The sequence below is a fragment of the Nanorana parkeri genome, unplaced genomic scaffold (genome assembly GCF_000935625.1).
Source record: "Nanorana parkeri isolate BGI_ZX_2015 unplaced genomic scaffold, ASM93562v1 scaffold1147, whole genome shotgun sequence".
In the NCBI taxonomy this organism is placed as follows: Eukaryota; Metazoa; Chordata; class Amphibia; order Anura; family Dicroglossidae; genus Nanorana; species Nanorana parkeri.
In genome coordinates this window covers 198,173-257,157 of record NW_017307415.1, presented here as the reverse complement: position 1 = coordinate 257,157, position 58,985 = coordinate 198,173, and the positions used below count along the sequence as shown (strand labels likewise).

General features: G+C 43.7%; 1 protein-coding gene across 1 annotated transcript; it reads left to right on the top strand.

Moving 5' to 3' along the window:
* Positions 1 to 13,061: 13,061 nt before the first annotated feature.
* On the top strand, positions 13,062 to 45,370 carry LOC108796669 (calcium-binding protein 39). Its single transcript, XM_018568165.1, has 9 exons — positions 13,062 to 13,437; positions 22,442 to 22,593; positions 34,508 to 34,672; positions 37,261 to 37,379; positions 38,990 to 39,158; positions 39,827 to 39,886; positions 40,535 to 40,600; positions 43,181 to 43,324; positions 44,682 to 45,370. Exons 2-9 carry the CDS (start codon positions 22,480 to 22,482, stop codon positions 44,868 to 44,870), a joined length of 1,026 nt encoding a protein of 341 aa, XP_018423667.1. The 5' UTR covers positions 13,062 to 13,437; positions 22,442 to 22,479; the 3' UTR covers positions 44,871 to 45,370.
* Positions 45,371 to 58,985: the final 13,615 nt, after the last annotated feature.

Below are 58,985 nucleotides of genomic sequence, written 5' to 3'. Positions count from 1 at the left end.
GGGGGGTGTGTGGTGTGTGGGGTGGGGGGGGGGGGCTGCATGCAAAAAATAAACAAATATTTACATCAGAGCCCCCCCTTTCACATCAGAAGCCCCCTTTCACATTAGCATCTCCCCTTTCCATCAGAGTTACTTTCACATAAGAGGGCCCCCCTTCACATCAGGAGCATTCCTTTCAGATCAGGAGCCCTCCTTTCACATCAGAGTCCTATCTTTTAATCTTCCCCACAATGGGGCTCAGGCAGCATGGCAAGGGGCAGGTCTGGACAGAGGTGGACTCCTGCCCTTTTCTGGTCTTGGATGTAACCCCCTGGATTAGCATCATGCATTTCTATGATGCTGGCTCACATCCACCATGGAAATTCATGACACTGTGCGGAACTTTGAAGGCATTACTAACAAAGGCAGAAGGCACACTGGTGTGCCACAGCACCCTGGTTATTGGAGCAGACATAATCTGGAGCAGTTGCCTATGGCAACCAATCTGCTCCTCTCTTTAGTTTGTTCAGTTGACCTCTGAAAATGAAAGGTGGATGCTGATTGGTTGCCATGCACAGCTGCTCCAGATTTTGCCTGCTCCAGTTTTGATACATTCCCCCAACTGTGTCTTATCAAACTAACCTTACAATGTGTGTCCCTAGGAGTGCAGTGAGTACTATATGGGTCTGAGCCTGATGCAAATGCTTCTTGGGTTGTGCCATTTGGTGGTGCTAAATAACTATGGGAAATGGATGAAGAGGTCTGAATCACAGCTTGAATGATTCTCCTTTCCAGTGATAATGTGCTGAATAGAATGTACATACATTTTGTGCATAGGAAATTTCTTACTTCACGTCTACTATACATTGAAACACATTCATTCATAAAGTATTTAATCTAGAGGTGCACTGAAATGAAAATTTCAAAACCGAAATGAAAAAAATGTCAGTACGAAACCGAAAACGTTTTTTAATTTTGTAACCTTTTCAAATGTTCTTAAATATTTTGTTATTTCTTTTTTATAAACGTTTAAAATTTTTACATTTCATTCTTATTAAATATTTGTGTTTTTTTTACTTTACTGTCGGGTGCTCAGGGCAAATATTGGGGGTCTAAACAGACCCATGATATTTTCCTTTTAAAATAGAAAAAGGGATAAAGAACACAAAGTCCTCAATCTCTTTTTTCTGTGTCCCCTGTTATCAATGAATATAAATCCTCTATACTGAGTGCTCCTGTTCATTCATAACATGAGGACATAGTATGATTACTATAACCACAATCATGAATGAACAGGAGGTGATGTAGATCACTTCCCATTCATTCATTCATAATTGAGGATATAGTAAACATACACTGTCCTCAATTATTTATAAACAGCGATCACTGACTGCTTGTAAACGCTCTCCATCATGAATCGACTGTCACAGGAGGCTGAGCGGGCGGTGCGGGAGGAGAGCTCGATCTTCACTGACAGCTGACTTCTCCCCCACAGCACCGGCCCGGTCTCCTGTGACAGCTGGCAGCTGTCTCCGCCCCCACACCACTCTCCTGATGTGCGGAAGGAGAAACACCGGCCGCTCACAGCACTGTCCTCCCCCACACCGCTCAGATTCCTATGATAGTTTCTCTCCTCCCCGCAGGGACACAGAGCAGTGCCCAGCGGGGAGGAGAGAAAGCAGGGATGTATTGCTATTTCAGCCGAAAGATGGCACTTTCGACATTTTCAGCATTTTGCCAAAAGTGCCATTTCCAGCTGATATGTTCTGGCTGCCGAAATTTCGGTGCATCCCTAATTTAATCTGCATTTTATCACTTAGAGAGTACTGAAGTAGGAGACAGCCATAAGTAGGGCTTATTCATACCTATGCATTTTTCCTCCAAATGCATTTTCCATCAATGGAAAAGCATCCAAATGCAATTTAACGTGCTTAGTGCATGGTACTGCATGTTGCAATGCATTTTATACTGAATGTCAATGTGTGTGATAATGCACATCGAGATGCGTTGATGCGGATAATGGTGGGGTGACATGTGTCATCATGATGCACGTTGACATGTATCATAATGCATGTATTGGCATGCATTTTGATACGTTTCCATTGATTTCAATTAAAAATGCATAATGTAAAAATGGAAAGGTGTGACTCAAACAAGAGTTGTCACCCCATGTGGTAACTCATGGTGTTAAGGTGGCCATACACTCTACAACCATCGCAAGACTTTAGTCTTGCGATGGTTGTAGAGTGTATGGCCACCTTTACTCACAAAAAATATTCATTAAGAAAACTAGGCTATGGCTATTAGATAATCAAGCCGCAGTGCTGTAGTGGACTGATATCTGCTGCCCTGGGGTGGCCTGTGCAGGGCGGCTAACGGCACTATAACTTAATTATCGCGAGCCGCAGCTCCCAATATTACTTTGTAGAGCCGCGGCCACCAAAGTGATAAATTAGTCCCCTGTCTCCCTGGTCTCTCTGAGCGGATCAGGACCTGGTGGTGCACTGGTGTCACCTCCTGGTGGGTACCACTTTTAGAAATGTTTAGTAATGACAATCTACAAACACATACTTTTAAATAATTGCCGGCTTTTTATTTTTGGCATACCTTATTTCTCTTTTCTTCCCCAGTCTTCTGACAGTGGCCATTTTAACTAAAGGCAGGTTACTAGATCTCTCTTTTACTTCCTGGAACTCTGGCACATGTGACTAGGACATGTGATAATGCACATCATGTCAGGGGAGGAAAATGCCTTTCCCTGAGATCTCATGAGATTACAGATGAGATTTTCCAGCAATGCTCTGCTGATGTAACCTTCCCAGGATGCAATGCTTGGGCACAATTACATAATTTGAGACAAAGTGGACCAGGAAGTGCAAAAAAGAAAGTTTGTTTAGTTAATGAGTGTAAGATGACTTCATATCGGCATGGAGAGATGTATGCTGATGTGATTTTTAGTCAAGGAGGGTAAAGGCCCACTTTAAAGCAACGTGCTATCATGCATTGTTGTGTGCTATGTTACAAAAAATAGCACAGGTCTGTTTTGGGGTCTGTTGTGGTGCGCTGGCAGCCTGCACATATGAAAGAGTTGCTTTAATGCAACACGTGTTAAGGCATGCCATAACGTGCTTTAATGCGCATACGTTAAACGCATCACAGCGAAGTGGCTAGGTGTGATTATGCCCTTAGCATTTTTGTAAAATGTTGCAGTAAATTATCACCTGAGTATTTCAAATAATTCAACCACAATTTTTTTGTTGGCAATCTCTTGCAAGCCACTTGAAATGAATTACAATTAACAGCCATTCTGCCAAGAAATCTACAGCAACACCTGCTGGATAAAAAGGCTAAATGCTTGAATAGACTGCGGTCTAATGAGACGAAGGCTGCACACAGTATGCCTCTGCTGCTCTAATTCCCGCATAGCTGTTAGATTTACAATAGCCAGCAAATTAGAGGGAGCTGTGTGGTGCTTTTAAAAAGCAGTGTGGGAACCAAATAATAAAGGCATAAAAGTAATTACAAGGCCAATAATGGACACAAATGAGAACATTGCAGCAGGTTGGAACAAAGTACAGTTCTGAGTAAAAGACAATAGTATTTCATTGTATTTATTTATGTACCTCACCTCTCGAGCCACAGAAATCGAGCCACAGAAATTCGGGGTGCTTTACAGAATATGTAGAACTATTCACATTAGTAGAGCTTACAATGAAACACCTGTACAATGGTCATGGGCTGACTATGTACAGAAAGATCCCTCACACAGAACGGTAAACAATGAGAAATGTGCAGTGCTTATCTGGACCCCTTCACCAGTCACCACCTTTCTCTCTGACTCTTTGGGGTCAATTCACAAAGCTGCCAAAGGATCTAGCCGTAGCTTCGGCTAGCTTCTCCCCAGGGCCTGCTGTACGAGCAATTCACGATAGCCCGTACAGCTCCCGTGTCTCCCACTATTAGATAGCGGCTCCCGGCCGCCCGGGAGAGTAAACCTTTTCCTGCTCTGTTGTCTTTTTTTTTTCTTCTGACATCGGAGCCGTTGGCTGCTATCAGAAATTTTTTTTAAAAACAGCATAGGAATGCATAGCTACATTCCTATTGGCTATTTCGATTTGCAATAGCCAATAGGAATCTAGCTATGCATTCCTATTGTGTTTTTTTTTATTCTGACGGCAGCAGAACCGTCCGGCCAACAGAAAACAGTTGGGCAGAGCTAGCTGTCACTGCTAGCTCCGCCCAATCATTTTCTATTTTATTTTTTCTACTTTTCTAACTGTTTTTCTATTCTGCTTGGGACCACAGAGGTACTGGAGCACAACAGCTGTTCGGCATCTATGAGAATAGGCCGAACAGCAACGAGTAGCCTGCCGGAGGTTCGGCTCAGCCGATCCAGATGTTGGATCGGCTGAGTCGAACTCCTTCTGCACTTCGGGTCTGCCGAACATGCTAAGCATGTTTGGCCGACCCAAAGCCAGCCGCAGCAAGCCGATGTACGGCTGATTTTAGTTGGTGTACGGCTGAAATCAGCCGTACAAGCCTGAAGTAAATAGCCGAAACAGCATTCGGCTCACTTCACTTCGGGTCGGTTATTCACTCGGCTGCCTACGGCAGCTTTGTGAATATACCCCTTTGTCTCTGTTTTCTTAAAAACAACTACTGTGCAATGTCAGAGATCTGACAACATGCTAGAAAATATCTGAGCTTGGTATTGTTCTGGAGTTAAATTTCTTTTGTAGCTGCAGCTGCACAGTAGCTGCACAGTAAAATGCAGTAAAATGCTGTGATTTACCCTGCAGGTGGTATCCACTGGGTGGCAGCGGTGAGCAATGGTGCCCTCCATTGTTACTACGCAAGGCGCTGTCCTTTTTTTCTTTCTTAAAGTGACATGAAACTCAGGAATTAAATCTTAAACATAAGAAACATTTTTGTTAATAGTTAAGGTACTTGAATTTTTTTTTAAAGATTTAATTCCTGAGTTTAGTGTCACTTTAACATTATTTGGAGTATAAAAGGTTAGAGAAGAACAGCAGCACAATCACTAAATGCCGTGCCCACTCCAGGAATAGTGTAATGTTTTAACTTTGTGCTACTACCTTGCATGTGCCAGGTATCGGTGCCATTTTGACTTATTCCAAAAACACTACCGCCCATGCGTGGTGGCATCGCCATTTAAATGTAGGCAGGTGCCATCCAAAACATCCATACCCAGCAGGAAGCACAACTAGAGGAGTTCCTGCAAGCATGTGAGCTTGTGTTGCAATAGTATATGGCCTTCTAATTCCTGCCAATCAATTAAGAACACTATCCTGCCCCCTGTATTGGTGCAAATAGACACTAATATCTGGCCTGGCAGCTTACACCACCAACCCTTTGGCTGACTTCTGCTATATTTGCCAGAAGGACTGCTGGCAGAATCTGGAGCTACAGCTGGCAGCTGGCCCCTAACACTTGCCACTGCGCTGATGTCTGCCTTTGTGCTTGCCACCACCACTTGAGTGATATGCTCTTCAGTATTTATCCCGTTCAATGAACTGGCACTCTTTTGCTAGTAGGATAATGCAGGGGTAGGCTATCTCTGCGCGCCAGCTGTGTTGAAAATACAAGTTCAAGCATTGCAAGACTCTGACAGCCACAGACATGACTTCCTGAGGCAGAAGCATGATGGTATTTATAATTTCACTACAGCTGGAGTGTTGAGGTTTCCTAGCCCTTTCCCAAAGGAATATAGATTTATGTTAATTCAGATATTTTTCATTGCATTCTATGTGCAAAAGTGATTGTAAAGTGGCTGTCGCACCTTAGTAGATATTCTCTCAGTAAATATTCATGATAACTGCTTTTGCTTGCTTTCTGTAATGTTTAACTTTTAACTCCTGTAATAAAAGTATATTCAGCCAAAGATTTATTTTAACATTTTACTATGTCTACTTTTAAAAGTATAACTTCAACCAATTTTAGCTCCCTATTTAACATCACTGGTTGATACTGCAAAAGTTTCAGCAGTGCTGGGACATGTATTTAGCAAGAGCAGCACACTTTGGTAAGTCAGTAGCGAGGCAATGATTTTATTTGCAAAGCACTCCCTCTATTGGTGAAAAAAAATTATTTTTATTCAGACATAAGTCATTGTGACACTAAACTCAGGAGTTAAATCCTAAAATGCATTCAAGTACCTTAAATGCTAACAAAAATTTATCTTATTTGTGCATCACTCGGCTGTAGATCCTCAAATCATCTCTGAATTGGTGCTGACACTGTCCTTCCTTCTGGAGGGTGACTGCTTTTGTTCCCCATGGTCCCTGTGTGTGTTGTATAGTAGTCACCGCTCCACCGCTCAAAAAGGCGCAATTACAAATTTGCTAATATTTGTTATTTATTATTGTTATTTATTAATTTATATGATATAGGTGTTAAGCTGGCCCTACACCTAACAACCATCGCACGACTTTTGTCTTGTGAGGGTTGTAAGGTAATTAAAAAATCGTACGATCTGCCCATCTTGGACAGGCAGATCATACTTGCGATCATCGCAAGCAGGGGAGGGCTTCCGATGACTGCAGTGCTGAGCGGGCAGTGTGTGCTTGAGCACACCGGCCCATTCAGCATTTGTCTTACGAGCACGCCACAAACCCGACGAAAACCGTACGATTTTCCGTTGGTTTTTCAGCGTGCTCGTAAGACAAAAGACGTGCGACCGTACAGTAGAAACGGTCGCACGCCTTCCATACACCTGCCGATTATAGTACGATTGTGGGATTTCCCGCGATTATCGTAAGATAATCGGCAGGTGTATGGCCACCTTTAGTTGGAGTTCACTACTAGAGGCGTACACTGCTGTAAAAGTTAGGTGAATATGTTAGGACAGCAAGGTTTGCGTTGAAAGCCCCCATGTTTTAAATATAAAAGGAATACATAAAAGGTTGGGAATTAAAGATCCAATATGATGAAACGTTTGTGGTCACCTAAGCATCACACCTATATGAGATTCTTAGATATCCCATTTTAAAACCATGTGCATTATTATAGAGTACCCCTCCCCCTTCATGGCTATAATAGCCTCCACTGTTCTAGGAAGATTTTCCATAAGATTTTGGAGTGTGTCTGTTGAATTTGTGCCCTTTATCTAAAGAACTTTTGTGGGGTTGAGGTACTGATGGTGGATGAGAGGACCAGGCTCACTAACAGTGTTAGTTACAAATATTGAGGTCAGGGCGCTGTGCGAGTTCCCCGGCATCAAACATGTCAAACCATGTCTTTATAAACCTGTGCACATGGGTACAGTCTTGCTGGAGAAGAAAAAGACCTTTTGCCACATGGTTGGAGGCACACAATTGTCGAAAATGTAATTTGTACTGCTGTAGCATTTGCAGTACCCTTCAATGGCAACACCTAAATTCAATAAGTAGTGGTGAAGGGTTAGAACAATTTGATAGGGATGCACCGATACCGATACTAGTATCGGTATCACTGCCGATACCGAGTATTTGGGCGAGTATTGGTACTCGCCCAGATGCTCCCGATAATGGAGCCCAGCATCCTGATTGTCCGGGAAGCTGGCCTCATTCTCCCTCGTTACCAGGGAGCATGGAGCTGGCTTGCCGGCTAAACAGGAAGCCGGGGGGTGGGTAATGAGTCGCCCCCCCTGATTGGCTGGTAAGCTGGCTCCATGCTCCCTCGTCACTTGGTAACTAAAGCAGCTGCCTGAGGTCCTGTGCTTGCTGGGGACCTCTGCAGCCTTACTGTAGACCATGTGGCGCTGCTTACAGCGCCGGCCACACATCTCCATCTCCTTACTTGATGATCATGCCGCCCGCACGGTGAGACCCTGCACAGCCTCCTGAGATCCCGCACAGCTGACCTAAAATCCTGCATATCCCACCTGAGACCCACACAGCCCTTCTGGGGCCCCGCACAGCCCACTTGAGACTCCGCACAGCCTTCTGAGACCTTGCACCGTCCTCCTGAGACCCCCGCACAGCCCTCCTGAGATCCTGCACAGCCCACCTGAAACCCTCCACAGCCCGCCTGAAACCTTCCACAGCCCACCTGAGACCCTACACAGCCCACCTGAGACCCTACACAGCCCTCCTGAGACCCCACACAGCCCTCCTGACACCCTCAACAGCCCACCTGAGACCCCACACCACAGCCCTCTTGAGACCCCGCATAGCCAACAACGTTTTCACGTTGAGCAGCCATTCAAAATATGCTGCCGACTTGAGGTGGGGTGGGTGTATGGCCGCGAGGGAGCTCCATCCATATATGCATTGCTTATAGCTCCCTCGCAGGTCCTGTAGAGGTGCCTGGACCAGACTGACATCACATACTGGCTCTCGGCACCTCTACTGGCACGCATAGGAGCTGTACAAGCAATTTGCATATGGATGGAGCTCCATCACAGCACAGCAGCCCACACTGCCGTGCGTTCCATTGCAGTGCCACTTAGGTTGTGACTTAATGACCAAGGACAAATGTGTGTCCTGAGGTTACGCAGGTTGAGAACCACTGCTGTATGTGATATCAAGAAGATTTTTTGAGGCGTTATTACCCAATAGAATATCTGGCTCTCTTTGCTCTCCTGACTCTTGTGTTTGGTCTGGGGGTGCCTGGTTTTCTGGTCTCCTCTGGTGCCTCTCCGTCCGTGCCCGTGGTCAAGTGGTGGATAGCAGTGATTCTGCCATTTCGAAGATTACTGTGAGTTCATTGAACTAGACGAATGACACTAATCAATAAATGTGTTTACATGGATTGGAACCAAATGAATGCTCTTTAATATATAAACTTCTTATAGAAACATAGTAGCCTGTTCCTGAAGAAGTGGATCTCCGTGAAGCGCGTAAAACTTTGTCGTTTTCCCACTGGACTACAGCACAACAAGGAAGCTGATACCCAGTAAACGGCAAAAAGCACTGTAATGTTAAGACAATTGTAGGAGGATGCGGCTACATCCTTTGGTCTTTTATAGATGATTTCTTTTTTTGTTTTTTAAAAATACAAATGTGTTATATTTTATGGGCCAGGATCCGCTGGCCCATCTGCGGCCCGGGACCGAGTCGGGAGGGCGCCAGGAGGAGAAGGGAGGGCGATCAGCTGCTCATCTAGAGGCCTAGAAGTTCAAAATTCCCTCCACAATATCTTCAATCCGTCTCTCTCACAGGGTCGGGTTTCTTATCTCCACCCCCCTCCTCCCCTCTGTGCTCTGTGGAGGGACAGCAGGATGAGTCATAGCTCTGTGTGTCTATGTGAGTGTTAGGACACAGAGAGAATTCTATAGAACAGAACAAGTGAAAGGAGATTCTGTGTCTCTCTCAGATCTCTCCCCCTTATCCTGGGTCACATTTACTCTCTGCTGCCCCAAGTCCAGGTTCTCCAATGTCCCGCCTCCAAACCTTTTCTTTGGTATAAACTATTGGGATGTGGTACTCCCCCTCTATGTACACCTCACTGTATGGTAATAAATTATAATATGTGACCCCTGGATGTGAGATCAAGATCTTCTAAGCCCTGGTTCACACCTAGGCGGCACCGTTTTTGCACGTTAGCAGCACGCGGTAATTTGCGCGCTTATGCGCGTTGTGCACATTCGTATGTGCACACATGATGACGTGCATTTCAATTAGCAGCTCATAAACCATTGTGGGCAATGGAAGAACGCACGTATAAACGCGCAAAAACGCTCACGTTAATGTGCAACATGCTTCTGCTGCACGTTTTTGGGCATTTCCAATGAAGTCTTTGGGGAGGAAAAGCGCTTTTAACTGCCCTAAGAAGCTCCTGTATCTTTTCAGGCGTTTTTCGGCTCAGGTGTGAACCAGCGCCATTAAAAATCATGGGATTTCTTGGGTTTGGTATGTAAAAGCGCTTTTCGAACTGCTCACAAACGCCTAGGTGTGAACCCGGACTAAATCCACAGAGAATTGTTCCTCTGTATTGAGTCTGTTATCAGAATAGTATCAGAGTAGTGAGGAAGAAAATACTAATGAGGAACATTAATCCTTTCTGGATTTAGAAGTCCTTGACCTTACATCCATCAGCTCCTACGCATCCAAATGTCCATTACTGCCACTGAATACACAAAGAGGGGAATTGATCAAAACTGGAGCAGTTGCCCATGGCAACCAATCAGCTTCTCTCTTCAGTTTGTTCAGTAAAGATTTGAAAATGAAAGAGAGAAGCTGATTGGTTGCCATGCACAGCTGCTCCAGATTATGTCTGCTCCAGTTTTGATAAATTCCCCCCAGTATACATCTGAACCACACTCTAACCCCAGTAAAGATTCTCTAGACTAGTCCTGAGATTTCTTTTTCAGAGCTAGCCAAATGCAGACCAGATCTGCACGAGTTTCTGCACACGCAGGGCAGTGTGTTATACCACGTTTTTTGCCGCGTTTTTAATGAGTTCCGGGCCGTTTTGGGTTAAAAAAACATTGAAGTTTTTTATAAAATTTAAAATGGGCTTTCAGTACGTTCCAGAGCGTTTGCATGCGTTTTTGATGCGTTTGCATGCGTTCCATAGCAGGTAAAATAGAGCTTGCTGCAGTTTTTTTTACATGCTCTGGAACTGAACGCTGCGGTGTGAACTAGAGCCCAAAATACCATTGGAATACATTGGACGCAGTTTTGATCCGTTCTGTAACGGCTCTGCTCCTGGAACGCGCTTGGTGTGAACAAGCCCTCAAGCTGACCGAGATCAATCTTCCCCGGAAACTTACAAGCCCGGAAAGTATTAAAAGCACACTTTTTTTTTTTTTTAAACAGAGAGAAAGCAAATGAAGAAAGACAAGAGGAAGGAAAAACAGAAGTAAAAAGAAGAACAATGCTAACGACATAAAGGTAAAACTTTGATTAACCCTTGCAGTGGGGCTTCCCCTACAATGCCAGAGTTAGAGGAGAACTATGAGGTGAGTGCTTTTCACTCACCTCATAGTTCTAGCCGACCTGTGACAATGACACTGTCACAGGTCGGCTCAGTAGATCGGGAGGTGAGCGAACACATACCGGCGCTCGCTCACTTCTCGATCCTGTGGCGGCAGAGAGCCGTGACTGTCACTCACAGGCCCCTGCAGAGATTCCCCCCCTCCCCTGTCTGATCCTCCAGCGCTGACTGGCGTAACGGACGGGGGAGGGCACAGCTGGCTCTGCCTCTAGATAGGCAGAAACCAGCTGTCACTCAGGCAGCTGGGTGGATCCAGACAGTAATGTCGGGATCCGCTCCCCGGCTGCGGCGTCTCAGTATACCGCGAGCTGTAGCTCGCAGTATACCGAGCTTTGGGTGACAGGTGGACGCTAGTTTGTGTCCTCCCGTTACCCTAAGGAGAACTATGGGGAAAAGCCCTGACCCCATAGTTCTCCTTTAACTGCTCGTTTTTGTCTAGGCCAGGGGTAGGTAACCTTGGCTCTCCAGCTGTGCTGAAACTACATATCCCATAAGGCAATGTAAGCCACAGGCATGACTCCCAGAGGCAGAAGCATGATGGGATTTGTAGTTTCAGCACAGCTGGAGAGCCAAGGTTACCTACCCCTTGTCTAGGCGCTAAAAAAAAAGGTTATACTCACCCGATCCTCCAAGCCGGCTTGTTCTTAGACCGGTTTCTGGAGCCTCTCTCTCCCTCCTCTGCAGGGGTCCCGTAGAAACCATCACATTTTTTTACACTGTGTATAGACTTGAGGACGCTGAGGAACATTCCAATGCTGCAACGTAGGAGGAGACAGGCTTCAGTGACCGGAGAAGCAGGGAGCCGGCTCAGCGGTTAGGATAAGTATCATTTTTTTTAGCACCTAGACAAAACCGAGCAGTGAACCCTTGCAGTGAGGGGTTAGCCCAACTGCAACACTTAGGAACACTTTTGCCCTGAGTTTTTCTTTCATTTATCCAAATGCACTTAGTAGAACGGAAACATCATTATTAGAAGAAGGTTTGTTGCTCTGCTCCTCTGCTAAAGCGGATATGTAAATATCAAATGTTTGTTGACTTACAAGCTTATATACGTAAGCTATCAATACAATGGTACTATGCAAACAGAGCAGGAGAACAATGAACCACTGACTCCTACAATCATGTGTATGGGACCAGACCAATGCCCTTATGGGAAACCTTTTACCCTGTAAAATGAAGAGGGCACCTCCCTGAAATGAGAAGGGTACCTCCCTGAAATGAGAAGGGCACCTCCCTGAAATGAGAAGGGTACCTCCCTGAAATGAGAAGGGCACCTCCCTTAAATGAGAAGGGCACCTCCCTGAAATGAGAAGGGCACCTCCCTGAAATGAGAAGGGTACCTCCCTGAAATGAGAAGGGCACCTCCCTGAAATGAGAAGGGTACCTCCCTGAAATGAGAAGGGTACCTCCCTGAAATGAGAAGGGCACCTCCCTTAAATGAGAAGGGCACCTCCCTGAAATGAGAAGGGTACCTCCCTGAAATGAGAAGGGCACCTTCCTTAAATGAAAAGGGCACCTCCCTTAAATGAGAAGGGTACCTCCCTGAAATTGCTTTCTTCAGGTTGGGATCCCTGTATGTATCATTTGTAGGGACTGGTTCACACCTGAGCGTTTATATGGCCGGATCTAATTGCTGGAAAATGCTCAAAACACACATTTCCATGCAAGTTAATGCTTACTGTTCACACCTTAGCGTTGCGTCGCGCATAGGAAAACAATTGTCTCGCAAAAGGATGCAGGAGCTATTTTCAGGCGGATGTTGCGGGAAACGGAATTGTGTCCTTTCGCCATCAGCCCTATTGGAGAATTATTTTAATGGAATATTTTATTATTATACGGTGTTCTAGTAGTATACTCATGAGGCCTGGTTATCGTGCGAAAACGCGCAAAACACAAAAACCCATGCAAGTCAATGGCCACACTTCACACCTAAGCGTTGTGCATGCGATATTGCCTGTTGCGCAGACAGCGAACACCTTCATTTCGATGAATCTGGAACACAGTCAGCTGATGATCACAACATACACCTCACTCCACATCACTCCACATCACACCACTCCACACCACACTGGGGAGCCCGTGAGCCAACAACTCTGTCCACCCGACCGCTCTACCTCGCTGTACCATAGAATCCAAGCACCAGCGAGTCCTCCGCTGTCGCCGTCAAAGTGACGTCACCTCGCGCGCCGGAAACTATCCCTCTGGGACCGAGAGCACCATAGAGACGGGAGGAGCCGCCCGGAGTGACCCTAAAGAAGAACGAGAGACTCCCCCCGGAGTGACCCCTCTGTCGAGACACCCGGGAGTGGAAGGAAAGGAGGGGTGTGCCAGCCCTGTCACCAGCTTGCAGACACCCCGGAAGTGACTAGGGAGGACAAAAGCCCAGGAAGAGAGCGGAGAAGAAAGGATCCCCCTTCGTTCGCTGCCCTATAGAGGAAAGCCTGAAGACGGGGAGAGGCCGCTAACTGACAGCGCCCTGCTGAGGGGGGAAGCCTCTGTCTGCATATCTACAGGTCACCTGTAAGTATCCGAAGCGGAGCACGGTAACCGGCCCCCTCGTACAACCACCTTGCTATACTGACCACTGCCACCCACCCATCACCACCCTGCCTGCTATACTCACCACTGCCATCCACCCATTACCACCACCATCCTGCCTGCTATACTGACCTCTACCATGGTCTGTACACCCATCACCATCCTGCCTGCTATACTGACCCCTACCATCCACTGTACACCCATTACCACCACCACGCCTGCTATACTGACCTCTACCATCCACTGTACACCCATCACCACCCTGCCTGCTATACTGACCTCTACCATCCACCCACCACCATCACCTTGCCTGCTTTACTGACCTCTACCATCCACTGTACACCCATTACCACCAGCACCCTGCCTGCTATACTGACTCCTACCATCCACTGTACGCCCACCACCACCACCACCACCCTGCCTGCTATACTTACCTCTATCTTCCACTGTACACCCAACACCACCATCACCAACATGTAATAATCCTGCTGGCCAGTTCCACTGAGTGCCATGTTGTAGTAGCCGGGCAGCAGTGCTATCTAACACACAATGTGCATTAAAGGGTAAGTTCACTTTTCCAAGTAATTTGGGAAAATGAAATTACCTGCTCAAATCTGGCTCCTTCTCAGCCCCAATACCCAAATGCTTACATTTTGGCTAACGGTCCTTCCCCTCCACTGATACGGGTGTACTATCTGTACCCTGTACTGCCGTTCAGTGCAGCCCATCGCCATGGATTTTGAAAAGTTAGTCAGCACAGTCACCTGACCGCACTGACCAATGAGAAGCACTTCTTTTGCATGGTTAAATATGGTTTCGGTTAAAGTTATTTTCCCAGACGTCTTCCAGGATAGCCCTTGAGATGTACATGCTCCTCCAACCGGACAGGAAACCTATCACCAAATTCCAAATAATATAGTTCTCTTCAGTTTTTTGTGTTTCCTCCGGTCGGGGGATGCATGTCACCTCAAGGAGCATTCCTCTACCATGTATTATCTGAATTGTCAGATTATTGTGTCCCTGGAATCCCCTGCTCAGTACGGGCAGGAGAAGGTTTGGTTCCCCCTTCCTCTTCGCTACCTGGAGAAGGTCAGTACCGGAGTCAGGTCTCCACCTTGGTGTGTATTGGTGGTTTGTATCAGGACAAGTAGATTGTCATGAGGGACATGAATATTGGGCCCCCGCTTTAGTCCTCGAACAAGTAGTTCTTTTGAAAATTTCTACACCCCTGTCCACTATTTGTAATTATAATCTATACCTTCTGTCCTCTGTGTACCTTTTTGAGTGTGTATGTGTACCAAGCAGCGTACAGCCAGTGCTCAGACCCACTGTACACCAATCATCACCCTGTGTGATACACTGAGCCCATCCAGCCACTGTTTACTGATCATCACCGAGTATCCACAATGAAGAGCGGGGATCAGTGCCAACTCCACCATACACACATGACTACCACAACCACCCTGCCTGCGATACTGATCCTCCCAACAACTGTGCACTGCCTGCTATTATTACTGTTACTGCTCATCCACTGTATGCTTCTCACCAGCAACCTGCGCTCTTCAGTGTTCCCTTTCACCCATTGTGTATTATTACTGACCCCTGCCATACACTCTGTACCCATCAATGTCAACCTTCTGCATGCTACAGAGCACCTTGTCATCCACATATTATTACTAATCCCTTTCTTCCGTCTTCTGTATACCCATTACCATTTTTCTCTTCTGCTTTGTCATACTTGTTATCTGCTCTTTAATATACACCCACCATCTCCAGCCTGTACTTGATGCTTGTAAAGGTGCCCATACACTGCACGATTCTCGTACGAGAATCGCGGGAAATCCCATGATCGTACGAGAATCGTGCAGTGTATGGAAAGCGTACGACCCTTTCTAATGTACAGTCGCACGTCTTTTGTATATCGAGCATGTTGGAAAACCAGCTGAGAATCGTACGATTTTCGACTGGTTTTTAAAATGATCGAGAGATCACTGCCGAACGGGCCGGTGTGCGCACGCGCACACTGCCCATTCAGCATTGTGATGATCGCAGGTACGATCTGCCTGTCCAAGATGGGCAGATCGTAAGTTTTTTTTAAAAGTACTTTACAACCCTCGCAAGAAAAAAGTCTTGCGAGGGTTGTAAAGTGTATGGGCACCTTAAATGAAAAGTGTATGGGCACCTTAAACGTGAATGAAGACGGGCACATCTTTTGTCTAAGGAGCATGCTAGAAAACCAGCCGAAAATCTTACGATTTTCGGCTAGTTTGAATGATGCTCGGGAGACAAATGCCGAACGGGCCGGTGTGCGTACACTGCACACTGCCCTTCAGCATTGTGGTCATCGCAAGTACGATCTGCCTGTCCAAGATGGGCAGATCTTACGTTTTTTAAGACTAAGGTCTTGCGATGGTTGTAAAGTGTATGGCCACCTTTACTGTTATACACTGGTCCTGTTCCCTGCCATCCACTGCAAACTGCATGTTATTGCTGATCTCTTCCATCCAACATCTGCCTTTCACTAACTTTACTTGTTTCACCGTATTAACGCTATTCCTGTCATCCAGTATACACTGCATTTTGTTCTTGATATTTTGCCATCCAGTTTATAGCCATCATTGCTTTACTATTAATGTATGCAGATATCTGATCTACGGTATGATACCCTAAATGCATTTATCACTGCAAGGTATTGCTATGGTTTTATAACTGATCGCTGCTATCCGCTGAACACCCACCATTAGCACTCTGCACTTTACTGCAGGTTGTTTATATGTAGAGATACCAGTCCCTCCTATTCATGTGTTCTGCCATCATCTGCCAGGCTTGCTGTGTATTATTATGATCCCTGGCATCACCCCAGCTATCACCTGACTATATGTTATACTGGGCCTTGCTTACCCAAAACTGTGCTATCACCATCAAACTGCAAGTTATTAATAGTGTACTGAGACTTGTTCAGAGTATGCCACACTGCACAGTGTTGGCATGCTTTGTTTTGTGTAACCATCATACTAGGGCTGAAACAATATAATCGATAATGAGAACGTTGTCAACGATCTGGATCCCCTAGTTCTCTCCTCCGTGCAGCTGCTTTTTCATTTGCAGAGACCCCCTGCAGCTGCTACCTAGCAGTGAGGAGAGTTCCACCAAACTAGGGCTGCAGCTAATGATTATTTTCATAATCGATTAGTCGCCCGATTATTTTTTCAATGAATCGATTGGTTGTATAAAACATCGCTCTTGCCCCCCTCAACCAACTAATTGATGAGGAGAATAGTTGCCAACTATTCTCATCGATTAGTTGTTGCAGCTCTACACCAAACCTCACCCCCGCCTCAGGAAAATATCAGCGGTCCGTTTAGACCTCTAATATTTCCCTGTAACCGTAAAGTAAAAAAAAAAATTGCTCCTCCCCCCACTAATTTATAAAAAGTTGGGAAAAAGTAATCTTTGGTTTTGGCCTGACAAATTGTGGTGCAGGAGGTGCATGGTGGTTCCATTTATTTCAGTTGCACCCCAAACGTGCCTACCGCCCGCAGTGCAATCACCCCCACCGGAACGCTTGGTACCGCAATGCTGTGTGTTCCATTGTGGTGCGATTGCAAAAAATCATGCATGCAGTTTTATTCTGAAGTAAACTCTGTTTAGAACTCTCCATTTGTGTATTTTAAATGAAGAATGGCATTTATTTATTTTCTAAATCTGATTAATGGAAAAAATAATTGGCCACCTAATCAGTTATGAAAATTTTCGTTAGTTGCAGCCTTACACCATAATACACAAGCTACGTTTGTGAAATCTTTACACTCATCACACTGTATTAAAGTGTAATTTGTGCCTCTCTCTAACCTGTATTTGATGACCTTCTGCTTGATGGAACTCCTATTATCCATCTGCAAGTTTGATGTTTCCTTGCAGTGATCAGTCGGAATCCTAACGTGGACAATACATCTTATTAGCACTTATTAGTGACTGACGAGACCGTGTTTGTTATGAATGCTTTTCGGGTTACTTTTTACTGTCCAGAGCAAGCAGAATGCACTTGGAGCCAAAGCACATGGTACATCCCTGTGCCGTATACTCAATACTGGTCCTGGTATGGTTGTATACTCCTCGGATTGCAGTGGGTGTTATTATTAGTGTGTGATGCTGCAATCATGTGTGTACTGCATAGCAAAGAGGAGGGAATTTATTCTACAGTTGGTCATAACAGATTAGGAAGCTAAACACTTTTTCAGGGACAAATACTTTACTGTCTATGAAAATCTGAGAGTGTTGTTAGGCTTGGGACTGTATTTTTGTAGAAAATACTTCTTTTTTTTTTTTAACATTATGGAACAAATATTTGGATAGGCAGCACAAAGACAACAGCTACGGTTTACTGCATTTTCAAACTAGCTAATTAGATTTCAGTTATTAGAAATCAATCAGATGAAGGCAAATCTTATTTTTTGCTAGGAACTTCAGAATATAAAGTGTTTAGCAATTTATACCCCCTGTATAATCAAAAGCCCCTATTTACATACACCCTTATTATATTTGTGTGTGCAAATTATAATACAGTATTTAGTTTCGGCTGGGCAGATCCCAGAAGGCTGATTTTTGCACCCCCCCCAGATTTCCCACTATTTTAGGAGAATTTCAGTGTCAGTTTTGCTGTTTGCTTTTATGCTATACTACAGAGCTGGGTGAGTGGTATTCCTCTTGTTGCCGCAGTACTCTATGGGGTATATCAAGGATAGGCAGCCTAAGGCACGTATTCCCAGTTTGGCATTCTTCCCTGTTCCCTAAACTTACAGACCCTCTACGCCCATGGCCCACCCACCCCCATGACATTTCAGAGAGGCCTGTCTAACATCACTGTGGACGTCCTCATTTCAAGAAGCCTGGTCACCTTGCCCTTTTCTCCTTCTAGTGGAATATTCAGCTGCAGCAGGTATGAATGTAAGTTTCCTGCATTTCTGAAGGTGCCAGAACTTGAGCTGAGGCCTGAAGGTGCCAGAACTTGAGCTGAGGCCTGAAGGTGCCAGAACTTGAGCTGAGGCCTGAAGGTGCCAGAACTTGAGCTGAGGCCTGAAGGTGCCAGAACTTGAGCTGAGGCCTGAAGGTGCCAGAACTTGAGCTGAGGCCTGAAGGTGCCAGAACTTGAGCTGAGGCCTGAAGGTGCCAGAACTTGAGCTGAGGCCTGAAGGTGCCAGAACTTGAGCTGAGGCCTGAAGGTGCCAGAACTTGAGCTGAGGCCTGAAGGTGCCAGAACTTGAGCTGAGGCCTGAAGGTGCCAGAACTTGAGCTGAGGCCTGAAGGTGCCAGAACTTGAGCTGAGGCCTGAAGGTGCCAGAACTTGAGCTGAGGCCTGAAGGTGCCAGAACTTGAGCTGAGGCCTGAAGGTGCCAGAACTTGAGCTGAGGCCTGAAGGTGCCAGAACTTGAGCTGAGGCCTGAAGGTGCCAGAACTTGAGCTGAGGCCTGAAGGTGCCAGAACTTGAGCTGAGGCCTGAAGGTGCCAGAACTTGAGCTGAGGCCTGAAGGTGCCAGAACTTGAGCTGAGGCCTGAAGGTGCCAGAACTTGAGCTGAGGCCTGAAGGTGCCAGAACTTGAGCTGAGGCCTGAAGGTGCCAGAACTTGAGCTGAGGCCTGAAGGTGCCAGAACTTGAGCTGAGGCCTGAAGGTGCCAGAACTTGAGCTGAGGCCTGAAGGTGCCAGAACTTGAGCTGAGGCCTGAAGGTGCCAGAACTTGAGCTGAGGCCTGAAGGTGCCAGAACTTGAGCTGAGGCCTGAAGGTGCCAGAACTTGAGCTGAGGCCTGAAGGTGCCAGAACTTGAGCTGAGGCCTGAAGGTGCCAGATTTTGAGCTGAGGCCTGAAGGTGCCAGAACTTGAGCTGAGGCCTGAAGGTGCCAGAACTTGAGCTGAGGCCTGAAGGTGCCAGAACTTGAGCTGAGGCCTGAAGGTTTCCAGGAACCGGGGCTGAGCTGATGTCTACATCGTGCTATTGTTCACTGGCATGCTTATAAACCCCTGGTCACCAAGCATTTGGGTGTATTTAACTGGTGCATGTGTGTAAAATTACAGTTTTTGATTCACCTGCAGCGAATGTTTCTTAAACGTCACATTGTAGCGTGAATAGAACATGTGTGTTAACACATTGGATACCAGTACTTAAAGGAGTTGTCTAGTCCCAGCATACACCATCTTGTTATAACATCAGCATTGTAATAGGAATACATATTAGAGTTGTTTTTGATAATGCAACTTGAAAAAATCCCTTTTATGTAGTGAGTGCTGCCTTCTCAGAATTCCCAGTGGGCTTTGCATCTCTTTCCCTGCTGCTTGATGTGATGCAATCTTGATGTCTTAAGACTACATATCCCATCATGCATTGCTTCCAGAAAGCAATAATGTTACATTGTTCAGATGTTGAGTTTGCAGTTCAGAAAGCACAGGCTCTGTGAGAGTGGTGACGCAAGGAAGTGCATATTCACAGGGCTGAGTGAAATTGTATCAGTACATTGAGGAGGTACATCCTATGGGCATCTTCAGTATGTAAGTTTGCAAACTTGTAGATCAAATTTGGTTGTAAGGAGTGGAAAGAACTTATGGAAATTCAATATTGACATACATATTTTTATTTTTTTGACCATAGATATATAACTGCTCTGAGGAGCCCTCAGAATCTCACCCACAAAGTTGTTCTTTCTGGTATTCGTAATGAGAGTACCCACCCTACTTCACCCCATCTTAAGATTGAGGCCAGGAAAGGAGATTCTTATTTTTCTGCCATGAGAGGGTCAGTATTTGTCAACTCCATGAGGGGCTCCCATGGCATTTGTGAGGGTAGATAACGAGGGATTTCCATGAGTAGGACTACCTTATGGTTCCTACTCTTCTGGCCTTTTTTTTATTTTAAATTTGTTTTGGTTTTCTTTTGGTTTTTCTCCACAATTGTATTTTAAAGAAAGGTAAAGAAAGCATATTTCTCAGGGGACACTATCTAGTACCAAGGACAGGCTGCAGAAAAAGGGTTTTATAGGACTGCGGAGGCCATCAGAGCTGTTTGAAAAGACTGTGAGACCTGTTTATCTAGGTGGAGATGACTTGGATAAATAGTGGATGGGAAAGCAAACAATGTGTTTCCAGAGGGCAGATTCATTCGGGACCTTTGAGCACTAGGTGTGGTTTAGGACAACAGAAATGAGGGTAATAGATAAACTTTGTATTTATTTAGTGACCCTTTTCATGTCCCGAGTATTCCTGATGCTTGGCCTAGACAGGTAAATGGGGCAAAGGTGACTTCCACCGCAAGCCTGCTAACAGCTGTGCACATATTGCCTCACAAATGCTAAAATGTGTGCCGGATTGGAGAGATAGAAATCACCCGAGCTGTAAAGCGGGCTTCACACATTGCGCTCTAGTCCTAGGCTTCTCCACAGATTTACCAATCACTGTGTAGTTTGGAAATCTAAAGCAGGTGACACACATTACAGTCAGTTTGTATAATCTACTTTGGAGCTTATGAAAACTTGATATGAATTTATTAATCGATTATTGAAAAAGTTGACAACTTTTTCAATAATCGATTATAATCGATTATGTCAACTTTTTCAATAATCGTTATAATCGATTATGTCGATTAGTTGTTGCAGCCCTAGAATTGAACTTTTTTTGGTGCACTGAAGTGCACCATGTCGGCTACATGTTTTTCGAGTTCTGGCCAATGTGGGGTGCCTCTTCTTAATGCACACTTACTCCTTGGCATACTCTTAATGCATCTTCATTTGTGTTCCAGTCTCTGACCATCTTTACTGTTACTCCATATTGTCTTGCAGCAGCACAGTTATTATGTTCATTGGCAAAGTTTATAACTTTCAGTTTGAAACTGGCTTCATATTTCCTTCTTTTTGGGCCATAGTGAGGTCTTTTTCGGCCATTTTGGTAATACAAAATATCACCTGTATGTTAGGCAACCCTTAGTGACAGACCCATGCATACAATAACTCACAAGAAACCTGTGGAGGAGCGAGCGGAGCGTGGAATTCCAGACCACCGATGGACCAGGAGAAGTGCTGGCTAATGATAGCTCTCTGGGGACCGGGTGTTGCGGAGCTCCGTTAGACTGCGGCCATCTTCCTCGGCAGCTCGCCACGCCCCCCCTGAATAACGGGATTTATCTGTAGATCAGGCCGCTGTATGTGTGGTAATACTGTACAGTAGCTTCGGCTACATACAGTATACCCCGCTTAGCCAATCATGGCGAGCGATCTACACAGCCAATCCGAGCAGGCTTTGTATACAATGCTCGCCATGATTGGCTCAGCGGGGTATACAGTATGTAGACGAAGCTACCGTACAGTATTACCACACATACAGCGGCCTGGACGAAGATAAATCCCGTTATTCAAGCTATTATACAGCGTACTGTATACACCATTGGAAGGCTGTTATACGGTACGTTTAAATTTTACACAACTAGCATTACATTTCCGTATTTGCCGGCTTATAAGGCGACCCCCGATTTTCGGGCGATGTTTTTAGGTCTCAAAACCCGTCTTATACTCCGTCAAATACGGTAGGTCACTATGTCGCCCAGAAGAAGGGACCCTGCGTGGCCCCGAAACATTGGCTGTATGACGCATGTGACAATTTAATAAAAAGTGCTTTACTTCTTGCACATATCGAGTGCTAGTGACTTCTATTATGGACTGTATCTGACACGGCGCCATCCGTGTTTTCACTTCAAACACCAACCTTTCAACAAGGTCTGTACGCTGTATGGAGTGCAGGTGATTTCGTATTAAGTGTTGCCAAAATGTCCAAATAATCTTGCAGACATGGAGTAGAATATAGCCACATAGTACCGGTTCGCGGGACGCTACTTTGAGACGCTGATCTAAACGTTTGCTTCGAGTGCCTAGCAGATGGTTAACAATTTAGTGGAGGGAACTGGTATCCGGTGCAGCTGCTGATTCTTTTGTGTTTTCTTTTTCAGGTGTACCATAAAGCAGTGTTACACTAGTACTAGCAAACATGCCATTCCCCTTTGGGAAGTCCCACAAGTCTCCTGCAGACATAGTGAAGAACCTAAAGGAAAGCATAGCTGTATTGGAGAAGCAGGACATTTCGGACAAGAAAGCTGAGAAGGTAAAATATCCCTGTTATCTTGTGTTTAATGTCAGAACTCTGCAAGCACTGTGTGGTAAATTTCAGATCAGACCAATATGTTTACATGCTGCCTAAATTAATTTTGCTGACCAGACAAAGTCTTCATTTTGGTTTTAAAATTATGAATCTCTTATTACAGAGTGTAACGTATACTTTATGTATTCCTCATGATATTCCTTTTATACGTCTAAGCATACGTTAAACTTAATGTTTTGTCATGTCTTGAGACTCCATTCTTATACATGTGCATGTACTGTAAATGTTCAAGCACCTGGTGCTGTGACTGCGCCATCAATGACTGTAGTGGTTGGTGTATCCTGAACTTACTGACACATAGCTATGGACCACTGTTGTTGGGAATTGTCATTGCTTCTGTCTCCTGAAGTATGATCACTGATTTGTAGAGCACACTGAAGGAAAAACCTAGTGGCATCTACATTTTTAATTCTTTGTCCTGCTTTTGAGTTGAAGCCGTTTGGCCTTGTACATGCAGTCCCCAGGTTATGAACAAGATAGGGACTCTAGATTCGTTCTTAAGTAGAATTTGTATGCAAGTTGGAACAGGTAAATTTTTTTAAGTGTAACTCCAGTCCAAAAAAAAACATTTTTTAGTTTTGGATAGCATAGGGAAAGGATTACGTTTGTTTTGCTGTCTGTGCCCCTGTTCAGAACCAGCACTTTTTTTTCGGCATTTTTACAGGCAAACAAATAGACAAGGAAGACAAATAAAAGTGTTCAGTACAGTGTACAGTACATACAGGGTTATGACTGGGGTAATGACCGTCAGAGCCAACTTCCTGTTCAGTACCAGACCCGGAAGAAGAGGCGGGCACTCGCTAACAACTTCCTGCAGGAGGTATATTACTGTATGGTACAGTACTACAATCCAGACCCACTACTCGTCTGCAATCGTCGGCACGAGCACCGTGACTAGTGGAACGCTGCGCTGTTGAGCGCTGCACGGTACATTTGCTGCAGCCTCGGACCTCGGTTCATAAGTACGGGTTGTATGCAAGTCGGGCGTTCGTAAGTCGGGGACTGCCTGTACTCTGATTGAAAACTGCTTAGAGTTAGGTGTGCCACTCTGGACACTGCAGATAATTGTAGCTCACACAATCTGGTCACACTTATTAAAATCCAGTTAGCCATTTCCTTATACAGTGCATGCTTATTGTGGAAGCAGGCACATAGAGCATTTTATAAAGTTTGACCATTCAGAGGATTAGATTTGCAAGGAAATGTCTTCATTGAAAAGCTATTGTCATAGTGAATGTTCTGATATCTTATCCAGTTATGGGCACTGGCTGTGCTACACAACCAAAAAAACTTCATCAAGCTGCACAGGATGTGTGTAGTATACACTGTTCTTCTGCCCCACAAGAGTAACAATACTTTTGCTGAGAATAAAAACAAACCCTTTTGGGTAATCTATGTTCACTGCATAGATTTTCACAAAGTTTGTTGTTTTTGTCTGACCCTTTTCTGTTCTGAAGAAATAGCTTTGTGTTTTGGCGTGACCTTTGCAGATGGATTCCTGAATGGGAGAGTCTTATTCATTATAACCACCTGAGGGTCATAACGAACCAGGCCCACCCATTAAGGAATCGGTACTAATCGCTGATTGGTTGTAAATAACTGAGGACATAGTAAGCTTACTGTGTCCCCAGTAATGAATGAAAATATAACTTCCTGTTCATTCATGATTGTGTAACTGATACTATCTCCCCAGTTTTTATGAATGGAGCACTCAGTATAGAGGCTTGCTGTTCATTCCTAACAGGGGCTGCAGAAAAAGAGATGTAAGAAAAGTCAGTTTAGTTTTTGGCGTGACAAAATTTTATTTCTGTGCATCTCTAATTTATTTACTTTTTTAAACGAACGATTAAAAAAAAAGACGGTGAAGAAAATTTTATTTTTTTTACATTTTGCTTGTCTATGGAATAATAATAAAAAAAAAAAGAAAATTTATTTTAGCAACACAGTTTGGCCAAAAGAAATCCTGTTTTTTTTTCTTTATAAAAAATGTTTATTACTAGGGACATACCGATACTATTATCGGTGCCGATGCCAACTATTTGGGTGAGTACTCATACTTGCCCAAGTGCTCTGATGCCTAGCCCAATACTTGAGCTTCCAGTGTCAGGAAGCCTGCTCCATGCTCCCTCGTGTAATGACTCACTGCCATGCTTCCTGGGTGGTCGGGAAGCTGGCCAATCAAGAAGCCGGGCGCCGTATAATGACACGGCGCCCAGCTTTCTGATTGGCCGGAAAGCCGGCTTCATGCTGCCTCGTTACCTCATGACAAGGGAGCAAGGAGCCGACTTTCCGGCCAATCGGAGCCAGGCGCCATGTCATTACATGGCGCCCGGTTTCCTGATTGGCCAGAAACCTTGCTCCATGCTTTCTCATCACTTAGTGACGAGAAGCATGGAGACAGCTTCCCTGCTAATCGGGAAGCTGGGTGGCAAGTCTTTACACGCATCCCAGCTAATCAGGAAGCCAGATGGCGAGTCATTACACGGCGCTTCGCTTCCTTAATGGGACTTCGGGTATCGGTATCAAGTGCCGAAGAAAAAATACTGGTACTTGATATAGAAAAAACGGTATCAATGCATCCCTATGTATTACTACGGCATATGTGAAGTATTGAGTTATTGCTGAATAAACAAGCCCATCGTCGAAATGTAAAAATTGCTCTGGTCCATAGGGGACGTACAGGTATGAGAGTTGAAGTAGTTAGTCACTTGCAATCAAAGATGTTTTAAAAAAAGAAAAATTATGCCCAGGGTGACATTGGGAGTATCCTGCTGCAGTTTTTTTACCTGCTCTGGAACAGAACGCTGCAATGTGAACTGGAGCTAAAAATACCATTGGAATACATTGGATGCAGTTTTGATCCGGTCTGCAACTGCTCCGGGACTGCTCCGCGCTTGGTGTGAACAAGGCCTAAAACATTTATGATCACATTTGGAAAAACATTTGCATAATAGTAAAATCAAATTCCGATTAATTGGATACACCTACCTGGTCATCTGCTGTATGGCATGTCTAGGTGATCAGATTTCCTTTCAGAGTGACATAAAATGACTACTACTCCATCATACATTGCTGTACAAATGCCTCCTTATTCCATTGTGTGCAGCTTAGACACTTTGGTGTCAGACAACATTTGCCTTGTGAATGGTCTGCGGTATCAGTCTTGGAATAGCATTGTTTGTTTATTACAATCCGTGATAACAGCCGGTAATCAGTAATCATGGAATGATTATTTTCCTTTTACTCTTTGTTTTTCTTAGAGACTTAGACATTCCTAGAATTCCACACTTGTTTGGAATTGTTATACATTGTCTCAAATAGACCCATTCAAACATATGTACATCATTACCCATACAGTGAAGAGCAAATAAGGGCAATAGGGGAATCTCCTCATTGATCTGTTAGTGGAGCGGAGTCCTAACTAATGTTTCTTTTATAGTATATTGTTGCCAAAATGTTACCTGCAGTTGTGAATAGTATAAGGAACAGTTAGAACAGCTGGCCCTGTTTGGGAGACTTTTCACCACTTTCTGTCCCAGTGACAAAGGAAATCTCTCTCAAAGGGAAATGAAGCCTGCATTGGTGTGGGTAAGCTCTTGCCATAATGTGCAAGTATGCAGCATGGCACCCCTACCTGCTACTGTGCCGCCCTCCAGCAATGATGGATTCAGGATCTTGTCAATACTCCATCCTCAGCTGCCGCCATCGCTAGTGCTGTAATCTTCTTCGTCTGCTGATGATGTAATTCCTGTGCGTGTTTGCAGGAGTTACATAGTCCCAGACACCCTGCTTTTTGGCCTAAGAATGAATCTGGCTCTACAAAAGACAAAAACTCAGCAGGGGCTTTTTTTTGGCAAAAGGGACTTTGCATTTCTCTTCAGGAAAACTCTGCCTGGTATTTTTTTTGCTTGGATGAGTTCATTGCACTTTAAGCCCTCATTCACACTGAGCGTTTTCTAGTACATCTGAGCGTCATGTCGCCTGTAGCAAAATGCCCGCTGCTTGTAGCAAGTACATGAGCTTCTTTTTAGCAGATTCTGCGCTTCTTGGCCCGATAGACTCCAATGGAAGTGCTGAATTTGTGCATATTTTTACATGCATTTTACACTAGTCTGTCCATCGAAATGAAAGTGCCGCAATCTGCTCATTAAAACGCGTGACTATGCGCGTGCAAAACATGCTTATTTCTTGTCGCTCCGGTGTAAATGCAGGCTAAAGGAACACAGCATCTATAAAAATGTTATTGGCTAGGATCTCTGTAAAGATTTATTGCTGCTTGTGCCACAATATGCCACAAAAAAAAGACCTGCCAGGGGCCCATAAACATTCCCTGCACTATTCAAAACAAAAAACATGTTTGGGTCAAAGATACACATTAAGGGCCCCTTCACACCAAAATTGGAAGGTAGTTGCAAGTCAACAAAGGGTCTGCTGACTTGCAGTTCTATTCAAATGTTTCCTTTTTTTGTGGCTAATCTTTAAAAGAGAACTATGGGTTAAGTGTTTTTTCCCCAGAGTTCTTTTTAGGGTCACGGGAGGACATATACTAACCTCCTCTCGTGACCCAAAGCTCAGTATATAGAGGGCTATTGCCCGAGATATACTCTGAGTGCTGCAGCCGGGACGGATCCCGACATTACTGTCGAAATCCACCCAGCTGCGTGAGTGACAGTCGGCCCTGCCTATCTAGAGGCAGAGCCAGCTGTGCCCGCCCCCTCCCATGTTCATTCCTCCACAGCACTGGAGGATCGGAGAGGGGAGAATCCCTGCAGGGAGCGGTGACTGACGGTCACCGCTCACTGCAGGGAGACGATTGGGAAGTGAGCAAATCGGTGCATGTTTCTGCTCACTTCCCGATCAATAGAGCCGACCTGTGACAGATTCTTTGTCACAGGTCGGCTCTAACTATGAGGATGAGTGGAAATCACTCACCTCATAGTTCTCCTTTTAATTAACTTGTCCTGTCTGGAGAAGCAGGTTTTGTTTTTTTTTAAATTTCTGTTGTGTTGTGAGGCAATTACATCTGTTACGTTGTGCTGAAAAAAAATGTAGAGTATGCACTATTTTTTTTTTCATCACATTGCAACAGAATGGAACAGATCGCAGTGGTCTGAACCGGTCCCATTCACAACCATTAATTTTTCGGTGCCCTTGCATTAGCATCCGTTGAAAAACGGATCACAAAGTGACCCAACATATCTGGTATGAATGGGGCATAATCACTTTGTCTTGCTTTGCTGAAATTATGAATGTTGTATTTTCGTTTGATGGAAAAGTTTATTTGCTGGGTCCCATATGGTACTTTGTATCTTTGACTTTTCTAAAACTGAGGGTGGTGCAGTTTAAGCGAATCTCCTTTTTGTTAGGTTATTTTCCCATGGCAACGTACATAATGAGAGCTTTTTGTCGTTTGGGCCTCCCCTGCCTCATTGGGTGTGAGCACGGGAAGTGATTCATGTCTGATTCCAGTAGCCGTTTATATTAACCTAGATAAGTCACTCTTGGTTCTCCTGCCTCAACCTGTTTTATGTGTTACATCTGTGATTACTTTATCAGCCTGCAGTGTAACCTTTCAAGCGCTAGTTACGGGTACTAAGCATTCATATAGTGACTTTGGGGCCATTGACTAGTGATGTTGATAATTCCTTTGTTTTCACAGCTACTTCCAGATCTAGTTATGTGAAGAGTGAAAAATAGGGTGTTCAGAACATACAAGATGGAGGCCTTGATTGTGTTACCTTCTCTGTTTGTTGTCACAATGTTATCATGATCAACAGCCAACTGTCTCCTTAAATGTGATTGTTGATTGCACAGAAGATACATATACACAATCAACAAAGTTATAAAACAGGGTGTTCTCAGGAGCCTTACAAGATGACTATTCATTGACCTCAATTGACAACCGTTAAGAAATAAAGCTGATTTGGTCAAACGTTTTAGAACACCACCGTTTTCCCAGTTTTTATTGAAATGTAAGCAGTTCAAGTCCGGTGAATAACCTGAAATGATACCAAAGGTAAGCTGTAAACTGCTGGAGGTGAAAACAAAAAAGTTCAGGTGAATAAAAACTGAAAAAGTAATTATGTTTCAGTGTTCTACACAAAGGCCTTTTTCAGAGAAGAAGTAATGGGTTAACAACTTCTAGTTCTGCAGCAATGTAAGTCGATTGAGCCTTGAAAGTTTATGCTAACCATTCCTATAGGTATCCCAACTTCTGTGGATTATGCACAAGCCCCCCTGCAGTGTTGGAACAGACTGTCACTACACCCTCTTTAAGCAATTTTTGGACAGTATTGTACTGCAGGAAGTAGTATATTGCTTTCAAAATGGATAGAAAAGGCAAATAACAAAGGAAGGCAAGACAGACCATTATAACTTTTATAAGTGTAGGCCTTTCCTTTTAGAGAAATTGCAAAGAAAGCCAAGGTGTCAGTGAGTACAGTTTCCCACACCATCAAAAGGCACTTGGAAACTGAAGGAAAGTCTGACAGGAAGACCCAAAGCCACAACAGAATCGGAAGACAGGTTTCTGAGCAGGTTTTTCAACAGCTTGCATGACGGGCCACTCGCAGGACAACCACTTCAAGCACAGCTTAACACTGATCGAAGTAAGTCTCAATTTCAACTGTGAAGAGAAGACTTTGAGCTGCAGGTTTGACAGGTTGAGTGGCCGTAAGAAAGCTATTGCTAAGATGGCAAAATAAGAAAAAAAGGCTTGCCTGGGCAATAAAGGACCGCCAGTGGACTACTGAACACTGGAAGAAGTTTTTATGGAACGATGAATCAAATTTGAGATCTTCCGTTCATTGCGCAGGGTTTTTGTATGCTGTCAGGTGAAAGAACAAGATGGTAGGCTTCAAATCATGGATTGCCAGCACAGACTGCAGACTTATACCCCATCGAGCTGGTTTGGGATGAACTGGACAGAAGGGTGAAAGCAAAGCAACCTACAAGTGCAACACATTTGTGGGAACTTCTGCAACAATTTTGGTAAAATGTTTCCGAACAATATTTGATTTCCGTTGTAGAAAGAATGCCACACGTGTGTTCAGCTGTTCTATCGACAAAAGGTGGCAAAAATTCAGATTACATATTCTTTAACAAAACGATTCCATGGTTTCTTTTGGATGCCCAATTGTTTATTTGTTCTGTGCTTTATTTTCAGAGGACATTGAGACATTAAACTGCGTAAATTTCAGTAAAAACTGGAAAAATGGGGGTGTTCTAAAACTTTTCACTGGTAGTGTATAATCCAATGTTTCATCTCGGAAAGCTTTACATACTACCAGCCTAACTGTAGTGCTTGCATGCTCATGAGCCTGCAATTACCTTTTGTACTGCTGCTTCAGGGCAGGGAAGCCACTAAAACCTGGAATCAGAGGGTCTATTTAGAAACTTCCTTGACAAAAGCAGAGGGTTGGCTCTCCCTCGCTCAACTCTTTGTTTTGACATTGAAGTTGCCCATTATTTGTACCAACCCATTGCATGAGATGGAACAGGACCAGCACTTGTTTGTGGCCAAAAATTGAAATTTTGATATCCGTGTAGCTTTTGTCACTGAGGCCATGCACAGTTGTAAGTGCAGGTATCAGAGTGTGCTCGCATTGCAGTCAGCTTTTTATGATGGGAGGAGGGTTGGCTTTAAAATAAACCTGCAATGAGGGAAATGTGGGGTCTGTCATTGTTGACCTCCTACTGCAAAGGCTGTCTCTGACTCCTGTATATTCTGAGACATGGACCAACAAGCATGCAGGTCAGGCAAATTCTAGTATGCAGTATCTCGGAGAATATGGAAACATGTATTCTAACTAGACAAACATAATTTTTAGATGAGGTCAGCAGTGGTAGCTACCACGTATCTCTAATAGCAAGTTTCATAGTGTAGTTAATCATTGATACATTTGGTGGAGGCATTTAGGTGAAGCATATAGTAAGTTGTTTACCTCCGCTTTCCAGCTGCTGCTGCAGTCAACTTTTTAAATGAAATGTTTCATCTTAACTACATCTTTCCATTGTATGTGCTGACAGGTTTCCCCATTCAAATCTATAGGGAGGTTTAGCAACACAATCTCTTGATAAAAGACTGAAGGTCAATGTTCTGTGGTACTTCCAACTAAGATTATTGCTACGGGGCATTGGACATGCCTCCCCTAACTTTCCCTCCCCCCGCCTTGGTAACTTGGATGGAGTTCTCCTGCTTTTGTGCCTATTCATGTGTGCATTTTATATATTGCTTTTTATGCTATTTTATTTCGCAGCTGCTTCTACCTCACCGCTCCCCTACACTCCAATCCAATTCTCTAACCCGTCCCACTTCTGGTTCAAACATCTCTCTTACCACGTATGCTTCTGATGACATGCATATTAGCAGCAGGAACAAGGACCCAAAGAAAGCAGCCTGGAAAAAAAGGAGCTCATTTGGAAAGCAGAAGATGGACAGAACTGCAGTTTTATCGGTTAATATGTGCCCTCTATCAGTGTTCTCTTTGTAGGATCTTCTGGTGGAGGACGTCTTTACTGTAATGGCGTTACTAACCTCTCCATGGGACAATCAACCAATGTCACATATGTGACATAGGATAAATGAAAGGATAGAACTTGGAATCTTGGTTCATTGTTTACTAATCCAGTTCACTAGTAGCAGTGCGTGCTTTTCCCACATCTCTATAGGAGTGCTGGTGTGTTAGTAATGGTTAAATAAAATACATTGATTTTTTTTTTTTTTTTTCTTTTTTACTTGTGTTAACAACAAATTTGGGAAATGTGCACTGTTATGTCAGAGAACTGGACTTGGGAAACACTGCCTCATGGGGGTGTATCTTCAAGTATTTATGTACCCCCCCTCTCCCCATTGTAACATGGTATGATGTGGCTAAAAACACAAAAATAATAGTAACAGGAACAGTAGCTGGCACATATTTTTGACTGGACAACAGTGTTAATGGCCATTGCCCATGTAGTTCTAAAGGCAGAGGCCCTCTGTTTGCTGTAACATGCAATGCATCGTTTAATATTCCAGGAAAGTGGCCTGACCTTTTGTTTTTATTGGCTAAAAGGAAAAAGCAGCAGCTTTACCTCCAGCTATACATCATATGATTCCCTTCATTACCTAATCTGCAGCAAAATATCAAGTTAGAGCCAATAGATTGGTTTGAGCTTTAATTTCCAAAAACTGCATAAAACAGATCACTGGGCTAATAAAGAATTAGTCACAACTCACCTCAAGGGTGGTAGGCAACCAATATATACTAGGAACACTAAGCAAAGTGGCTTAGTGGTTAACACTTCTGCCTTGCAGCATTGGGGTTCCTTGGTTCCAATTCTGGTCAGTACACTATGTGCAAGGAGTTTGCGTGTTCTCCCTGTGTTTGCGTGGGTTCCCTCCTACAGTCATGGCTGAAGGTTAATTGGCTCCTGTCTAAATCAGCCCTGTATGTATGTATGCATGCATGCGAGATAGAATTGTGCACTATGCAAAGTGCCGCATAAATTGTTGGCGATCTATAAATGCCTGTAATAAATAGAGGTGCACCGAAACTGAAAATGTAAAAAACTAAACCGAAATAAAACAGGCCAAAACCGAAAATGTTTTCCATTTTATCTTTTTCAGTTTTTTTTTCAAATTTATTTTTTTATAAACTTTTTAAATGTTTTATTAAATATTTTTTACTTTTCAGGGGCTTCGGGGAAATAGGGGTCTAAACAGACCCCTGATATTTTCCTTTTTAAAATAGAAAGATTGAGGACTCTGTGTCCTCAATCTCTTTTTAATGTATCCTCTGTTATAAATGAACATGGAGCCTCTATACTGAGTGTTCCTGTTCATTTATAACATGGGGATATAGTGTGTTTTGCTATACCCACAATCATGAATGAACAGAAAGTGATGTAGATCACTTGCCATGTATTAATAATTAAGCATATAGTAACCATACCATGTCCCCAATTATGTACAAACACTCAGTGATCGCTGAGCCAGCGGAGCTCAGCCTCCTGTGACAGCATTGAGAGCTGTCTCCGCCCACACAACGCTCTGCCAATCTCTCACAGGAGGCGGAGCGGTGTGGGAGGAGAGATACCGGCCGCTCACAGCGCTCTCCTCAGGCAGCGCTTGGCCGCCTGTAGCAATTTCTCTCCTCCACGCTGGGACACAGAGCAGCGCCCAGCGGGGAGGAGAGAAAGCAGGGATGCGCTGCTGTATGGGCCTGAAAATGGCACTTTCGGCATTATGCCAAAAGTGCCATTTGAGGCCGACATGTATCGTCGGCTGATATATCGGTGCATCCTTAGTAATAAATAAATAAAACGTAAATAAGACCATTGCAAATACTTAAACCAAATAACATTTCAAAGAAGACAATATTCTCACCAGTAGTGACTACCATTAAAAACCATCTCCCATACTGTCTGGAAGCACAATCGCAATAATCCAACTATACCAATAACCATTACCAATAAGTATAGCTATACACCCAGCAATTCTTATACAAGGAAGCCTTAGAAGGCTGTGGCCTGCGTGATCCACAATGGGATGAGAAGCATGTAGCTTGTCAATCAGGATTTGACCACACCTAGCCCTGTCCACTGCTTTCTGGACTTGGCCAGGATTATACAGGAACTATCGGGTAGAGCATCACTCATCCCCTAGTACCCATAATAGATTGCTCGGTGGTGGAATTCTCTGCGTTCTAGCACTTGGCACACTGCAGTGGCTCCCCTGATGTGCTTTGAGAAAACTGCATGCCGTGGGCTTCAGTTTGAGGACCGCTGCTTTAGATGTACTTTTAAATGGCCCGACCGGGGGATTTACTAGTGCTTAAAGGAGAACTATGGGGTCAGTGTTTTCCCCCATAGTTCTCCTTGGGTTAACGGGAGGACACAAACTAGCGCCCTCCCGTTACACTAAGCTCAGTATACCGCGAGCTACAGCTCGCGCTATACTGAGACGCCGCAGCCGGAGCGGATCCCGACTTAGATGACGGGATCTGCCCAGCTGCGTGAGTGACAGCTGGCTCTGCCTATCTAGAGGCAGAGCCAGCTGTACCTGCCCCCTCCCCTGTCCGTTCCACCAGTCAGCGCTGGCAGATCGGAGCGGGTAGAGGGGAATCCAGCCCCTCCCCCTGTCACGGCAGAGAGCCGTGACAGGATCGAGAGGTGAGGCAACCCGGTATGTGTTCTCTCACCTCCCGATCTACTGAGCCGACCTGTGACAGTATCATTGTCACAGGTCGGCTTAGAACTATGAGGTGAGTGGAAATCACTCATGTCATAGTTCTCCTTTTAAGAAAACTAAAGTAAGCCAAATACTTCATAAGGAGGGCAGGTTCTGGTGGTAAAGCTATGCAGTTTTTTTGTTTTGTTTCCTTTTCCTCCATATTGGCTTACTTTTAAGACTATGGTTATAAAAATATATTTTTAGGGAGTATTATTCTGATGTCCAGTCAAGCGTATCTGGTAAATCCAGCAGTCAAGTATCTTTAAGTGGATTGTGCACTATATAGGCTTATCAGCTGTTGAGTCTGTGTTTTTAGTCACTGTTTATATCTTCTCCTCCCACTAACCCTCTTCCTCCAAATTATGAAGATTTTAGTTTTAACAGGCTCTCCTATAACCTAACCTACTACAGGAGGTCACGATCCAGACGTCATCATGTTTAAGTGTGTCTGTCTGCATGGTTTGTCTACAGAAGGTATTTTAACTGAATCCTGTGGTGCTGGGGACTTGACCGCTCTTGAATACTGAACTTCTCAACATGTAACATGGACTGAGAAATGTAAAGTAACACAGTCCTCTTAATTATGACATCAGCACATTCTTGTATTTACCATATTTTTTCCCCCTCCTTGTAATTTTACAGGCAACTGAAGAAGTGTCAAAAAATCTTGTGGCTATGAAGGAGATCCTGTATGGCACAAATGAGAAGGAACCTCAGACTGAAGCCGTGGCCCAGCTAGCTCAGGAACTGTACAACAGCGGACTTCTGGGAACCCTGGTGGCTGACTTGCAGCTTATAGACTTTGAGGTGACAATACAGTGACTATGTTGATTCATTTTACAATTGACAATATAGCACGGTTGGTGGCCAGAGAGATCCATTTTAGGGTTACTATTTATGTCTTCAATAGTCCAACAGATCCGTGTTCTATGAGAAAAGTGTGCAGTTCCTTCACTTAGCACTTGCTGAATGTGAAAATAAGTTATAGTGACACCCTTCTCTGTGAATGAATTAAGGATTAGCTGAACTTAAAGTGGACCTTTAACCCCCTCCTCACTACAAATCACCTCAACATGCAGCTCTTTCTTTTACTTATAATTTACTGTTTTTCCACTTTCTGGTCCTCTTGGGCATTAGTGAAGTAATGTACCCATGCATTGCATCCTGGGAAGGTTAAACCAGCAGAGCATTGCTGGGAAATCTCATCTGTAATCTCATGAGTTCTCAGTGAAAGGCATTTTCCTCCCCCTGAGATGTACATGGTCACATGTCCTAGAGTTCCAGGAAGTAAAGGGATATATAGTAATCTGCCCTTGTTAAAAATGACCACTGTGAGGAGAATGGGGAGGGAAAGAAAAACCAGGTATGCAAAGAATAAAAAGCCGGCAATTATGTAGAAGTATCTGAATGTAGATTGTCATTACTAAACATTTCTAAATATGTATTTTTTGTTGTTTCAAAGACATGGCTAAAGTTCCTCCTTTTAAAGCATTTCTAAACCCAAAAAACTGTTGGATACTGCAGCTTACTGCAGTCCTGGTGGTTCTGCCAGCAACATACTTCCTGCCTTAGGATAACAACGGTCACTTACCCTACTTCATTAGAATAAAAGTCCAAGTATCCCATCACACTCCTGACCAACAACGGATGCCTCTGTCAAAAATGTACAAAATGATAAAGTCACCGGCACTCCAAGTATTCAAGTCAATAAGTTTATTGACCCAACTGAAAACGCCTCTAGCAACGTTTCGGGACCATGTGGCCCCCTTCCTCAGGCAAACCCTATGTTTTGCCTGAGGAAGGGGCCGCATGATCCCGAAACGTTGCTAGAGGCGTTTTCAGTTGGGTCAATAAACTGATTGACTTGAATACTTGGAGTGCCGGTAATTTTATGATTATCTACTTTATTAGAACAAATTAAACTGGAGAGGACTACAAGACTTTCTCCTTTCCAAAACTTGGGGGAGGGAGGTGTGGTCATGTAGTTCTCAGAATGAACTAAAAATAATGTGAGTGATAATAGTCCATACAGACACAGGGCACAGAGCGCAGGAAGCTCTCATGCCACCAGATTTCAGGCAAGACCAATAGGTATTTTTTGAACTGACCAAACAGATGTGACAAACACCTGTTGTATATTTAACAGAACAAAAGGGACCAAATATGAGGATTTCTTTGTTAGGGTTAAGATACCCGTTGTTGTGCTGTTTAACTGCATATAATATTTTTTTTTAAAAAGACATTAAATAAAGAAATAGCTATGTAGCTATTGCTAACTAAGGCTTGTATCCCCCTAGTGGGGAAAATAGATGAGCATGTGTCCAGACTCCAGACCAGAACACTGTATAGTGTGGCACAGCTATATTCAATTCTGCATACCTGGCTTTATATTAAGTTTTTATGCAGTCCTGGTTATATTATAAAGTTTTTATAATATAAAGCCAGGTATGCAGAATTGGATATAGCTGTGCCACACTATAGTGTTCTGGTCTGGACATGTGCTCATCTATTTTCCCCACTAGGGCCATACAAGCCTTAGTTAGGAATGGCATGATAAATATTAATTTCATGTTCTTCATAATATTTAGGAACTGACCTAAAATCATGATTTTGTATTGCTTTAGAAAAAATGTGACCTGTCCCTGTATCGGTAATTGGTATCGGCGAGTATTTTAAAAAAGTATCGGTACTCGGTCTTAAAGTGGTATCGGAACATCCCTACTTCTAGATAATTGCCGGCTTTATATTCTTTGCATACCTTATTTCTGGCACATGTGACTAGGGCACGTGACTACGTACATCCTCTCAGGGGAGGAAAATGCCTTTCCCTGAGATCTCGTGAGATTACAGATGAGGTTTCGCAGCAATGCTCTGCTAAGACAATCCCAGTGTGCATTGCTTTGCCAAACTGAAGTAATTTTGCCCTTTCATAGCAGGAAGTGAATGCTCTGCATGTGTAAGTATTTCATAATCACAGCATTTTACACCTGACATGTGCCTCGCACATAGAGGGATGCATTGGTAGAATTTGATTTTTGAGTGTCAAGGTACATTTTAATAGAAATGTCAGTGGTGACAAATGTTATGTTTCTATCCACAGAGATTCATTATAATTTAGATGAATTTCATGTCTGTCTCATTACTTTGCTCAATAATGTGTTCACAACCTTTCTCCATTACAATAGAGATATATCCTTGTATTGTCTGTATTATACTTTTTAAAGTACCTACTGGTGTACTTCAGTGCTGGTAAATTCAGATCCGTGACATTATGCTTGTGTGGGTGTAATAGGGAAAATGTTGCTTTCAGTGTAATATAATAACATCACTGTCATTTTTTCTGATTATCCCTGTGAGATGCAATCATTCAATACAGTTTTTTACATTCCTTCCAGGGCAAAAAGGATGTGGCTCAAATCTTCAACAACATTTTACGAAGACAAATTGGCACGCGAACCCCAACTGTGGAATATATATGCACCCAGCAGAATATTCTCTTTATGTTATTGAAAGGGTATGTACTGCATGTAGAATAGGAATTACAAAAAAATCATGATTTATTTTTCATCATAATTGGGTGATCAGCTCAAGTTTTAATACCTACAGATATTAGATCAGCGTTTCACAAAGTGTGGGTCTTGGTAACACCGGTGGTTTATTTCTTCATTGTGGGGGCAGGATATTGGGTAAGTCCCTGAATTGATGTACAGGAAGTAGTGTGGCAGAGTGTTAACTTCTGATAAAGGCTATTGATATAAGGCACTAGTGTGTCTGGTTCTATCTGCTCTAGTTCTGATTGAATGATGGATTTCAACCACTGAACATATGGTGTGAGATAGAAAGGTATCAGTAAACTGAAGGGAGGTTGTGGAAAGATGTGGATCACTGCCAGAACAGCCAATGCATTGCTGTAGTGACTGTAAGTGGTATTGGAACCCTGCATGGCCTACAATAATGGTTAAAGTGGTTTGAGTTTGCTGCTGTATTATTGTTCAGTTACACTAGCTACACAAATTCAAGATGTTTTACCATTTAACTTTAAAATAAAGCAATTTATAGAGCTTGTTGTGCTGCATTGCAGATGAGGAGTTAGATGTGTTAGATGGTCAAGGAGGAGGAAAGTCAACAGGGAGAACAGGCAGCAGGGAGAAGAACTGTTTTTACTAGAGAGATCAGACTGGAGCAAGCACGGGGGCAGAAGAAGCGCCGATATATTTCCGTTCATAAACTACAGTACACATTGTATGACCTGGTTAGGTACTGAATGTGCCGTCTACATTGCTCAACCTGCAGCTTAACAATGAAAAGGCTTCCTCCTATTGTGCCTTGTTGACCAGTGAGTAATGGTCTGTGGGCCATACATTGGACAAACCCCTGGCTCTTTGCTGTTTTTCTCTCATTAATAGATAAAGGACATTGGAGACTTTTCTAAATGCTTCAGTGATACAGCAATGGTGACTGTGGTAGATGTCTTCTGGCAGCTGTCATTAGATAAACAATAAGATAAATCTAGTATTCTTGTATTCCCTGTATTTATTAATTAGGCATTATTTGCGATTAGTGTTCTGTCTGTGCTGCTTGCCTTCTATAGTCATTTTTTTGAAGTCAGACTTAATAAATCTACATTGCTTCTTGATTGATGTGTATTCCAAATATTGCCATGCTGATTGGTAAAGGATCTGTGATTTAATTTTTTCCTGACTTAAAGCAAAATGTCACCAACACACCGGACAACGTGGTCAAGTGTTGATCCTTTTTTGCCGCATGTTGTCACATTGAAGCAACGTTTCAGGGCCGCACAGGGTCCCCTTCATCAGGCACAGATTATTTTCCTAAAGGCCTATGAGCACTTTTCCTAAGACGCCTCAGCCACAGTTGTCTCCCGGAGCCCTATAGACATATTTTGCTGGATCCTGGGGGGAGGGTCATCACGTCTATGGGCACTGGTAGACCCTTGGCCTTCACAGCTATTGGTGAGCTCAAAATCTGAAGGTGTGCGGCCATTTTAATATACAGTACTTTTTAATTTTTAGAAACAATGATCAACTACACTGAAAAGCTCTGAAAACCTTTTTGTATCTGTATACTTACTGGTTAGTAACTAGATGGTTTTTATTCCTGAAGGTATGAGTCTCCTGAAATTGCTTTGAACTGTGGGATCATGCTGCGGGAATGTATTAGGCACGAACCACTTGCCAAAATCATTTTGGGCTCCGAGCAGTTTTATGACTTTTTCCGATATGTGGAGATGTCGACGTTTGATATCGCTTCAGATGCCTTTGCAACATTTAAGGTAAGCTTCTGTTTGGAGTCCAAGGGACAAGGATACCTGATATCACACACCCCCTTTCACCACACAGTATCCCCTTTTTGTTAGGTATTACATTGATTACAGAGTACACGAACATTGATGCCTGCCTTAAGTGTATACATTAAAGTAACACTCTACCTAGCAAAAAACAAATGTGTTGCGTTTAACCCACCACAAGATTTGTAAACCTCAAATGTGAATTCATAGTTCATGTCTAAGCAATATCATATTCTTGGTTAAGCAATGCTATAGGACCCCTCACCCCTATCTAGTTCTGTTCTTGGCTACATAACCAAAATATTTGACTATTCGAAAAAGAGTAACACTTTGCATGGGGGGAGGCCCAAGCCAGATATTCATAAGGTTCGGTGAATAATTGATCCATCATGCAAAGCCCGAAACACTAAATGAAGAGTGCAAGCCAATTGTACTTAAGTCTGTATGCATCAGCCTACAATCAGCAGTGAGTTTGTGTACAATAAGCTTACTCACTATGTGGTTCTGTGAACCATAAAAACAGCATCATTGGAGTTCCTTTTAGAGCTGTATTATTTAAAGTTCCTTGTTGAAAGGTCTAGTAGGCTGCAGTTGTATTATGGGTAGTTCTGGTATCTTCTATTTAGTATGAATTGCTTTTGTTTTTTTATCAGGACCTATTGACTAGACATAAGCTCCTGAGTGCTGAGTTCCTTGAGAATCATTACGACAAGGTAAGCTGTAAATACAATAATCCAAAATGTTTTAACATAAATTGCAAGGCTATAGTCCGGTCATGCTGACTGGTGAAATTTTTGACTGACTGGTGAGACACCGTCAAATTTTTCAAGCCCTGTATGTGTATATATATATATATATACACAGCACCAATACAGTGACCTGTCTGAAGTGTTATCAGTGATTAATGGCCCTAAAATTATTGGTCACACTCCGACGTTCGCGTCGATATGTAACGTGTGGCATAATATTTGTTTTCGCACATAGGCGCACCTGACCTGTATTCACGTTTTATAAGTGCAGGGGTCTTTTTTTGGTGTTTTATTTTTTTTAAATATGAGACTTTTTCATTTTTTCACTTAAACTTTATTGCTATCACAGACCCGCACTGTGCATGGTCATACAAGCGATCGGCCGGCTGTTCACATACTTGGCAAGGGGTTAAATAGCAGCCCTTAGCTGTCAGTGTAAACCTGCTCCTGAGCATTTATAAACCATTCCATTTTAATGCATCTGTTACAATCATAGTCCATTGATGCTTTCTCATATAACACTCCCGTTTTTGTACAATACCGTTTCTGCTTCATGTACAGTGCCGTTCTACTTTCTTTGTGGTTTCAAACTTTGTGAATGCTTTTTTTCAGTTCTTCAGTGAATATGAAAAGTTGTTGCACTCTGAAAACTATGTGACAAAGAGACAGTCTTTGAAGGTATGTGTAGAGCATTTTCAAGTGTGCAAAAGTGTACCTTTTGGGAAAGATTAGGGATATAACAAACAATGCTAAAGAGATGTGTTAGCGGGCAGTTTATGTAGGAAAGGAGTGTTGTTGGTATGACCCCAGGAGTATGTGTAGGAGAACAGTGCGGAGGGTATGACAGAGGGCAGTATGTGCAGGTAAGAAGTATGGCGGGTATGACAGCAGGCAGTATGTACAGAAGAGGATTGCAGATTGTGTAATGGGAAGCTATATGAGCAGGAAAGGACTGCAGAGGGTATGCTGGGGGCAATATGTGCAGATGGAGAGTATGCAGTGTATGGCAGCAGGTAGTATATGCAGGAAAGCATTGAATGTTATTATGGTGTGAATTCTGTGCAGGAGAAGAGTGCAGAGAATATTACAGGGGGAAAATATTTGGCCGTGGTCAAGTATATGTAGGAGAAGGCTGTAGAGGGTATGACATAGGGCAATATATGCGGTATAGGAGTGCAGAGGGTATGACAGCAGATATTCTATACGCAAACTATGTGGAGGGTATGACAAGGCATTATGTGCAAAATAGTGTGGAGGGTATGACAGCTGGAAGAACAGTTAATCTTTTCACTCACATGGTTACTGTTCTTTTCATAATGAGTAACAAAATCACTTTAAAATATAGTCATAGTCATACAGGTGAGTAACGGGCTGAGAAATGTGCCCTATGATGCATTTGGCACAAAATTGAGTAATTATAGAGCAGCAGCATGGGAGCCGAGCGCTTCACTTGGAAGGTTTATACAGAGGAGCAATAAACCTTAATCAGTGTCCAGGAAATTAGCCCGTTTAAATTTAAGACTAATATTCTGGGACAGTGGAGGTGGTGGGGATTGTATCAGCAGCAACATAGACTGTGAACGAGGTGGGAAAGGTACTGAAACGGGAACAGGAGGAGATTTCCTGTCCGTGGAATTTGACACAAGGAAGGTTGAAAAGGAGACCAACATTTAATTAGGTTACTAGTAAGTACTGTGTCATAGAGTTCAGGAAGAGTGGAGGTAGTACTGGGGACGTTGGAGACAGGGCAGGGCTTTGTTGCCAGGGAAAGTTTAAATTGCAAATGGGAAGGGTATCTGTGATTCCCACTGGTCAGTGGAGAAGATACTAATATTTGGCATGGTACACTGAATATATATTAGGGCTTATCCCACATGCACTGGTTGCTGAGGGGTTAAAACACACGCACTAGGCATAAAGGGGTTATTACACATGCACTGGACATTAAGTGCTGAGGGGTTAACCTGCATTAGCTGGGTACTGAGAGATTAACATACCTGCCTGAGGACTGGGAGTTGAGGGGTTACCACGGTACATATTTGCAGAGGAATGGGCACCTAAGCAGTGACTTGGTGCTAAGGGTTTAACCAGTTGACATCCGCGGTGTTAAACCTTCGTTAACGGCTGAAGTAACAAGCGGGCCTTTCCTGCCCGTGCGCGCGCGCTAGGGGGCGCGCGCGAGCAGGAAAGAAATGCCGTCTGACGACGGCAACCCGCAGATAGGAGTCAGCCGTCCGTCCGTTTTTTCTTAACGGGCGGATGGCAAGAGGTTAATCAATGTTTCTATCCAGACAGTTTTGTCTACATAAGGGGCATATCATTGCTGGTAGTGGAAAATTCTTCCTTAAAGGAGAACTATGAGGTGAGTGAAAATCACTCACCCTCATAGTTCGAGCCGACGTGTGACAATGAAACTCACACGTCGCCTCAATAGATCGGGAACTGAGCAAACACATAACGTCGCTCGCTTACTTCTCGTTCATTTCCCTGCAGAGAGCCGTGACTGTCAGCCAACGCTCGCTGCAGGGTATCTCCCCCCTCCCCGCTCCGATCCTCTAGCGCTGACTGGGTGGATCTCGACAGTAATGTCCCAGCTGCGGCGGTCTCAGTATACCGTGAGCTGTAACTCGCGATATACTGAGCTTTGGGTCATGGGAGGACGCTAGTTTATGTCCTCCCGTGACCCTTAAGAGAACTATGGGGAAAAACACTTACCCCATAGTTCTCTTTTAAGGAGGACAGAGACAGTAATTAAAGGAGAACTATGAGGAGTGCTTTTCACTCACCTCATAGTTCTAGCCGACCTGTGACAATGAGACTGTCACAGGTCAGCTCAGTAGACCAGCTACAGCTCGTGGTATACTGAGCCTAGGGTGACGGGAGGACGCTAGTTTGTGTCCTCCCGTTACCCTAAGGAGAACTATGCGGAAAAGCCCTAACCCCATAGTTCTCCTTTAAAACATAAAATATGCTTTTTCCCAGTTAATCAAAAGTTTGGTTTGGAGTTACACTATAATCCATACTAATGGAATCATAGTGCTTTGTGAACACTCTTGTTCTCAAATGATGCCTATAGAGGCATGTGGTTTTCATTCAAAGTGACCTCCTGAGTATCTTTTTTGTTTTCAGTGGTGTTCAGTGCTTTTGTATTCTCTCTCATACCACAATCTTCTCACTTACCTCTCATTTGATCTTCCACCTTTCTTTCCTTTCCACCTTTTCCCATTACATTACTCGTGTTTTTTTGTTTGTTTGCAGCTCCTTGGTGAACTTCTGCTGGACCGACACAACTTCACAATCATGACAAAGTATATCAGTAAACCTGAAAACCTTAAGCTTATGATGAACCTGCTGCGTGACAAAAGCCGCAACATTCAGTTTGAAGCTTTCCATGTGTTTAAGGTGATTACATTATTACTGGTACACTTGTAATTTGTGTTCAGCTACTCCCTACTACACTGCATAATTATATAGGCAATGCCCCGTGTTCATCTGCAGCCTGCGCTTTAAACAAAGATTCAGCATTCTCACGCTGTCTAATGAGCAGGAAGGTGACCGAGGAAGCTGTAAAGCACAGCCAGGATATAATGATCTTTCCTGGCTAGGCACTATGTTCTCTAAGATTATTTAATAATTGTAAATCCTATTATTTATTATCTTTGGATAATCTGTGCAGCTAAACCAAAAATCTGTGTCTATTGTATGCAGATAAAAAAAAAAAAGAGAACCCGTTGGTAGAGAAATATAGAGGCGATCATTGCTGACTTTATGAAACTGCTAGGTGCCTGGGTGACATGCTAACCCACTTGTTTCAGTACTTTCTGAGAAATGGACCTAAAAGGAGTATGCAAATCAGAAAAGTGAGGGAACCATAAGAGGTCTTAATATCCAATAAGAGGGGTGTGGTTGAAGTATAGGTATTCTTCACTTAACGACCGAGTTCCGTTCCTACGACCAGGTCGTTAAACAAATTGGTCGTTAAGTGAGGAACTCTATACAGTACTGTACTGTATAGTGTTGCAGATGTACAGTACCGAACAGTGTACTGTACATCGGGCAATGAAAATACTTACCGGGTCCCGCAGTGAAGATCACTTCCGCCGGCGACACGTCGTGCTGACACGCAAGGTCGGAGGTCGATCGGCGGCCCTTCATAAGTGCGAGTGGTCGCAAAGCAGGTAAGTCGGTAACCGAGGAATGTCTGTATTCTGATAGTAATATTGATCAGCAATAGCACAGTCCAGCTAGGACCACTCAGGATTGCGATTACAACTTACATTGAAATAAATACAGTCAGTCTATAGAAATCATGGCATATTTGTGCCTACTCACAATGGAACAAAATTTGGAATAGCAATAAAAAAAGAAATATACATAAAACAGTTAAAACATGAATGTGTCCCATGGATACGTGGCATCTGCATGTCTTTCATTCTCTTATACAATTTACTTTCTGAAGGGATAGTGACGAGGGGTGGGTGATGAGACCAGAGTGCTGTATAGCTCGGGATGCATCGCTGCCTCCTTTCAATGTCTGGACGCTCCACGTTCTGTGAGGGAGGCTATGTGCTGCAAGATAAGATTTTTCTACATTGAGGTCGCCCTCTACATGTAACACCCAGCGTTTAATAATCACAGTGTGTTGTGTGGAAATTAATAATCTGCCCGAATTGTGGCTTTAATACATTTTCACTTTTTATTTTAGTTTATGTAAGCATAATTTCTCTTTTAATTGGCTTCACTGTACCCATATCCACAGGTATTTGTAGCCAACCCGAACAAAACGCAGCCTGTCCTGGATATTCTCCTCAAGAACCAGAGCAAGCTTATTGAATTCCTCAGCAAGTTTCAGAATGACCGCACTGAAGACGAGCAATTTAACGACGAGAAAACCTACCTAGTGAAACAGATCCGGGATCTGAAAAGACCCACACAGCAAGAACCCTGAAGTGGGAAGGGGCGGGGAGGAGGGAGGAGCCCAAACCCAGAGCTTGCTGCGAGAGTATTCAGCATCCCGTGGACTTTGCGAGCAACGTCCTTACTTCTACCCCGAACAGTTTCACCTTATTCCATTGCATTTGAAGTTTTAGTCCAAGTGTAACCCCTTTCCTGAAGGAAGAACCCAGGTGCTGCACTTATCCTGCTGCAGCTCAGTGGTTAAGATGAATGCATAACTACCTTTTTATGTTCTTTCTTTCCCTCCCTTGCACATTTATAGAGCAGGATGGATTTTCTTTACCCCTAATTCTCCATGTTGCATCAGCACGGGACTGAGACTTGCTCATTATCACAGTATCTGGGCAGAAAAAAAAGTGCATCAAAACAAAGGAGGCTGTAGAATCTCAAGCGAGTGTAGAGCTAATAGTCTGGGTTTTGGATAAGATGGTATACGTGTACTTAATATTTTTCTCTTATTATTCCTTTTTTTTTTTTTTTAATGCAATGCATGGCATGCTTGCAGAGAAAATGAAAAAATAACCCACAAAATTCTGGTTTCCATCAGCATATTTGCACATAAACTTGTTGGAGAGATCGAGCACACAATCTAATCTGTGCATAGGTGGTACCTTAGTTTTAAAACAACAATATGCCTTGATTTCAAACAGAAACAACCAATAAAATGCAACAGTGCAGTGCTTTTATGTCTAATGCCGTGGAGGGGCACTGACCACTCCATGTTGGGGGAGGGGAGGGGTGTGAATAGGAATGGATCGATACAGCATTCATTGTGTATTTTAAAAGTGTGGAGTGGAGGAGCATAATGCAGAGGGATTTATGTAAAGATGAGTGTAATATTCATATATATGCCTTTCAACTGCTTTCTTGCTTTCCTTGGCAGTGTGTTTTGCTGTTCTAGCAAGTGCGTAAGAGGAGGTTAGGAAAACAAGCAGCATCTTATGTCATAGGTATGGAACATTCTACTGGCTCATTGGCATCATTTTGTAAACCACTGATGAATGAAGCAAAAGTGTAATATATACAGAACAGTCAGTTCAACTAGTTTGCTTTGGTCCTTGTGTGATGAGTAGCCATGAAAACATCACTTTGGGGTGCTTTACAAATGTTAAGCTTGATGCAGAGCCTTGCGCAGCCAATATTTCACCTTTGTACATGACATGTTGCTTTAACCACTCATTACTGAAGGGAGGTTGCAGAAAGCTTGGCCTCATAGTGTATTCTTAATGTTAAGGAGAAGCGTGGCAGTGAGGCCATATGTGATTTATTGCTTCACCCTGTAAAACCAAATTCAGCATGATAAACATTTTTCTCATTGTCATATACAATTGCTTTGGCAAACGCATTGCATTTCTCAGACCCACCAAGTACATGTTGCAGGTTGGTGTGCATCTTCAGCCAACCATAATGACTACTTATCTGTGCCAACTGTGTGGGTGGATGACATGCGGGTTGTGCCATAGATTCTCTGGCTGGAGGAGAAGTCACCTGGGATTGAGCAATTAATTGTGGCAGTATGCATGATGGCGTGGTACACTATGTATGACTGCAGTTATTAATGAGAGCATGCAAGTGGAGAATGTAGCAGGGTATCCTTGTTTAATAAACTTTGCAATGTTTGCTATTCTAAAAAGTGTATTTACCTGGAACAAAAGAACACATCTGGATAAAAACCACTGATTTTGGCTTCAAACGGATGGGCTAAAGGGAAGGCATCTAAGATGACATCAATGCTTTCCCTGCATCTTTATTTACTGTGTGAGGAGGTTTCGGCCTGGTGCATGCAGCATAAGTAGTAGTGCATGTGGTTTGTTTCCCATTAGGCAACCACCCTCACAGAGATTCTGTAGATGCGCCCTGGAAAATGCTACAACCAAAGCCTCGGGTGAAGGGGTAAACACTGCGCTTCATGCAGATTTGCTTTGGGTTTCTTTGGATTCTCTGTGTACATACGTTTTTTGGCCTCTTATTCGTAAAGAAAAAAATAAACTGTACAGCAAAGGAGTGTACGGATGTTTCTTTTTGCTTGCAGTGTAACAAGGGTTCAGGACTTCAAGTGTGTTTCAAAGGAGAGCTATTATGTTAGCATCCAGTGTGAACCAGTGAAATTTATAGATATTCAACAGCAACCATTGTGTTTTGTGGAACCATTTTAATTTTATTGACCTATGTCTGATTCAAGAAAGTATTAGACCCTACCTCACAGTTTGTAGATTGATGTTCCTCAGCATGATGTCCTACGCTTAGAATGCTATTTTAATGACTTTCCTTTTGTGATGCAACACTTTGTATAGCTGCTAGTGCCAAATTCCACTATCACTGACAATGTTGGCCCCCCACTAACGATTGGGAACCAATCAGTGTGGTTCCTTATCATATAACCACTCTGTCAGCAATAACATTAAGCATATTCAACAGGAAATGTTCATTCAGAAATAATTGTTTCAGCTTCCATAGGACACTGCTAGTTATTAATTATATTTTTTTTATAATTATCAAAATAAAGACAAAACGAATACACACACCTACACACCTTTTTATACACTTGTAAGCCTGCAATAAAAAAAAAGTGTACTAAAGGAAATCCTTATTTGCACGGCACAGACTGAAAATCTGATACCAATTGGTTATGCCACCTTCAGGTGCTTGGACACTGGCAAATGCAAAGTTGTTACAACAGCCCTGTATTACCACTCCCATCCTGCCGTAGGATTTTGCTAGTGTCCTTAAGGCCCTGTTCACACCTTTTACGTTTTGTTGCGCGTTCAAAGCTCTATGAACGCTCTACAAAACGTACAAACATGAGAATCAAATTGTTTTCTATGGGTATGGTTCACACCTTTCCGTATTTCCGCCCGTCTAAAACGGCCTACGCTCAAACAATTACATGTACTTCTTTGGGCCGTTTTTGTTGGGCGTTTCCATTGGGATACAGCCAAGTATTTTTTTTACTGCGCGACAGACGGGCATATTCAATATGCCTAGGTGTGAACCCAGCCTAGGTGAATGGATGTCTTCTCATCTCTGAGAGGCAACATTTTTTTCTTAGTCACACAGTGCAGTTCACAATCACATTCAAAGACTCTGTAATATTCAGGTATCATCAAGAGAACACTGGCCAGATTGTGAGGATCGTCACATCGGCCCCCCACTCCCTGAATTCTTTTTTGCTAATGTCCTTAGGTTATGGTCTACTGAGGGAGATGTATGAAATTTAAATACCTTATTTCCCACGATTCTTCTGCTAATTTCTCTCTAGCTACGTCCAGCTACAGCAGTAACTTTGCAGCTTCCTGCTTGTGTGTCCCACAGCAATAGTTCCGGGGCCGTACCCAGACTCTGCCAGGATGGGAGATGTGCGGCCTGTGATATTGCTTCAGGCACTGGTTCTTGTGTTAGCCACTCACATTGGCACATGGTGCAGCCATACTGCCAAAAAGTGCTAGTTTTTGGGGGGCTATACCTGTGGCTGCCTTACACAACATTTGACCAGGTGTCAACCATGTTAGGACTGGTGCAGTGCACCTACGAGTAGTTTGTGGTGGCCATATTACTTCACTGTCAAATGGGGACACATGGAGTCGAGAAGACCCACTTATGAAGGATTATCCTAAGGATATCAGTATGGGTTCCCCTTAACGAAAAAATAAAACCCCCTCTAAGACCTTCTCAATACACTCCATGGTAGAGAAGGTGCTCTATGGTAATTGGCAACATCCTGAGAAAATATTTGTTCCAATAAAAAGGTTTGCACAGCAATACCCCTTGGAGGAACATTACTCAAGAAGAGAGCAGGTAGATGTGGCAATCTCTTGCTTTAACAGATTGCTGTCTGTACTGGATGTTCCGGCTTTTAAAGACCTTGTGAATAAGTACCCTGAAAGCTTGTTTAAGGCCTCTTTTGCCCTCGTTGGCCCTAGCTTGCAACCGGTAGTGGCTTCTACAGAAGAATGTCAGACCTTGGCTGTTTGGACCTAGTATAAGGTACATGACTCAAATTAGATTTTCGTGGACTCTGAGCTCCTGATGCCATTCGAACAATGATTGGATGGACAGCTGTGTTGGCCTTTGCTAGTCGATACATCTAGGATCAGTGGATACTCTCAATAGATTCCCAGGGTTACAAACTAGTTTTTATCCTGCCGCAATTATTTTTTTTATATAGTGCCAACATATTCTGCAGCTCTGTACAGTCGTTTAGACTAGACAAGTTAGAAACCCAGACAAGCATCATTGACATACAGAAACAGTAGATGAGGAGGACCCTGCCCAAACGAGTTTAGTCTACCATCCTCCTTGCTTTGATGCCTTTCAATCTGCCCTCTTTCCCCCCCAGCAGGGAAGCAGAAGAAGCTCTGCAGAAGACAATGCAGCAATTGATTACATCTGGAGCGATCATTTGTGAGTTTCAAGAGATCCAGGAGTTGTACTCCAACCTATCCACAGTCCCAAAACATAATAGAGGGGTGTGTCCCATCCTGGATTTAGTCTCTAAACAAGTTTCAGATGGAATTGACTTGACCAGTCATTGTCTTTCTTCAGTGGGGAGATTTTCTTGCTTTTGGTGGACATACGCATTTACCAAACTTCCCTCCGTAACTATTCTTCCTCTGTTTTGTCTTTGGGGAAGCACACTTCCAGTTTGTGGCTATTTCCTCAGGGCTCTCCAGAGCCATATTCACAAAAGTTGTGTTATCTCCTGTCTGCACTCTCAGGGTCTCCAAGATGAGGGATACTTAGACGATCTTCTACTGAAAGCCTAGTTGGAATAGACCCGGAGTATGGATATTCACAGGACAATTCAAACACTGCAGTGTTTAGGGTGGATCCTCAACCTCCAGAAGTTGATGTTGGATCCTATTTCCCATCTAGAATACCTGAGTCTTCTCCTGCATGTGAACCAGGCCCAGGTGGTTCTGGCTCTATGGTCACAAATGCAGGCCAAGATGAGCCCTCGCTGAGATTCTTCATGAGGGTCTTGAGCCTGATGGTGGCCTCCTTTTTGAGGTGGCACCGCATGCTCAGTTCCACTCCAGACTGCTGCAACTGGCTGAATGGGAAAATCAGACTCGCTCTCTGGATCGCCCCATATGTCTGTTGGCCAAGACAAGTATCTCGCTCGCTTGTGGATCTCTGATCCTGATTTGGGTGCCATTCAAGTCCTTCCTTACACTGCAGTGAATGTTAATGATGATGGCAACCTGTAAGACTGTAGGGATGTCCGTGAGACCTCAACCATATAGCGGACCTGGTCAGCGAGGAAAGCCAGTGAATCGGTATTATGAATCTAAGGCCAAATCGACTTCAAGAGCAACTAACGACGGTCAAATCTGACAATACAACGGCCGTGGCATACATCAGCCATCAAGGGAGAACCAGAAGTTGTAAAGAGAACGAGACCTGATTATATCATGGGTAGAGCTTCATGTTCCAGCCCTAACTAACCACTGTGGACATTCCAGGAGTGGACAGTTGGCAGCCGGACTTTCCAGTTGCCATTGTCTGGACCCACTGGGGTGGGGGTGTGGAATCATCTTTACACCCTGAAGCCTTTCAGGAGCTCTGCCGCTGTGTGGGCGTTGGGTGTAAATCTCCTGCTGTCCAGACTAAACAATAAACCTGCCATGAAAACAAAACATTCGACCACACTCCATATGTTGCTGGAAACCTCTTATTAAAGATTACACAGCAACACAAAGTCCCGCCTCAGGTCCGGCCCTCTAGCGCATTTCACCCAATCCTGGGCTTAATTAAGCCCAGAATTGGGTGAAATGTGTTAGAGGGGCAGTACTTTGTGTAGCTCGGTGATGATTAATAAAAGAAGCTTCCAGTGACGTATGGAGTGCGGCCAGATGTTTTATTGTTTTGACCACAGCTAACGCGGGTGTGAGGATTAGCTATAGCCGGAGAGCACCTGGATTCCCCCTGCTTGTGTGCTGTGGAGGAGCGGGGCGCAATCCTTTTGACTGTTTTGGAATCAAACCTGAAAAGTTTGGATCCGGGGATACATTTTTTGTGGTGAATGCTCTGCTTACTTAATGGAATCCGTTCTCCCTGATCAGTGCCCTTGCTCGGCTGATTCACAGGATCAAGGTGGAGGGCATTCCATGATCCTTTTGGCTCACAACGCACTCAGAGTGTGGTATATGGACATCTTTCTGATGTTGGCTGGCTCCCTGAGGCCATATCCAGACCTTCCGGATTTTCTGTCCTGGTATTCCATCCTACTTCTGGATTGCTGGCTTTGACAGGTTGACTGTTGAAGCCCATAGTGGTCTTACATATTTCTACACCCTTGCAGGCTAGGAAGTCCATCTATTGCAAGGTGTACCATCGTACCTGCACCACTTACTTTGGTATGAACAGAGGAAGTTTCATCCTCAAATACTCTTTGGGACAATTTTAAGCTTTTTTGCAAGCAGGACTGAATCAACAATTGGCCTTGAGTACACTTGAGGGGCAGATATAGGCTTTAGCCATTATTTTCCAGCAGCCCTTGGCCTCTCATTCTTTGATAAATGCTTTCATTTGGGGTGGTCGCTCACAAGACTACTCCTAGACGCCCCCCAGTGATGGCGTGAGATCTCAATGTATCACTTTCATCTTCCCGGCGAGCTAACTTTGAACCTGTTTCTTGGACAGATCTTATGGGCAAGTTGTTATTCCTAGTCCACTTTACCTGCGCTAGGAGTCCCCCCCCCCCCCCATCTCTTCTTGTTTTTGCTTCTTGGAACTGTTTTTGCATTTAGTTTGCTGTGTTGCTGCCCTTCTATTGGAATGCTTAAGGAAGTCCTATTGGTATCACATTACTATCCTGTGACAGGTGATTAGGAAAATAGGATTTTTGAATTGCCTGTAAAATCCTTTTCTTGGGGTACATCACCAGACGTAAGTACCCTACGCTCTTTCTTTTTCTCCGATCCACTCTTGCACTGCTTACTGGGAAATTTGAGGCAGGCCGGGAGTGATTATACAGGGCTGGCCTACCAGCTTTCATTTGCAGGTTTTCAATCACCTGACGATAGCTGCATAACCCCTTTGACTAGATTTGTCCTGTGATGTACTCCAAGAAAAGCGTTTTACAGTAAGTCAAAAATCCTATGATGCTCTTCAAAAAAAGTTTAAAACAAAGTAAACCTAGTTTAGGTAAACACATAACACAGAACTAATGTTAGCCAAGGCAGGCTTTTGCTGCTAAATTTTACTTGCACATCTAAGCTGCCAATTTCAAAGTTTTCAACATAAAAAAAAAGAAAAGCTTGCACTCAAAAGTCTATTTTTGCACATAGCCAATACAGTACTCCTAACTTATTCTAACATATTTACAATTAATTATTTCAAATTCAAGCAAATCAAATGACAAACGCACTCATCAATTCGTCACCAGCTTTACAGCAAGGTGCTTGTTTTGCTTTACAGCTTTACAGCAAGGTGCACACAAAATGGGCTAGCATGTAAAAGTGGGTCTCAGCTGCCATTGGTATGTGCGGGATCCCTTGTGCGTTCCTGTGCCTTTAAGGGGGGGGGGTTGGGCTTCCTCCTGACAAACCAGCACCAAATTTTATTTTCTGCTCCATGTGCTCCAAGATAGAGACTCTGAGACTCTGATAGTTTAGAGTAAAGGTGCCCATACACTGCACGATTCTCGTGCGAGAATCGTGCAGTGTATGGAAGGCGTGCGACCGTTTCTACTTTACGGACCCACGTCTTTCGTCGAACCAGCATGCTAGAAAACCCGCCGGGAATCGTACGATTCTCGGCGAGTTAGTGGCCTGCTGGTTCGACAACTGCCGAACGGGCTGGTGTGCGCACACTGCCCGTTTGCAGTCATCGTAAGCCTGCCCCTCATTACAGTCATCGTAAGCACGATCTGCCTGTCCAAGATGGGCAGATCGTAAGTTTTTTTAAGTACTTTACAACCATCGCAAGACTAAGGTCTTGCGATGGTTGTAAAGTGTATGGCCACCTTTAGGAACGCACTGAGAGGTGCCTTAGATCTATCCCTATGAGTACAGCATTGCTTATACACTGAGTGGCCAGATTAATATGACCACCTGAAGTTTGTAGGCAAATTAGCTATAATTTTGCGCTGAAGTTGCTAGAGGGCCAGACCATTATAAATAGGGAAGCAGGTTCTTTACCACGACAGTAGAAGTGATTTTTTTCTGAAGATACGGGTAAACAACCCGATTTAACAGCCTTTGAATGTGGGATGATTGTTGGCGCTCGGAGCCATGGAGCAAGTTTTAGCAAAACAGCAGAATCCGTTAAATGTTCAAGAGCAGCTGTTGTTAAAGTGTTTAAAGACTGGACTGTCAGCCGAAAATCTGGGTCTGAACGTGCGAATTGTGGCCGTCAGCGACTAGTCAATGTTAGGGCAGAGCGGAGAGTGGCAAGACTGGTACAAGACAACAGAAGGGCAACAGTGCAGCAAATTACTGCAGATCTTAATCAGGGATCCTCTCAAATGATCTCTGAACCCACTGTTCGCCGTACACTGCATCGTATGGGAATATGGAAGCCGAAGGCCTGTTCGAACACCTGCTGTCTGCAGTTAACAAGATAAAACGTCTCCAATTCGCACAGGAACACAGGGATTGGACAGTCGAGCATTGGGGGAAAAAAAAGTCATGTGTGGAACAACGTCTGAATAGCACAACATACCAAAGTATCGTTGCTGATCAAGTTCATCCTATCATGTTGATGGCGTATCCCAATGGAGATGGCTTCTTCCAACATGCCATGGTGCTCGTATTGTGCAGGAGTGGTTTCAAGAACATGAGGGAGACTTTACCTTGCTTAGGTGGCCCCCACAATCAACACATCTCAATACAATTGAGCATTTGAGGGACGAAGTTGAAAGAGCCATCAGGCAGCTGATTCCACAACCATCAAATCTCACAGAACTGGACAGTGCTATTCATTGGCCTGCTGGTTCGACAACTGCCGAACGGGCTGGTGTGCGCACACTGCCCGTTTGCAGTCATCGTAAGCCTGCCCCTCATTACAGTCATCGTAAGCACGATCTGCCTGTCCAAGATGGGCAGATCGTAAGTTTTTTTAAGTACTTTACAACCATCGCAAGACTAAGGTCTTGCGATGGTTGTAAAGTGTATGGCCACCTTTAGGAACGCACTGAGAGGTGCCTTAGATCTATCCCTATGAGTACAGCATTGCTTATACACTGAGTGGCCAGATTAATATGACCACCTGAAGTTTGTAGGCAAATTAGCTATAATTTTGCGCTGAAGTTGCTAGAGGGCCAGACCATTATAAATAGGGAAGCAGGTTCTTTACCACGACAGTAGAAGTGATTTTTTTCTGAAGATACGGGTAAACAACCCGATTTAACAGCCTTTGAATGTGGGATGATTGTTGGCGCTCGGAGCCATGGAGCAAGTTTTAGCAAAACAGCAGAATCCGTTAAATGTTCAAGAGCAGCTGTTGTTAAAGTGTTTAAAGACTGGACTGTCAGCCGAAAATCTGGGTCGGAACGTGCGAATTGTGGCCGTCAGCGACTAGTCAATGTTAGGGCAGAGCGGAGAGTGGCAAGACTGGTACAAGACAACAGAAGGGTAACAGTGCATCAAATTACTGCAGATCTTAATCAGGGATCCTCTCAAATGATCTCTGAACCCACTGTTCGCCGTACACTGCATCGTATGGGAATATGGAAGCCGAAGGCCTGTTCGAACACCTGCTGTCTGCAGTTAACAAGATAAAACGTCTCCAATTCGCACAGGAACACAGGGATTGGACAGTCGAGCATTGGGGGAAAAAAAAGTCATGTGTGGAACAACGTCTGAATAGCACAACATACCAAAGTATCGTTGCTGATCAAGTTCATCCTATCATGTTGATGGCGTATCCCAATGGAGATGGCTTCTTCCAACATGCCATGGTGCTCGTATTGTGCAGGAGTGGTTTCAAGAACATGAGGGAGACTTTACCTTGCTTAGGTGGCCCCCACAATCAACACATCTCAATACAATTGAGCATTTGAGGGACGAAGTTGAAAGAGCCATCAGGCAGCTGATTCCACAACCATCAAATCTCACAGAACTGGACAGTGCTATTCATTAGGCATGGTGTCAGATTCCTCGCATCACCTTTCAACATCTCGTGGAGTCAATGCCAAGAAGAATCGGCGCAGTATTACAGGCAAAAGGTGGCCCAACAAAGTACTGATGGGGTGGTCATAATAATCTGGCCACTCGGTGTATACTCTACTTCTGATAGCAGTAGGTTGTCAGCTATTCAGTACCACTACCAGTAAGCTCCCTTATTGCTTAGCTCCAGGACATAGAGGACAATTGCCAATCTTTCCCCCTGTCTGCAAAACTTATTGCATTTTTTGTTAGAGAATTACCATTTTGAGAGGCACCTGAATCCTGATTAAGCATTTTGTGCTTGGTTCTCCTAGAGATCATATCAGTAAATTGCAGCATATAAAAGAGCAGTCATTTTTTTTTTCCTATAGTGGTTCCTGTATAATCTTTAGTCTTTCTAAGAAACACTGACATTAGTTAACAGGTGCTCTTTTTTAATATTTAACTGATAAAACCTAAACCCTTTAGTAATATAGTTTGATATATCATTGTTCTATTTTCTTCAATAATTACATAACTCATGTAGTTGTATAACAATTACAACAGCCCCAGGAATCACTTTATTTCCTTACGGAGTTCAGCTATTGGTATGTGCACTTAAAGGATAAAAGGGGAGAAGGTGTATAGATTTGGTGCAATAAAAGACTTTATTCATCAGTAAAAACAGAAAAGTAAATGCACTTACATTCTTCACAAGGTGCTTTGTACATGGTCACACCTCAGCGAAGGAGAGAGGCCAGTAAAGGAGAGAGCTAAGGCCAGCACTGCAGCAAGTTGACAGCCCCGTCCTCCTTCAGCTCTCCATTGCTGGCAGGTCAAGAAAGATTTTCTCTCACTCAGCACTGGATATAAAGACAAAAAGGTAAAGGAAATCTCCCTATGGGGACAGAACACATACAACTTGACAGATGCTCTAACCCTTGCCAGCTTTACTAAAATACAGTGTTTTTTTATTTTCTGTGTTTGAATGGCACACTTGTTCTCCCTTTCTGTTCTATGTGCCATCTGCTACCAGAAAGAAGGGGAAAATCTGAACATGAGAAAAAGAAAGTACACCCTCTTTGAATTCCATGGTTTTAAGTAGGGATGCACCAATACCAGTTTGTCTGTATCGAGGACTGATATTTGTTTTTCAGTACTTGCCGATATCGAAATATAGATATCGGAAGTCCCATTAAGGAAGCTGGGTGGCATTCCTTGGCCAGCTTCCTGATTCAGGAAGCCGGGCGGCGAGTTATTACCAGCCGCCCAGGTGCTGAGGAAGCATGACGACGGCTTTCTGGCCAATCGGGCGGCGGTGGGTTATGACTCGCCGTAAATACAGTGTTTTTTTATTTTCTGTGTTTGAATGGCACACTTGTTCTCCCTTTCTGTTCTATGTGCCATCTGCTACCAGAAAGAAGGGGAAAATCTGAACATGAGAAAAAGAAAGTACACCCTCTTTGAATTCCATGGTTTTAAGTAGGGATGCACCAATACCAGTTTGTCTGTATCGAGGACTGATATTTGTTTTTCAGTACTTGCCGATATCGAAATATAGATATCGTAAGTCCCAGTAAGGAAGCTGGGTGGCATTCCTTGGCCAGCTTCCTGATTGGCCAGCTTTACAACCAATCAGGAAGCTGGGCGGCGAGTTATTACTTGTATTGGTATCGGTGCATCCCTAGTTTTAAGTCTCAAGACATCATAAATTCATCCGGTCCTTAGCAGGTCTTAAACTTAGGTAAATACAACCTCAGATGAACAACACACAACATATTAGGCCGTGCCATTATTTATTTCACAAATATAAAGCCAAAATGGAGAAGCCATATGTGAAAAACTAAGTACACCCTTACTGCTTCCATAGGAATTAAGAGGCTAGGTAGCAGCCAGGTGCTGCTAATCAAATGCCCTTGATTGATCATCAGCAAGTGTGACCACCTCTATAAAAGCCGAAGTTTTAGCAGTTTGCTGGTCTGGAGCATTCAGGTGTGTGTTAACACAATGCAAAGGAGGCAAGACAACAGCAATGATCTTAGGGCTAGTTCACACCAGCCTCAGTGCGTTCCGGCCCGATTCTGACCGGAAACACACTGGATCGCATTACGGCCGGCTCACTTTGTTTTGGGGTTGGAGGCGGCGTGGCAGTGCATTGAACTCAATGGCACTGCAGCCACGCCCTTCGGATGCAGTGCGTTCGGCTGCACGGGAACGCGTGGCATATCAATGCCTGCGTTCCGGTTTGGTCAGAAAAAATAGTGTATGCTGCATTTTTTCTGACCGCACCCGACCGGAACGCAGGCATTGATGCCCCACGCGTTCCCGTGCAGCCTATCGCACTGTGCCCGGAAGGCATGGCGCATCAATGCCTTTTGGGAGAGGCAAGCTCTCCCAAACTGCAATCCAGACTGGCTCTTAGACCGCCCCTCCATTCCAGTGGTGTAAGGTCCTGTGAGGCATCACAGTGCAGAGGATGTGAGAATGGTGTGGGGAATGCCATCGCTGTAGTGGAGGAGACAGGCTGTAGATCATGTTTCGGGTGAGTATATCTTTGTTATTTTAGCTCTCTAGACAAAAGGAGCACTTAACCCTTGCAGTGCGGATTTAGCCCCACTGCAGGGTTAAGATTTGTTTTGCTCTGAGTTCTGCTTCAAAGCCAAATACGCTAAATCAAGAGGTTTGCTGAGACACTGCTTTCTTAAACTCTTTACAATGCATGATAAGGAGTGCATGAGCAAGTACAAAGGAAGTGAGAAGTCAGCAGAGTTTCTGGATCAAAGCCTTTGATCATGTTTTCATTGGTGGATAATTCAATGTTCTTCAAATATGAGTCATATCTGACTTCTAGATGACTGATTCATCTTCAAGAAAAGTAAAGCTATTTTAGCTACTTATGTACTATGAAATGCATGAGGAAGGGGTGTAATATTCTGAATTGATAAAACAAGATTGTATACATGTATAAATGATTTTAGAACTAGCATAACACTGTTTTGTTTCACAGCCGCAATATAGCACATTCAGTGATGTATTTCTACATCCATATTACAATGCAGCAATATACCTAACTGACACTAGATGTCGAGCATACACCAGACGTCTCAGGTCTCACAGAAAGGGTTTCTGATGTTAGAAAGGAGCTCCTCCAACACAGAGAACATTTGGGGGAGCTTTTCACACCTTTTTGTTAGACAGGTAATAGTCGCAGCAGAAATCAGCAAGACGCCATGTACCTAAAGTTCCCTACAGGCACATGGCATAAGGGGAAAAAAAAGGTACTTTTGTTAAAAAACGTTGGTTACTACTGGCATGCCTGTGCAAATGTACACAGCAAGGCACATTTAAATATTTATAAGATGTCTAATGATACATTTGTTTAAAGGTAAATGGAAAACACAAAAAAAGACCACAATGGGCAAATTCACCTGTAAACCACAACAAACTAGGATTTCCCTGACTTCAGAAAACTTGAGAAATATATTTATATATGAGATAAAAAGTTATAAAACTTCAGTTATCCAACATACACTATATTGCCAAAAGTATTGGGACACCACTCCAAATCATTGAATTCAGGGGTTCCGTGAAATTTCCTTGCTACTAAATATTCCATGGTCACCTGTTAGTGGTATTATAACACAGTGGAAGCAACTGGGAACAACAGCAACTCAGCGACAGTGGTAGGCCACGTAAAATGACAGAGCGGGGTCAGCGCATGCTGAAGTACACAGTGCACGGAAGTCTCCAACTGTCTGCAGAGTCAATAGCTACAGACCTCCAGACCTTCGTGTGACCTTCAGATTGGCACAACAACAGTGCGTAGAGAGCTTCATGGAATGGGTTTCCATGGCCGAGCAGCTGTATCCAAGCCTTACATCACCAAGTGCAATGCAAAGCGTTGGATGCAGTGGTGTAAAGCACGCCGCCACTGGACTCTAGAGAAGTGGAGACGTTTTCTCTGGAGTGACCAATCACGCTTCTCTGTCTGGCAATCCGATGGACGTGTCTGGGTTTGG

Bases quoted from the DNA above. Each gene is read 5' to 3' on its own strand.
- LOC108796669 (XM_018568165.1), top strand. From the start codon at position 22,480: ATGCCATTCCCCTTTGGGAAGTCCCACAAGTCTCCTGCAGACATAGTG. The intron at 39,887-40,534 runs GTAAGCTGTAAA...GCTTTTTTTCAG, and splicing joins TTGAGAATCATTACGACAAG to TTCTTCAGTGAATATGAAAA. The intron at 40,601-43,180 runs GTATGTGTAGAG...GTTTGTTTGCAG, and splicing joins CAAAGAGACAGTCTTTGAAG to CTCCTTGGTGAACTTCTGCT.